At 30.3% G+C, this 71,589-nt stretch overlaps 8 protein-coding genes and 1 non-coding gene across 12 annotated transcripts; 4 read left to right on the top strand and 5 right to left on the bottom strand.

Annotated features, from left to right (window-relative positions):
• The first annotated feature begins 825 nt into the window (after positions 1-825).
• LOC114190737 (probable WRKY transcription factor 27) lies at positions 826-3,154 on the top strand. Its single transcript, XM_028079728.1, has 3 exons — positions 826-1,430; positions 1,537-1,650; positions 1,752-3,154. The coding sequence occupies exons 1-3, from the start codon at positions 946-948 to the stop codon at positions 2,092-2,094; spliced, it is 942 nt and encodes a 313-aa protein (XP_027935529.1). The 5' UTR covers positions 826-945; the 3' UTR covers positions 2,095-3,154.
• A 2,435-nt stretch (positions 3,155-5,589) lies between these two features.
• Positions 5,590-8,441, bottom strand: LOC114190751 (pentatricopeptide repeat-containing protein At5g52850, chloroplastic). The gene has a single exon (XM_028079757.1). The coding sequence runs from the start codon at positions 8,287-8,289 to the stop codon at positions 5,632-5,634; it is 2,658 nt and encodes an 885-aa protein (XP_027935558.1). The 5' UTR covers positions 8,290-8,441; the 3' UTR covers positions 5,590-5,631.
• Positions 8,442-9,907: 1,466 nt separating this feature from the next.
• On the top strand, positions 9,908-16,336 carry LOC114190743 (SPX domain-containing membrane protein At4g11810-like). 3 transcript variants are annotated; one of them, XM_028079744.1, is made up of 14 exons: positions 9,908-10,171; positions 10,320-10,397; positions 11,488-11,501; positions 11,590-11,656; positions 11,823-11,881; positions 11,955-12,075; positions 12,246-12,557; positions 12,686-12,799; positions 12,947-13,401; positions 13,730-14,031; positions 14,806-14,978; positions 15,224-15,414; positions 15,619-15,752; positions 15,901-16,336. In XM_028079744.1, exons 5-14 carry the CDS (start codon positions 11,829-11,831, stop codon positions 16,137-16,139), a joined length of 2,094 nt encoding a protein of 697 aa, XP_027935545.1. In that variant the 5' UTR covers positions 9,908-10,171; positions 10,320-10,397; positions 11,488-11,501; positions 11,590-11,656; positions 11,823-11,828; the 3' UTR covers positions 16,140-16,336. The 3 variants fall into 3 exon arrangements, with proteins under 3 accessions (XP_027935545.1, XP_027935546.1, XP_027935544.1); XM_028079745.1 differs by lacking the exon at positions 11,488-11,501; XM_028079743.1 differs by having other exon boundaries at positions 11,488-11,656.
• A 3,704-nt stretch (positions 16,337-20,040) lies between these two features.
• On the top strand, positions 20,041-20,114 carry TRNAN-GUU. The gene has a single exon. It is a non-coding gene; the product is annotated as a tRNA-Asn (tRNA).
• A 1,355-nt stretch (positions 20,115-21,469) lies between these two features.
• LOC114189653 (ABC transporter G family member 8) lies at positions 21,470-23,591 on the bottom strand. The gene has a single exon (XM_028078282.1). It carries the CDS (start codon positions 23,441-23,443, stop codon positions 21,641-21,643), a length of 1,803 nt encoding a protein of 600 aa, XP_027934083.1. The 5' UTR covers positions 23,444-23,591; the 3' UTR covers positions 21,470-21,640.
• Positions 23,592-34,074: 10,483 nt separating this feature from the next.
• Positions 34,075-36,077, bottom strand: LOC114189941 (probable membrane-associated kinase regulator 5). The gene is made up of 2 exons (XM_028078671.1): positions 34,884-36,077; positions 34,075-34,789 (listed from the first exon to the last, which is right to left on the bottom strand). The coding sequence occupies exons 1-2, from the start codon at positions 35,809-35,811 to the stop codon at positions 34,731-34,733; spliced, it is 987 nt and encodes a 328-aa protein (XP_027934472.1). The 5' UTR covers positions 35,812-36,077; the 3' UTR covers positions 34,075-34,730.
• Positions 36,078-41,632: 5,555 nt separating this feature from the next.
• LOC114192513 (reticulon-like protein B5) lies at positions 41,633-44,300 on the top strand. The gene is made up of 5 exons (XM_028082259.1): positions 41,633-41,986; positions 43,005-43,185; positions 43,422-43,563; positions 43,681-43,750; positions 43,871-44,300. The coding sequence occupies exons 1-5, from the start codon at positions 41,791-41,793 to the stop codon at positions 44,029-44,031; spliced, it is 750 nt and encodes a 249-aa protein (XP_027938060.1). The 5' UTR covers positions 41,633-41,790; the 3' UTR covers positions 44,032-44,300.
• Positions 44,301-47,496: 3,196 nt separating this feature from the next.
• LOC114189817 (F-box protein At5g52880) lies at positions 47,497-50,779 on the bottom strand. Its single transcript, XM_028078518.1, has 6 exons — positions 50,438-50,779; positions 49,338-49,492; positions 49,157-49,244; positions 48,764-48,948; positions 48,193-48,335; positions 47,497-47,867 (listed from the first exon to the last, which is right to left on the bottom strand). Exons 1-6 carry the CDS (start codon positions 50,620-50,622, stop codon positions 47,751-47,753), a joined length of 873 nt encoding a protein of 290 aa, XP_027934319.1. The 5' UTR covers positions 50,623-50,779; the 3' UTR covers positions 47,497-47,750.
• Positions 50,780-55,521: 4,742 nt separating this feature from the next.
• On the bottom strand, positions 55,522-63,114 carry LOC114191506 (26S proteasome regulatory subunit 6A homolog). Of its 2 annotated transcripts, none has more exons than XM_028080708.1 (14): positions 62,549-63,114; positions 60,895-61,013; positions 60,714-60,802; positions 60,602-60,637; positions 60,226-60,319; positions 59,786-59,905; positions 59,297-59,361; positions 58,514-59,007; positions 58,370-58,436; positions 57,308-57,876; positions 56,841-56,976; positions 56,697-56,765; positions 56,452-56,571; positions 55,522-56,105 (listed from the first exon to the last, which is right to left on the bottom strand). In XM_028080708.1, the coding sequence occupies exons 1-14, from the start codon at positions 62,764-62,766 to the stop codon at positions 55,986-55,988; spliced, it is 2,316 nt and encodes a 771-aa protein (XP_027936509.1). In that variant the 5' UTR covers positions 62,767-63,114; the 3' UTR covers positions 55,522-55,985. The 2 variants fall into 2 exon arrangements, with proteins under 2 accessions (XP_027936509.1, XP_027936508.1); XM_028080707.1 differs by having other exon boundaries at positions 56,452-56,574; positions 62,549-63,113.
• Positions 63,115-71,589: the final 8,475 nt, after the last annotated feature.

Here is a 71,589-nt window from a genome sequence, read left to right as displayed (position 1 = left end):
GTCGTATTGATCAAAATCCTCCATAAAATAATAATAATTAATAACTAACAATCTCAAACTTGAAGACGCACAAAATATTTTCTAACGTGCTTTTATTGTATATCCAAACCAAACAAATTTCTTAAAAAATATCCCGCGATTTACCTCTAGACTCGGAAACAAAAATAAAAATTTAGAAATAAATTGTATCTCGAGAAATTATAAAATAAAAGTTAACATTATTTTTTTAAAATGTGTTTAGCACTTCTTCATTTATTTCTAAGCTTTAAGAAAATAATATTAACATTTCACTTTTAAAACATTACAACTTCACTCGTATTTTTAAATACATGTTAACTAATAATAAAATCTATATTAAAAAACATGCTTAAAAATTATAGTGTGAGTAGTGGTGTAATCATAATCCTTCATCAGCTTTCTCTGCCATCTCATCTCCATTTATTTTTCGCTTTCTTGGTTTCTTCTTTGTTGGTGGCTCAGTTATAAGTCATGTCATGCAGAAGAAGAAGATGACAGAGTGAGTCCAACGCGAAAGAAGGGCGCGTGAGGAAGTTGTACGTAGCCTCCACACTGAAGTTCATGCAGTGCCCAATCAGATCCCAATGGTGTTTGTTAACAACTGTGAATGTGAGTGTGAGAATAGGACACGAACTTTCCCACTCAGGTCCCCCTTTGACATTTTCACAATGTCAATGAAAAAGCCCATTAATTTCTCTTTTTTATTTTTTGGAAAAGCCCAAAGCATATCTCTCTAACTCCCCCAACCCCTACAAGCTTCCACTCTCTCCCTCTTTTCAATTTTTCAAGTATAAATAATTAATTGCCCAACTCATTCAGTGCTCCACCAACCCCTCTTCTTTCTCTTCCCATTCACCTCCAAAAGTCAGCGCCACCATTTTTTTTTTCTCAGGAAAACAAAAACTACACTCTCTTTGCTCTGCATACATGGATGAGGACTGGGATCTCTTCGCCATCGTGAGAAGCTGCCAATCAAATACTTCCACCGCAGCAATTCCAGAAACCACCACCAATACTACTTCATCTTCTCTCCTCACTTCCATTGTAGAGGAAGATAGATACGATGCATTTTCCTTTCCCAATACAGTGGAACCCATAACCAACGACTTCCACGAGCTGCACCAATTGTTTTCACCCTTTAACCCCACCACTACCCTTAGTGCTCCTGGCATCAATCCTAATTCCCCTTATTTTGCACAACAGGAAAGCCAGCAAATCAGTGACCACCTTCCCCTTTGGCCTCATTTTGTGCCAGAACCCTCCACCCCCAGCTTCAATAGATTCCCTCACCATCAACAACACCAACACAATCAACTACACTCACTTCACAAACACGAATTTCATACACCCCACAACAATTCACCCACACTTTCACCAAACACACAACCTCAAACACCCAAATCAAGAAAAAGGTATCAGCTTTTTCTTTCTTTCCTTTGCAAATAATCCAACTTTCAAAATACGCAGCTATAAAAACAGTATATTTACATTTACAATTCCCTTTTCTTGTTTTTGTAGAAAAAGCCAACAGAAGAAAATGGTGTGCCAGGTAACCGCAGATAACCTCTCGGCAGATTTGTGGGCATGGCGAAAATACGGACAAAAACCAATTAAGGGTTCTCCTTATCCAAGGTACGTCATCCCCATATGCTCATAAATTAAAATTCCCATTCAGTTTTTCTGTTAGTTTCTTGGGAAAATGCTAATACATAATTACGCATACATATTCCTAGGAATTACTATAGGTGTAGCAGCTCCAAAGGTTGTATGGCTCGAAAACAAGTTGAACGGAGTAACACCGAAACCGATATGTTCATCGTTACGTACACCGGCGACCACTCGCATCCCCGGCCAACCCATCGGAACTCGCTCGCCGGAAGTACTCGAAGTAAAAATCCGACGACGAATCCGCCGGCTTTACCCGGGTCACTCTCCTTCCAAGCCGCCCCCTTTTCTTCTTCTTCTTCTCCGCCACTCTCTCCAACGTCGCCGTCGGAAGATCCACAGGAAGCCGGCGATGTGGAACCTGACCCGGACATGGAAACCGACATGGACGATGACGGTGACATCCGATGACCCCATCACCGCCTTCTTGTGCAGCAAGTTTTGCATCGAAGTGACGTCGTCTCGTACTCTGGCTGGAAGAAAAAAAACCGGTTGGGTTTTGACTTCTTTCGAACCGGTTTCAAATCATGTGCTGTTCGGATCTCCTGGACCGGTTTCAGTTCACGTGATTGCGCCGTTGAATTATTACCTTCATCGGTGACCGTAGGATCATAATTGTATGTGGATCGTCTGATTCTCATCCTCCAAATCGAAGCCGTCACAGTTGGATCCTTGGCGTAGTTTTGTTCCTCGAGAATCTGCCACCTAAGATCAGCCACGTGGGTAACCTCAGACCTAGTATCTGCCACGTAATTTTATAGCTTTTATACATCAAATTTTATTTCCTCAGTAAATATAATGAAAATGATTGTTATTAATAAACAATAAGAATGATCAATAAAGAGAATAAATTTAATGTATAATTCAATTCAACCAAGTAAATTGAATAAATTATTTTTCTAATACGCGTGATTAGGTTGAAAGGATCTTATATTAAGAATGAGAATAAGGAAATAACAAATACATTATCAAGAAAACAAAACAGAGATTATTTTTTGTTTAATAAGATTGGTGAAAAAGTCAAACCTAGAAGTTTCTACATCATTGTGCACACGGCAAAACATGACGCCGGAGCACATACAATCTAAAATTGATACGAAGTTTAATCTGAATTTCTGTGATATTTTTTAAACATTATGATTCCGATTGTGTAAATAAGGCAAAATACAAATGTTTCATACCCACCCAAATGAAAGTTATGGGTTTCAGGTTGATTGTGATATATTCTTGGGACCAATTTCTCTAAACTTTTCTTATAAGCATGTTTGATTCATAGATTTTAATGTAGCTTGGTTAAACTCAGCATTTGGTGGTGAAACTAAACCTAACAAGATAGGATCAAATTTCGAGAAGAAGGAAAGAAGAATGATGTGTTTTACGATGAGTGTTGAAGAGGGTGAACGTGATACATCAAATGCTTTTGTTAAATGGTGGTTACATGACGCAATGCAACATGGACGTTAAGTCTAAATATGTGAGTTGTTATATGACCAAATGGCTAAGTAAGGTATAATTAATTAAGCGAATTTTTAATAGGAGATGATATGGCTCTCTGACTTAGTCATACTCCCATGTGCACCTTTTTCGGTGTTTAGATCATATTTTCAACACTTCAACCTAGTGTTCTCACTTTCCCATGTGTGCTGAACAAAGGGAACATAAATCCGTGTTTCTCTCAAACATTAGAATAACGATCATCCTCTCCTACTAACATTATTAAAATTTAAAAATTTAATTGTAGGATTAAATTTTACATTAATTAAAGATGAAAAAGTTGTATATTATATAAGAAATAAAATTCATGAATTTATTATCTTAATATTTTAAATAAAAAATTATGTCAATCTCTTATATATAAATTAAACTCATATCTTATTATTATTATTTCTCTCCATTAATTATCATATGAATACTTGAATGGTGTTTGAGTAGTAGTTAGATAATAAACAATCCAGCATTCATTCAAATAAATAAAAGATCAAATTAAGTGAAGAAATATCATTGATACATAAATAAATTAATATGCAGTTCTTTCAGCTTTGTTTCGAAGAATTTTTTTATTATAATTGTGGCTTTGCAAAAAAACGAAAGACCTTTTATAACAAACAAAGATATAGTTTAACTTGCACGACTCTAATGTTTGGATACATGTTTCGATCCAAAGTATTGTTTTTTTTAGTCTAAAACCCAGTCGAAGTCTAAGAAAATGAGGGTAAGAAAAATTGATTTCGTTTTTCATATATCACTAATGTTTCGATTTCAAGTTCATCAAGTCTTTGTCGAGTTGTAAGGGGAATGAGGGTTCATCCTCTAATGGAAGACTAAGGAAGATCGTTTTAGTTTTCCACCAACGGATAATATTTCGATCTCAAGTTCATCGAGTATTAAGGTCAATAACTATATCTGAAATATTATTCGCTTTGAAACTTGAAATTTCATCACATTTTTGTCTTTTAAAAATATCTTAAAAAATGAAAGGATGAAGAAATATTTACATTATCTTGACCTCGACTCTTATATATTATTGAATGTACGGAAAAAAAATATATTATATTAGCAAATTTTAAAATTTATAGAAAGCGTAAAATATCTTCTGTAATTTATTTGAGCTTTATTTGTTTTAAATAAGAATTAAGTAAATACAAGTTCTTCAATGCAGTATAATTAAATAAATTATTTACAATTGATAAAGTGTTACAAATTTACAAGTATTCTCATAGAAACAATTGCTTGAGTTGAGTGGAAACGATAAAAGTCCTTTTCGAATATTTATTGCAATTGCATACTCAAAACTTGAATTTTAGGCCACTAGTTGTGTCAGTTGTATGGTGATAATTTGATCATTTTTACTCTAACAATAACAACAAATACGATTCAGAATCCTAGATGATCTATTTGCATAGTACTTACAGCTAGCAAATTAGTTCCTTGTCAAAGCTGAAGATACATTTTTTAAGATAAAAATAAATTTGATCAAATTTCAAATTACTTTAATTTTAATTTTTATGTAGAAAAGATAAATACTAATAATATACTCTTTACAGTGTCTAACTAACGGGGATCTTTTCGAGGAGGCTTACAAACTCAACGTATCAAAACAAATACTTTTATTAGAAAGATAAAAGAATGAATCTTTCTAGAAGAACCCGAGAAAATATATATTCTAGCCTAGGGATGTCAACGGAACAAGTAGGGTACGGGTAGTAGTTTTCCCGTATCCTACTCGCTAGATAAATATTCGTCCCGTACTCTCGTATCCATATTCGTCGGATATCCGTTATGCGGTACACGTCTATTTTTTTCATATTCGCGGGTATCTACGGGTACCCGCGAGTATTTACAAAATTATTTAAAAAATAAATATTTAATCATAAATTCAAATAAATAAAATAAAATACATCATTATCATAAATTTTAAATAAAGTTCAACCAAACTCAAGTTCATACAAGTCCAAATAATCATAAAAACAAATATAAAATAATATTTAACACAATGAAATTTTTTTAATTAGTGTTTTGATCAACAAAATTAAGGGCCAGAATGCTTTTGACTAATATATATATATATATATATATATATATATATATATATATATATATATATATATATATATATGGGTATTTTTGTGAATTAAAGTTTAGCGGGTATGGGTATCCACGAGTACGGATACTATGATACCCGTACCCACCCCATTAATATGCGGGTATCAAAAATACCCGTACCCACGGATAGCGAGTTTTATTTGCAGATACCTGCGAGTACGGATATTTTTGACATCTGGCCTTAGCCCTCGATTTTGTTTCGTTCACATTACCAGAACAAATCTTACAAAAGTTAAAAGCAGCGAACTACATGAATAAAAGGTTAAATAAGTTATTTGAGCACAACCTAAAAAGAAAACAACATGTAAGCATCATTCACGTTAACAAATATAAAAAGGAAATGTTTCAACACTTTAAGGAGTGACCTCTACATGAACACTGGCCTTCCTTAAAGAAATGGATTCGTTTCCTATCCCTCACAATTATCTCCCTATCAACAAATTCTGTCAGATGCATTATAAAAGAATGACAGTGATTGCAGATAGCAGAATTCTTGTTTATGCGTATTGGAGCCATAGTTGGTGCCGTAAGAACACCAAATGCAAGGGCTAATTGCTCTGGGTGGTATAACTTATCTTCGTTCTCTTGGTATGGATACCCTCTGTTCTTCATTTCAGTTATAAAATACTCAAGCTTTTCATGAATCTCACCCTTATCTATCTTCTCACTTGCAGAAAAGACATGAATCCTACCTCTTACCTCCATCCAACACTGCCTGGGGCTTCTTCTTAAGCCTCTTTCTCTCATCAGCCTGCGAGTCTTGTCACCGAAATCAGATAGTCTGGCATTGTCATACAAGCTAGCAAGCAGCAAATATACTGCAGGATCACATGGATCAAGCTCAAGACATCTCCTTGCCATATCTTCTCCCAGTGGCACATTTCCATGTAATTTGCAAGCATTTAATAAGGTTTTATAAATTACAGAATCTGGCATGAAAGGCATTGTTTCAATAACTCCCATAGCTTCCTCTAGGCGACCACCTCTACCAAGGAGATCAATTAAACACACATAGTGATCCAACTTTGGTGTTATATCATATGTTTTTTCCATAGAATAGAAATAATCAAGACCCTGATTCAATAAACTACCTTGGCTGCAAGCAAACATCAGTGATAAGAATGTGAATGAATCAGGTTTAACTCCCGCTAACCTCATGTCATCAAAGGCAGAAAGAGCATCGGATATATGACCATTTGATGCCAATCCAGATATTAAACCATTCCATGACACTGTATCTGGCTCATTTATATCTTCGAAAGCTCTGTATGCATCATGCATGCTACCACACTTACTGTACAAATGAACAAGGCTATTTGAAAATGAATTACATATTTCGAAACCTGATTTAACAGAGTAACAGTGTAGCTGCTTTCCAGTTTCCATAGTGCCTAAGCTAGCTGCTGCTGATAAAAAACTTGCCAAGCTAAATTCATCCATCTTAACATCATCGTTGCACATGTGAGCGATGACTTTTAATGCCATTTCGTGATCTCCCCTTTGATTTAGTTTTGCTGCTAAAGTTGTGTATGTGATGAGATCTCTATGGTTCATCTTGTGAATAACTGACCATGCTTCATCTGTCATTCCTCCTCCAGCATAACCATCCACAAGAGAATTCCCTACAGCTATATCCACGTCTGCTTTTGTTTTTATGATATGTCCATGGATTTTCATTGTTTGAAAAACAGATTTCATTTTACTGCAAGCTCCAAGAATAGCAGATAGTGTAAAGGAATTTGGTTGCACTCCAGCTGCTTGCATCTCCCTAAACAACTGAAAAGATTCTTCTTCCAAACCATGTTCTGCAAAACCAGCAATCAAAGAAGTCCAAGAGATGACATTTGGCGAGTCTATCCCTCTAAAAGCTTCCACTCCATTTGCTGGGGTCTGAGAACATTTCATGTACATATCTACCAGTGCATTTCCAACAAAAATATCGTTCTCCAATCCAACCGTGATGACCAGTGAATGAAACTGTTCCCCTAGCCCCAATGATAAAATTGAGGAGCTAGCATTCAATAAGCTAGCATATGTAAAATTATTTGGTTGAGCTCTAGACAATCTCATATCAAGAAACGCATTAACAGCCTCTCTAATCTGAAAATTTTGAATAAATCCAGAGATTATGGTAGTCCATAAGTACACATCGCATTCAGGTGTCTGATTTGAGACCTTAATTGCATCTTCCACCCGCCTGCATTTTGCATACATATCAACAATGGCTGTCTTCAATATCAGATTCATTTCCACACCAAATCTGATTAACTGTGCGTGCAGTATTTTCCCACAACCCATTCCCAATCCAAGAAAAGAAGACATGCCTAAGAGTTTGACAAATGTGAACCCATTCGGGTAAACTCCCACTTCAATCATTTTGACGTAGACTTGTAGTGCTTCACTCCATTTACTAGTCTCCACCAATGAAGAGATCATGGTTGTCCAAGACACAACATCACCATCCGTCACAAAGGTAAGCAATTTGTGTGGCTCCACAGTGCCATCACACTTTGTGTACAAATCAACCAAAGTGGTACCCAGAACCGGATTCAGCTCCAACCCAAGCTTAACCACAGAGGCATGAATTTGAGCCCCAAACTCAAACTCTCCCAAGGCAGAACACGATTTTAAGGCACTGGACAAGGTGAACTCATTGGGGCATTGACCAGAACCTAGCATCATGTCAAACAACTCGAGGGCCTCAAAATGATACCTGTGCTTGGTGTGAGCCGATAGAAGCGTAGTCCATGACACAACATCCTTGTGAGGCATTTCATCAAAGAAATGGCGTGCTGGTCCAACTCCAAAGCATTTCGCGTACAAAGACAACAAATTGTTGCTCAAATACAAGTCTTGTTGAAGACCCACTTTGATCATTGTGCTATGGACACATGCTCCCTCCTCCAGGGTCTTTGAGTTGCATAGAGAGAGAACCTGCAAGCAAGTTTCTCGGAAGCGGCATGGAAAAAAAGTGTTAGCAATTGTTTTACTACATGACATCATGACCGAACGTTGTTTTGGGAAGATACATTCGTTGTTAGCAACAACTTGTTGCTAGCATATGCTTGGAAGTAGCATAGTTAATAGACAGCCTTAAACGGAGTATTGAAATAACGTTATCAAATGTCCAGGTGGGTCAAATAAAAGGAAGCTCCTTTCAGGATCAGAGTTATGGAATTGGTAAATCAACCACACACATTCGGTATTAAAAACAAATGTTTTTTTTTCTAAAATAAAATTTGTATTTAACATTATTAAGTATTGTTGAATTAATTACACATATATCTTATATCTTCAATAATGATAAATTTTATCTTTAAAGCATTTTAAATTTTATTTGATTTTTTTCCGATATGCATATATACTTGTTAGTTTTCTGATAAATCTTTCAGACATGATTAAAAAAAATAAAACAATAAATACATTTTTTAAAAAATTTAAATTAGAAAATATAACAACAAATATTTTAAAAGATAAAAAAAATTAAAATAAATGAAACTACTTATTAATTAGAATAAATATAACATTTACATTACAGTTTAATTTTTCTGAAAATAAACTTTCCATCTGCATAAAAAGTTAAAAAAAAAAAAAACTTTTCTCAACCTATCTTTTTGTAAGATTTTATTTGTTAAATATTTTGTTTCTAAGTAACACAATTCATTATACATCTATATAAAGAGATCTCTTCTTTTGTATCCACATTTCAAAATATCAATTTTATCCTTTAAAATATAATTATTTATTAATTTTTTAAAATTGACCCGTTACTTTTATAAATTGATATATTTCACTTTATTTTTAATAAATGTAATTTTATTTTATATAATCATCATCTACTAATATAATATCATGTATATTTAAAAAATGCGTACACACAATCGTGACAATACCTGTATGTACGCTATTGCTAGAATAAATCCGTTCAGTTCATTTTGACCCGGTTCGCTCAAAAATAAATTGGGTTTGAGTGGTCCATCACTAACATCTAAAATGAGGGCGATAAAATATAACTACTTCCACAATTTTTTTAATTTTTTTAAAATTTATTTATATGTACACATATAAATAAATGTTTTTTATTATATTATTGTTATTTTAGTTATTAATTATCAATTATGATATACAAATTAAGACCGTAAAATGATAGATAAGTTACGTTTAAACCCAAACTAACAAGCGAGTATATTTGTTTTTTTGGTTGTGTTACAGTGTTTTGGTTCCATGCCTTCATCCAATTTATCTTTTGGATTAGTTTATTTTGTTCTAGCTTTTTCTATATATTCTGCAACAATTTTGTACACCTTTTGGGATCTCTCTTATAGATATCTTACAAGAAATTGATGGATGAACAACTTTATTCTATTTGGAATTGTTAAATATATACTTATATATAAAGTAAAAATTAATTTAAATTATCGAATTTCTGAAGGGTCTCTTGGAGTAGTTCTTGGAATTAGAAAATATTAAATTAATTTTTACAATTTTCTTGGTAGCATAGTGTGATTAATTAGATGATTTTGATTAACCACGTGTATTGAGTGGAAGCAGGTGTTTCTATAAATAGTATGAAAGAGATGAAAATATATGGCAACAAATTGCATTTGGAAGAGTAGGATCCGCTTCCTATGTGTTTGTTTGTTAGCATTTTACACTATCACTCCTTTTTCCTTCTTCCTTCTTCTTCTCTTTTTTTTTTTTTTTGAGTATTCAATTCCATTTTCTCATTCCTCCTTCTTTCGATTCTCCTTCATCGAATAATACAGTTCTTTTGCCCATAACCAAACTTTATGCAACCTGTCAATGGACATTTACAGAACAATTTCTTTTTTTTTGTGGATTTTTTCTTGAAAAGAGGATCGCAAGAAGGATCTTCTCTTTAAAGGTAAAACTATCCTGTGATGGATGTTGCTTTATTTTATCTTTTCATCCCTAACCTTCAATTGCTGTTATCGATGGATGTTTGGATTTTTTTATTGCTGTGATTAACAATGGGGAATGCCTTACCCGAGTTTTGTTGGCTGGGATATTAGGTTTGAATCAAAGTACCGAATTAAGAAGATTCACAACCACTTTTCCCTGAATTTTTCTTGCTCATCAGAACCAACCAGGTTCCACTCTCAATTTTTGTTGTTTTATGAAAGAATGTTACTAGTCTAAATTCAGAAGAATGTGATTTACATGATAACAATAAAATAGTGATTATTAAATAAAGAGAAAAAAAATAACTTGTATATTGATAGTATAAAGAAATGTTTGCTGTTTCTTATGTTTATTAATTTTTATAATAGTTATCTTAAGAGTTATTATATCTCTTATAATTAATGTTTAATTGGTTAATTGTAATTCTTTCTACACTCACTGTATATAAACATAATTTTATTAAAAATTAATGATTGAGTTAAAATTATTTTTAAATTTTGATTCTTAGTTTTATGTACCAGGCTAATCTTAATACATAATCTAATAAGAATGCTTCTTCATGATATTAGTATAATATTAGTATAATATTAGTATAATATTAGTATAATATTAGCTAATAAGATTATGTCATAATATAATAGTATGTTTAGTATAATAAGAGCATGTTTGGACAAGCTTCATCGTAACTATTTATAAAAAATATAAGAAAATTTGAAATGAATATATTATATCAAAATTATAATTAATATAAACAATAACGATTTTATAAATATTATTTTTATATAATTTTAATTTCAATTTATATATAAATAAATTTTAGCTTATAAATTTTTTTTCTCTATTGACCAATCTAATATGGCATGTAAGTTGTATAACTTTTACCTTCATTCCAAACTTCTACCATCATTCCAAGACGCGCTGTTGTTTAATTATAAATGAAAGTTGTCTGATTAGAACTACGAACAACAACAGTGTGTCTAATTAGAACTACGAACAACAGTGTGCCTTAATTTTTCTATATATTAAAGTTGACTTATACACAAATTGAAAACAAAAAAATCAGAAAAAGAATATAAAAGGACTTTTATAGATTATGCATAAATTGATTTTAGTTTATAAAACAGTTAATTTAGTTTTGTTTTCATCTTTCTTTCCTAGAAAGAATTCATGAAATTTCTTCAAATATACTGTTATAATACTAGCAAGTATGTATAATGGAATACATAAGAATTTAGTCGTACTATATCAAATTGAACCCGTGTGCTTGGTTTGATGCAGATGTTTAATAGACGGTATATTCATATGGCTTCTTATTCATTAATGAGAGCGGACAACGTTGCTTGTATTAATATGAATGCTTCGACATTTTTGTACTGGCAGCGAACATACTAGGCTAGGAAGAGAGCACCCGAGTTATAACTCCATTGAGTAACGGTACATTGATCGGGTACGTAGGATTCTATGTTGGTGTAAGTTGGGTTGATGTCATGGTGTGCATCTGATTTAAATATTCATTGTCAACGGAGCTGCTTATGATGTGAAATGCTTTGCTACTTATTATTGTTATAAGTTGTTCTAATTTACTTTGGATGCATTCAACCCTGCATTTGCAGAGAGAGATGGTTGCCTTCGGAAAAAAGTTGAAAGAAAGACAAATTCAAGAATGGCAAGGGTATGTTTTTGCTCGTGTTGTCTGCCTATGGTTTCATTTTTACGCATGGTCATGATGTTGACTTTTAATTTAGATATTACATAAACTACAAATTAATGAAGAAACGAGTTAAGCAGTACGCTCAACAAATACAACTTGAAACACTAGATCGCCGCCATGTACTTAAGGATTTCTCGAGAATGCTGGATAATCAGGTCCGTTCCCATCGTTGACTGTATGATTTTTATTTTAGTCAGTGACCTTTTAACATTACGAAATTTGAGTCTTTTACTCAATTTAGATTCTGGTTTTGGATATGGGTAAAGGGATCGTATTCAGTCTGTTGTGTTGTAGTGTGTTTCACTCACTTCCTTTGTCAATTCAGATTGAAAAGACTGTCCTTTTCCTGTTGGAACAACAAGGGCTTTTAGCAAGTAGGATAGCAAAGCTCGGAGAGGAACATGAAGTTATTCAGCAGGAGCCTCGTTTAAACAGAATAGCTGAACTACGAGAAGCTTATAGAGCAGTGGGACAAGAGCTATTGAAGCTTCTCTTCTTTGTGGAAGTCAATGCTGTTGGTTTGCGTAAGATATTGAAGAAGTTTGAGAAACGCTTAGGCTACAAATTTACTGATTACTATGTTAAAACTCGGGCAAATCATCCTTACTCCCAGCTTCAACAAGTGTTCAAGCATGTGGTAATATGTTAAGTTCAAACACAAATTTGCGTTTGGACCTCTGCTGAATAAAATGCATCGCTAAAACAAACTAAAACTTTTTTTTTCTTCCTACAAATGAACATTGACTGACAGATCCGAACTTGCAGGGAGTTGGAGCTGTTGTTGGAGCTTTATCCCGCAACCTTCATGAACTTCAGAAGAATGAGGAAAGTCAAGGGAGCTTCTTATCAATTTATGATCAGCCTACTCTTCCCCTTCAGGTTTTTTCTACACTGACTTTGTTCATCATCTGATGTTAAGTTTCATGATTTCCGTCAATGTTTTCAGGAAAGTTTTAGTAGCTGCCTTGGAAGTAACACAAGTTTGGTGATTTTCCATCTTAATTACTTGGTCTTACTTATTTTCAGGATCCTGTTATTGATTCAATAAGAGCAGCGGTTGATAGGTTAAGTAATTCAACCAACTTCCTTAACTTTTTGGGGAAGCATGCACTTATTGTGGATGAGGAGCTAACAATACCTGTTGATGAACATGTTGATGATCAAAAATATCATTTTATGTCTCTTTTCCTAAACTTGGCAAACACATTTTTATATATGGTCAATACATATATTATAGTCCCTACTGCAGATGATTACTCTATGAGCCTTGGAGCAGCACCAACGGTTTGTGGTATTGTGATCGGGGCAATGGCAGTTGCACAGGTGTTTTCCTCAGTGTACTTTAGTGCGTGGTCAAATAAATCATACTTCAGACCTCTAGTATTCAGTAGCATAGTTCTTTTTCTCGGCAATGCCATGTATGCCATGGCATATGATCTTAATTCGATATGGGTTCTCTTATTTGGTCGTCTTTTATGTGGGTAGGTAATTTTGTATCTTTTACTTGCTTTCATTACTTGATGACCATAAATTTTGACTTTGCAGCATCATTTTATTTTGGGGAAGTATTATAACACTGTTTTGGGTCTAGTATCATAACCATTGTTGGTATCCAGAAGGAGACTAATGTAATTTGCATTTTACATTCTTAGTATAAAAACATATTTAGCATCTTGTATAAATATTGCCTACCATCATGAATGATTGGTGCCATTTTACGTTTCCCTTAATACTGAAGCTGTGGATATGTGAAGATACTAGTCAGATTAAGACTGAGATCCATTCATAAACGTCTGATTTTAATTGCAGATTTGGTTCTGCCAGAGCTGTTAATCGACGTTATATTAGTGATTGTGTACCTCTAAAAATCCGCATGCAAGCATCGGCAGGTTTTGTTAGTGCCAGTGCTCTAGGAATGGCCTGTGGTCCGGCGTTAGCCGGCTTACTACAGATCGACTTTCGGATTTTCAATATTACATTTAATCAAGACACCTTGCCAGGGTGGGTTATGACTGTTGCTTGGCTCCTATATCTAGCGTGGTTGTCGATCGCTTTCAAGGAACCTTCTCGTGGGATTGAAGAGAATCAAACACCACATCAATCCAATACTGGTACCAAACTCACATTACATCTTCCCTTTGCTGATTATTTATATTTTTCTACTGTGTCCTTACAAGACTGGTTGTCTGCATTAATCCTCTGATTTCATTTCTGGGTCCTACTATTTTTTATATTGACTGGATTGTTTGCCCTTTAAGTGATGACAGTCAATACTGAATATTTCATTAGTGACACTGGTATTTGTTTATACTTTTGACCACTGTCAAAATAAATCTAAAACAGTAAAATATCACATTCTTCCTCGTCAAAGGAAATGGAGATTGATGCATATATTGATTATTGATGCATCCAGTTTTTTAATATCTCTGTCTTTTGCTTCATACTTTACGAAGCACATGTATTGTCAGACCAGACCCTGTCTTCCTCAGAAGCTTTATAAAACTTTGTTGCTGTACTGCTACCCTGTGTAGTATTTTTTGAACCTTCCAAACACCACAATGACGTACTGAATAGATCAAATAAGGATATGAAAAAGAAATTAACAATAAAAACTGTAAAATCGTTGGAAAATATTTACCTGGAAGGCTATCTCTGGTGAATTGACAAATCTGCTGCCGAAATGTAATACTTCTGGCACTAAAGACTAACGAGCCGTCTCTAAAAATTAGAGTGTGTCTCTGTGTTCCGAGAGAATTTATAGAAAAACATCTAAAACCACATTTTCCTTACTTTATAATATCATAATTCAAGGGTAATCTATATGTTTGTTCATTCTTTTAAACTAAAACAATTGAAAATGACAGTTCTTTTTCTTGTACTAATAGAAAACAGTGCACTTGAAAAAGGCTTAAGACATCCATTGCTCACCAGTTCAGAAAATAAGGTAGATGAAAATGCTGACCAGGATAATGATGATAGTGAAGAAGCTCCAAAAGAATCTCGTCAGCCAGCCAATTCAATTGGAGCAGCGTATAGACTCCTTACACCTTGTGTAAAGGTTTGAGAACAATTCTAAATGTTACAGTTTCAACTCAAAATGTTGGATTTCCATCATAGATTATGAGAATTATGCGTGTTAATCTCTGTTAAATTTAACTTTTCACATTCAGCTTATTGTTGTTTTAGATTATTTAGAAGTGTGAAATCTTTGGTGTACAGTTTGTTTGATATCACAATTCACAAAGTTCCAAGTGAAAACCAAATAAAGGTTTTTCAGCTGACCAACGTTATGTAACATCTCAGGTTCAGTTATTGATATATTTCATGCTAAAGTATGCAATGGAGATTTTACTATCAGAATCTAGTGTCGTCACGACATACTACTTCAATTGGACAACAAGCACGGTTTCCGTTTTTCTTGCTTGCCTTGGCTTGACTGTTCTTCCTGTCAACATCGTTGTTGGAAGTTATATAAGCAATATGTTCGAGGACAGGTAACGTGTAGAAAACCTATGCAGAAAGAGATGCATGACAAATTGATAACACATTTTGGATTTTAATACTTGAGAAAATGATAAAAGCAATTATAGAGATCCAATCCAAGAGATAAATATTTTCACTTATCCACTAACATTAAAATTGTTGATACTATCCATCTACACACTAAGAGATCCTCTTTCTATTTGATCGTTTTGTAGGCAAATTCTGTTGGCATCAGAAATTATGGTTTTCTTAGGCATACTCTTCAGCTTCAATGTAATTGTTCCATACTCTGAGCCACAGTATGTCTGTTCGGGGCTGCTTATGTTTGTTTCTGCTGAAGTACTTGAAGGTAAGATCTTAGACTAAATATTGAGAGAGAAAAATATATTTAGATTTTAAAAAAGGAAAGAGCAAAAAGCATGTCAACATGGAACATGATGAAAACATATTGGGGTCATTGATCGTTACGATGTTTGACAATGATTTATGCTTTACAGGCGTCAACTTGTCACTTCTTTCACGAGTTATGTCATCAAGGCTTTCTCGTGGAACCTACAATGGAGGGCTTTTGTCGACAGAGGCCGGGACACTTGCACGAGTGATTGCAGATGCGACCATTACTCTTGCTGGCTATGTGGGTGTGAGTAGGCTCCTCAACATCACCCTCATTCCTTCCTTCTTCATTTGCGTAGTTTCCATATTTGCAACTTGCTACACCTACAATTCTTTATATTGATTACGCCTCTTGTATGTTTTAAGAAACTTCCTCACCAACTTCTTTTCTCCCTTCCAATTTTGATCTATCAACTTCTTCAAGCTCCATGAGGTAGTGAAACAGTAGTTAGGCTGTCCAATGTAAATTCTTCAGTTCCATGGATTCCTCATGTATCTACAATGGTCATTATTATTCACAATACATACAATATAAGACGCATGCCATTTTTATTACTATTTTTATACTCTGCACTTTACATTATTTTTCTCCCTCAGATATTACTTTTTTAAATGTTTTTCTTTTTTAATTTCATTTACTTATATTCTGAAATTAAGTTCTTTAGTGTGTTCATTTAAAAAAATCAAGTTTTTCTTCGTGTGTTTTACAAAAGTGAAATGTGTTTGAATACAAAGAAAGAATACAAGCAATAAAAAATCATATCAGCAAACCTAAAAAAACTGATACCTAATAGAAAATCATAACAAAAAATCTAACAAAAAAAACTGAAAGAATATATCAAGATATCTCTAACAATTTCTAAATCTAAGTTATTTATAGATTAAATCATTTTTGTGAGTACTAATAGTGTTAACTATGTGTCACATGTCAACAAGTGATTTTTTTGACTTTTTAAAATTTGTTTAAAATTTATTTTAAATTTTAAATTTTTTTTATGATTTAAAAAATAATTGTCACATATCAATCTGACGTTGTGCCACGTGATTGAAACAATGTGATGTGGCAGTGGTAGTGTTAGGTGACACTATTGCATGTGAAAAATCTCGATATAATCCTTGTATGTGTTATTTTGTCTCAATTTGGTGCCAATTTTTTTAAAACTGAATCAATTTCATTCCTATATCAAATTTAAATTTTGTATAAATTTTACAATGGTATTTTTATTATAATTTATATTTTTAACAAATCTAAGTTTATTTAAATGTATATTTTGCATTGAATTTTATTTAAATTTTATTTTAAATATTTATATATCTATAATTTATAGATAAATGTTAGAGTTACTTTAAAAATAAAAACTTTATAAATTCAAATATAAAATTTTAAAATAATTTTATAACAATTTAAAATAAATAAATTTATTTAAAATTTTACAATTTATAAAGTTGTTATTTTAAAACCAACTCTAACCTTTGTCTATAAATTATTGATATATAAATATTTAAAACAATATTTAAATAAATTTTAATGTAAAATAAAAACTTAATCTTGTTAGAATTATCATTGTGACATTTATACAAAGGTAGAATTTTATCTCAATTTAAATAGGGACTAAAATTGATTCAGTTTTAAAAAGATTTGCACCAAATTGAAACAAAAGAACAAATACCACTGACATTGTCACATTATATTGTCTCTGCTATGTGGCGCAACGTCGGGTTGACACGTGACAATTATTTTTTTTAAAGGAAATTATAAAGAAAAATAAAAAAAAAAAATCATGTGCTAACACGTGACACATAATTAACACATTAGTGTACTACTAACGGAAATGATCTAATTACAACGACTTTTTTAAAATAGGGATCAACTGAGTCAAATAAAGAAAATTGCTACATACTTAAGATTTCGTTATGGAGACCTTTGGAATGATTTAACCTTATTTATATTTGAAATTTTTTTTTTGTGTTTTTTCTCTTAAACTTCGTCTACGAATTTTAAAAAAAATGGAAATTTGGTCATTCTAAACTGTGTAAACGATAAAAATTATCACTAAATATTAAGTTTGAATATGACTAAAAATTAAATTCATATATTTTTAAATTTTGGCGGATTAATGTATGAATTCAGAAATATATAGACCAAAACCAATTTAAAATATATGAACACATGCAAACATCCTTTCTTTTATATTTTTCTTATCTGTATCAATTGTATATATAATTTTAAATGATTTTTCTCTATATAGACATACATAACATGAAATATTTGTCAGTAATTCTATGAGGATTTTGTTTGTAGCTTGTCATGTAATTATACGTGTAGGAACAATATGTAACTTTTGTATAAAGAGGTGAATAATCAATTCAATTGAGTAATAGTTGATCAGTAGAAGTGTTATACATTGAGTCGAGTTGACTCACTATTAAACTAATTTAATTTGGATTACTTTTTAATGAGTTAAATGTGTTGTAATTTTATACGACTTAATATTCATTAAAAGATAAAGTATGTGAGATTGATTCAATTAAATATATTTTATTTTTCAATGTTTATATATTTATTATAACAAACAATAACATTATAAAAAGTTATTAACTTTAGTCTCCATTTTACATAAGTATAGTGTTAATACTTTCACAAAACACCATAATTAGGAAGTGAAATTATAAATAATATTATAAAGAAAAAAATATTAATTATATAATTGAATAAAAAATAAATTAAACATTCAAATTTGAATCTTCTCAAATGAGATTCTAATCATACAAATAAAATAAAATATCAACTTTTAGTCTCTATTTTACTATAGTGTTAATACTTTCACAAAACACTAAATATAATTAGGAAGTGAAATTATAAATAATATTATAAAGAAAAAAATATTAATTATATAATTGAATAAAAAAATAAATTAAACATTTAAATTATTTGAAGCCTCTCGAATGAGATTCTAATTATAAAAATAAAATAAATTATTAATTTAAAAAAAATAATAAATAATCATAATAAAAAAATTATTAAAAAGGTCTTATTAAGTTAAGAATAACTAATATAAATTAGATTTTATAGAAATATATAGATAAGTATGATATTAAATAAAATTTAACTTAATAACCATTAATACAACTTTATTTTATTTAAAGGACAAAAATGTCCATAAATATTGTACAAGTGTGTTTAATATTTTATTTAATGTTCACAAATAAAAGTTAAAAATCAATTAAATAATAAAATAACTATATTTTAATGTTGCTAAAAATTAAATATAAGAAATTTTAAATTAACAAAAAAATCAACAAAAAAATAGTGTTAAACATATAAAAATTTTACCAAAAAAATTAATAATTAAAATATCAATTTGAGATTTCATTGAATTGTTTTTTTTGCTTTTTAGTAGAAATCTTACAAATTTCAAAGTCCTTATTTTGTATCAGAAAGTTATTCTCTAACAATTTAAAGGATACTTTTGTCTTTATAAAATTTGTTATGTGCATTTATACTATTTTAATTACTGTATTTAATTATTTCAGCTTTTAATGTAAAAATAGTAGTATCAAAGCACATTAATTATTTCTTAACCAGTGCTCTAAGGCCTTTAGGACAAGAGTCTGGATTCTCTGTTGAGTTTTTCTGTGTTATCCTCTGCTGAGTATTAAAAACACATTGTTCTGATACTTCAAAAATAATTTTAATATATTTTAAAATTAATGACTATAATGTATTTTGAAGATACAATAAAGGAACTAACAAAGAAAAATCATAAAAAAAATCCAAACTTCTTAGGATACTGTTTAACATTATTCTTATTAAAAAATACACAAAGAGTTGATGTAATAAATTATAAGTCAACTTACTCATACTCATTTAATCAAATTTAATTGATCTTATATACAAAAATTTATATATATATATATATATATATATATATATATATATATATATATATATTTAACTCAATTTATCTCAAATTCATAGTATGTGGGATTGACTCTGAGTTTAAAACCATTTTAAAACTTTATTTATCCTTACATATGCATAAAACCGAATTCAATGGCTAAAGAAGTTTACAAACAACGAAGAGCTGAATAAAGAAGCTCCTTTAGAAGGTATTACTTTATTGAGGCAGAAATCAAACACTGAAAAAGTTATGTCCATATCCAATCCAAGAAAGGACATGGGGAAGCGTGTTGAGTTACAAAATAATTAGATTAAATAAAGAATACCCAACACAGTAATAAAAGCTGGAATAGCTCAGTTGGTTAGAGCGTGTGGCTGTTAACCACAAGGTCGGAGGTTCAAGCCCTCCTTCTAGCGTTTTTTAATTTTTTTTTAATTCTTTTTAAATTTTTTTTTAATTTTCTTTAAATTCTTTTTAATTTTTTTTTGAATTTTTTTTAAATTCTTTTAAATTTTCTTTAAATTCTTTTTTATTTTGTTTATTTTTTTTAAATTTTTAAATTTTATTTTTATTTTTTAAAATTCTTTTAAAATTATTTATTTATTTTTTAAATATTTAATTTTTTTTAATTTTTTTAATATTTTATTTGTTTTTTAAATTTTTTAAACTTTTTTTAAAATTTTTTTTCTTTTTTTTCATTCTCTTTTTTCAATTTTATTTTATTTTATTAAACTAAAACTACGTAATATTTCAATTTTTTTTTTTATTCTATTAAACTAAAACTACTGGGTTGGGAAATTTGAATCTACAACATGTGAGTATTTTCCTGGAGAGCAGCTCGTGAACTCCGTTTTCTTAAGTCAATTATGGGATGAAATCTGATTATGTGGGATCCACTCACTGTTTCAACTTGCATAGATGAATATAGTATTTTATTTTTCCACCTGTCTTTTCTTCTGTATTCCTCTGTGTTCAAAATAAAGTCCCTGTTTGCTAATTTATACTACTAACACTGCACCAATGCAATTTTTTATCAAATATCACGCTTAACAGTTCAATCAAATAGCACTTTATATAATATTTCCTAAAAATATATTTTCCTTCATAATTTGTTTTTATTCTGCCTCATTGTCCAGTAGTGTATCTTAAGCGAAGAGTGACACATGATAACCAAAATTTTATTTGCAACCCCCAACCCAACACTGAACAAGTTCACGGGACCATGAATGAAGAACCCGTGATCAAAACACTCTCGCTCACAGTCACAGCAGACAAAAGAATAGCAGCAACAAAGCAACTTAGCCACACGACAAAACTTCTTCCATGATGACAACGACCCTTTTGGATTCTTCCTCACTCTTTCCAACCAAACGCATCCCGTGACTTCAACAAACTTAAACAAATCCAACAATTCAAATTATAATCTAAGACCTTTTCCTGTTACATATCCGCCATTCAACTCTCAACTCAGCTCTTCCAGAAACTCAAATCATGGAACCCACCTTATTATGTTCTTCACAAAATTTTATCAAAATTAACAATTTTGAATATCATTGTAAATCAGATGTGTCAGTTTTATGCGTAGCCATCCATCATGTGCCTACAGTATGAAACGTCGCATTCTTGAGGTACATTATTGTTGTGCAGTGTCTTAGGAAAATGAAATACGACACACTTGTATTAAATCATCCAATTATCCAAATTATGGGATTCTCAAGAGAAAGGCAACAACTATATCTAATGAAGAAATGAGAATATTGGAATAATTTTCTTTAGAGGAGAACGAAAAGTCCACTTCATATCTATGAATCAAACTTTTTCTGTGGCTGTATTTCCGATTATATACTTGTATACTTCGTAGAAACCAAATAAAACAAAAACAGTTCATACGATAAAAGAAAATAACACTACAACGTTTGATCATCGTGTTTATCGGTCTCTATTATGTTTTGGATCTCGACACCCTCCGAATCAAAACCAAGAAGCAAAGCAAACGATACACCACAAAGAAGCTGATCAAGATGTACACGTTGGTCCACCTTTCACTCTCCTTAATCCCTCTCTTCTGTAGCACGTCAGCGCCGGTGATCATGCACTCTTCATTCTCTTGGTACCATATCAAACACTTTGTCAGCAAGCACGAGTACTCGTTGATGAGAAGAGCGTCAAGAGCATATTTGTACATGGACAAGAAGTGCATGAAGAGCCAGTACTTGGGCAAGCTATCCTTGGAGATAAAGTAACCGGAGAACAGAAAAAACGCCGCCAGAAGCACCGTCAAGAGGGAAGTTCCGGAGATATAGTTGGGTGCAAGAGAGCTCAAAAAGAGTACGAAGGAGTTTGCCATGAGAACTATGACCCAAATGACGAGGACAAAGTAAGCAAAAGAAAACCATGAAGCACAGAGGCCAACTAAGAAGTAAACCGGGATAGAATACATAACAGCAACAACGAACAAGTAGGGCAAGAAAACAAGCGTATTTGCAATGAGATGAGAAGAGAGCCTATAAACCCCACTGGAAGTTTCTCTTAATATGATAGGCCTCTCGTTGATGAAGATGGGAAGGGTTTCGGTGGTGGAAGATAAGAGAAAGGTGAGAGTGAAAGCAAACAGACCAAACCTTTTCTCGATCCCTTCTTTACCAAAACCTATGTTGATATAAATAGTTCCCAACACAAGCCCCACCAGAAGCGCTTCAGCAGTGTTGGTCAGAAGAAGTTGCCTTGTTCGGTAAATAATCTTCCAAAATCTGACGTAAAGAGTGAAAATCTCGTGCACCCTAGAGCTTTTATACATGATGCTCTCTCCACTGTTCCCTGTTCGTCCACCACCAGGAACCAAATTTACTGAACTTGAACTTGAACTTTCAGGCGACTCCGGAAGACTGGGTGGAGTGAGAGGTTTAATCTCATTCAAAATCTCCATGGCATATTCCAAGGCATTGAGTTGGTGAGGGACGGTGTAGCCATTGGAGTGCAAGAAGGCTTGCAAGGTGGCAACGGTTCCATGATGAACTACGGTTCCCTTGGAAAGCAGCAATATCCTGTCAATGCAGGAGAGGATCTTGAAGCTGGGTTGGTGGATGGAGAGGATGATGGTTCTGTTGCGAGAGAGGCAAGTTTGTTTGAGAATCTGCATGACTTTGAAGGCGGAAGTGCTGTCAAGCCCCGAGGTGGGTTCGTCGAGGAGTAGCACGGCGGGATCGTGGAGGAGGCTGAGACCGATGGAGACCCTTCTGCGTTCGCCGCCGGAGAGGCCGTGGGCGAGGCGCGTGTGGGCGAGATGGGAGAGGCGCAGTTGGGAAAGGAGTTGGGAGACGAGGGCGCGGAGGTTGGGGGCGGAGGGTTTGAGGAGGGTGGCGGCAAAGAGGAAGGTTTCGGAGACGGTGAGGAGAGGGAGGGAGTGGTCGTGTTGGGGGACGTAGGAGGAGAGCTTGCGAAAGGAGGAGGGGAGGAGAGGGGAAGAGTTGAGGGAGAGGGTGCCGTGGGAGGGGAGGGTGCGGGCGGCGAGGATGTCCAGGAGGGTGGACTTGCCGGCGCCGCTAGGGCCCACCACGGCGAGGATTTGGGAAGGGTGGGCGGTGAGGGAGACATCCTTGAGGATGTAGGCTGGAGGGGTGGTGGTGCAATGGTTGAAGAAGAGAGGCAGTCTGGTGGAGGAGGATTTGGTGTAGCATATCGAGGTGGCGGTTAGTGTGTAGGTTTTGGATGGTGGTGGCGGTGGCGGTGACGATTGGTGTTCCATGGAGGCGAGTGAGAGTGAGGATGGGTGGTGAGAAGTATGAAGGATGGGTTAATTTCCATTCCAGTGTTGTGTTGAAGAGTATAAGGATAATATAGAATGTGACAAAAGGGAAAAATAATTAAAAAAGTGTTGTGGTTAAGTGCATTGGCCTTTGGTGTTTGGATTATATTTTATTCTACTCAAAACAATTAGTAATGAAATAAATAGGTTGAATATCTATATTAATTAATGAGAACTCTCATATATTTTTACTCTCTTTTTGTAAGCTTTGGATTCACTTTTTTTATAAGATAAAATAACTAATGTAACTAAATATGTGGAATTAAGGTTAATTTAATTCTTGCAGTGACATCTATTATTAGTAGATTGATTTATTCTTGTTACACTAATGTTATTATTATTTATTTCATTGCTGCTTGTTTAATGCAATCAAGTCCATGTTAAGATAATTGCATTGGAAACACGCAAAACTTTCGTATAAAAGATCTTAATCTATTGTTTGCAATAAAAATATTATGTTTGCATTTATGAGTATCCATGATCACAAAGAAAAAGTTGTGATTTTATTTTAATTTCTGATTTAAATTAAAAATAAATAATCAAATCTAAAGAATTGAATATGTCATGCTCGATAATACAACTTTCAAGTTTGTGTCATGATGTGGGGAAAATTTATTTCTTTCTTGAAAAACAGTATATAAACTTTATTATTTACCCGGTCTACTTCCATACTTGTTTATTGAATGTTTTATTCTTAGTTCAAAATAACATTACATAGAGAATGATTTTTCTTTTTCTGAAAAAAAAAATGTCGGGAGAGAATAACGTCCTATATTAAGACAGAATATCAAGGAAAAAAGTGATAATAGAAAACATACATACATATAATACTATAATGTTCTACTTATTTAGTTTTAACAATAATGGGAGTTGAAATTAAAAGCACACAAAAAATAAAGTATCTGACAATCTTTCATTGCAACAAATTTTGTGTTTGAATGATTTTTCTCCGTAAATTAATTATTTGGATTCTCAAATTGTTTGGTAAAAACATTTGTCATAATTTATTTACGAAAAACATATGAATCTATGCATTACCTGGCTGTGCTTTAACACTCTCATTTATATTATTACGAGGCTTTTCTGAGAGGTGTATGTGCGGCTTAAGGAAAATCATGTGGCAAAGCTATAACTCAACTAGATATAGGAATTAGGAATACATATTTGGCCTCAGACATATTCGTTCACAGTTCAAATTTTTAACCAAATAGCAATAAGTCGAGGATTATAGTTATGTCGTCTTTAAATTGAAAGTTTTGATAAAAGGTTAAAAGAGAACAAAATATTTCCTTAAAAATAAAGTGCTATTGTTTTATGCATGTAATATGAACTTTTTTGATCCTCCGTCAAATACAAAGAAGCGAAAATGCATGTTTTAAGTTTGATCAAATAATTTACTTACCACAACTTTAAAACAAATTCTTGAAATGTCATTTGAGTTATGATCCTATCAAGATGTAGTCTTTTTATTTAAAGAAAATATCACATATCACATTTACAGACTGATCTTAGTGTTAACACAGAGGTTTTGGCTCCCCAATTTTTGTTTATTTTTATATAAATTTATATATTTTTAAAAATTTTAATATGTTTTTAATATCCCAAAATTTATTATCTATATAAAAATTTTGGCACTTTTAAAATATTTATTAAAGGTGTATTATTAGTAACTTCAATTCAATTTATACAAGGAACTTCAAACCAAAATATTGAAATATTAAATTTTTTTATATGATATATTTATATAAATGTGAAAAGTCTCTATAGTGTTTAACTTTTAGCATTTTACCCATCATAAAATTTATACTCATACTTATTCTTAACAAGATATTAATAAAATAGAGTTTGTGACAAGTCACATTTGATGAAATTAAGGTGATGAACCCCACTTATTTTTCTGTTTATTTGGTTTTTCGTATGTAGTGGGTTTTTCACGACAGAAAATTAATATTTTATTGTACTTTGGGAAGTTGTACATATTTTTACAATTCATAATCAACTATCTCGTCCGTGACAATGCATGCATACATTGCATATGAGTGTTTCATTTGGAAAAGGTTCTTTAATTTCTGAATGGAAGAGTTCTCAAACATTTATTTTTTGTTAGTTCAAGGTTAAAAAAATATGCAATCAAATTAATTAAGGTGGTTGGGTTTTTATTTGTATATTTAAAAAATATGCATTCAAAATTAGCACAAAAATCTCTATACGTTTATTACAAAATAATAAAAAATATCTCAGTATGAATGAATGCCAGACTTTGAAGACAAAAGACTCAACCTAAAAAGAATTCTATTCCTATAGTACGAGAAAATCGATTTATGATTTTTAATAACAATGTAAATTTAGAATATCTAACATAAATCACCTTTAGATGTTATTAAACCAGTCTAATAAAAACAATGCACTAAAAGAGTAAAAGTAGTTAAAGTGTGAAGAGATTAAAGAGGTTACTTTTCTTTGGTTGTAGACTAAAAAGTGTAAGGAATGGATAATTGAAAAATAATATTAAGTCTGATTTAAGGTAAGAGAATTTATACTATCTTTGGTCAGTTGTTAACAAAATTTATTAGTGAGTTAGCAAATTATATATATATATATATATATATATATATATATATATATATATATATATATATATATATATATATATATATATATATATATATATATATATATATATCCAACAAAAACTCGTTCTTGAAAGTTTTTTTTTTTTCAAACATATTTTATTCGTTTTGGAAAGCTCTTTCTGAAATATAGGTCGTGTAGGAGTCTTCAGAAAAACTTGTTTTGGAAAGCATAGTAGATATTCTGAAAATTTTATTTTAAAAATATTTAATGACACTATTGGGCTTTTGTAATCCACCAGATTCTTCGGGCCGAAACCCACAAACATTCTGACAAGGCATCAATGGACTTATTGAAATCATTCTTGGAGACAAAAAATTAATAAAAACATTTAATTTCTGTTGGAAGATTGAGGTGTGACTTACTTCGATTAAGGATTTATGAACAATTTTTTTCATAAAAATTTATGGAAAATAAAATAAAATAAAGTTTTTTCTATATAAACTTATGCACAAGTTAAAATATAGAATTTTAAGAAATTATATGAAGTAATTTCTATGAATTGGTTTATATGTAAAATAGTTTTAATCTATTAAAGCATTTATCTGATTCTTTATTTTTTAAGATATTTATAAGAAAATGTATCCGAAGAAATATTCTTTTATATTAACACTTGATATAATCCATCTCCAAGATGTGGACCCATTTGGATTTGGGCTACAGCACACACTCATCCATCACCATTAATATTGATTGGTACAATCACATGTATGCAAACCCAAAGTCAAATCTATTATTATTCGTTCAAATAAGATTCTAATAATTAAAACAAATTATATAATTTTAAATACGGTTTGTCAACAGGGATTCGTATAAGTTTTTTAAACATGCAAACCCAGTTCAACTTGCTGTAATTTAACAACTAAGGCAACCTTATAGAGTAATATTTAAACTTAAAATTACAAAATGGTTTTATGCAACAAAGAAAATAAGTTTATGGGGTATTTTTATTGACAAATTAAAAGTGAAGGGTTTTGATGAACAATTCTTTGTATTTTTATTTTTTTAATAAAAATTTTATGTCATGACTATTGTTTGACTTTTAGGTATCATTATAGTTGAGATGTAGAGTTTAGTGATACATAACATAAACTTATTTGAAAAGTTTTACGATTAAATATAATTTTAAGTAAAAATTTACAGATTATATTGTAATAAGTATTGTTGGTATTGCTTTTTAATATTTTGATAATTTTTATTTATTAAATGTTATTGTTTTACTTAAAAAATGTTTAATTAGTAAATTTATTTTTATAGTTACACTTTTAATGATTTATGTTTTGTCTGAATCGACTCTTTATTTATGTAAAAAAAAATTAATGTGACACTTCGATTAAATCAACTTTAATACTGTTTGAAAGTGTTACATGTAAAAATTTAAGTAACTTTTTAAAATTTGAATAATTTTTTATTTTATAACTATTCTGATTTTAATACATGATATCTTTCATTAAATTAATCATTTAGAAGCGTTACATGTTAAAATCAAAGAATCTCACGTGTCAAAATTTGAATATTTTTTATTTTGAAATACTTATAATTTTAACATATGTTACATTCTAATTAAATAATCCAAATTTTAACATGTAATACTTTGAAATAATGCAATAACGTAAAAGACTATATTAAGTGTTTTCTAAAAGAAATATAGCTCAGTTGAGTTAAAAGCAAATAATTTAATTTGAAATGTACCAATCCTTTGTTTGTTGAATAATAAATATTAACCTTTTTCATGATCATCAACGTATAACGAAAAACTTGATTGATCGTTTTTAATGGGATTTCCTTAATTAATTTTTTTAAAACCTTCCTTTAAGATTATTTTGATTAAAATAATATTAATTGCTGCGTTGGTGCATTCAATAAAATATATACTATAAATCAATATATTAAATATTTCACTCATTCAATATCACAGAAAATAATTATTATTCTTGATAATTTGTTTATTTATCTTTCGTTATTAAATTGATCGGTTAATTTTTTTAATAGAAATTAGTTACTAATAAAATTAGTAAAATTATGCAACAATCACATGGTATATATAGAAAATAACTAAAATCGAGAGGAACTGAAAATCATGGCCTAATTTCTTTTATTTTTTAAAATTCGCGATCATTTTCTCTTGTACTATTTTAGAAAAATCCTACATCTAACAGTCAAAATAATACTTATCCCCTCACTGTTTAAAACCTTGTTTTCTATCAGTTAAGAGCAGGACTATAAACATGAACCGAGTTTAGGCATTTTAATTAATCATGTAAAGTTATTTACGTTTCCTAATTAATTGAACGGTTACGTGCACATGGATTGTTTAATCTCGAGATGCAGAGAAAGACGAACAACTCTAATAAAACGATAATGTCTCACCAACCGCTATTCAGAAGGACAATGTACTAAATCCACTATGTTTTCTTAGCCTCGAATCTAACGAGGGACATGCATTTGGTGACATGTGGAAAAGTCTTCATTATTTACCTTTACATGCTTTGAAAAAACTTGTATAATGAACCAGAAGATGCAATGAACTAAAAACATGCAATTCAATTCCCAATCACAGTGTCTCCCAACGATGTGATTATCCGAAACAGGAAACATATTACTGGAAATTGGATTCAATGATTCTCCCATTCAAATTTATGTATATCATCTTAATTACTGAATAAAGGAACAGAAATCCGGTGAGGAAACATAGCAAATCTAGCATTCTCGGAGGACTGAAACACTGTTCTGTTGTGTCGATGTTTATGCTGTGTTTCTGGGTGCATTGCACATTCTTTTCTCAAGTTTTAAGGGAATCTACACCCTATGTTATAACTTTCTTAACTAACATTAGGGTTCTTAAAATGGTTCATGGAACCTAGCTTAGGTATCTGTGTTGTATTCTTTCTATGTGAGTTTCAAGCAGACAATGAAGCATCGCATTATCCCCCGCATAACATATCGGCCATTTTTATTCCCTTTCTTCTTCTTCAACCATTGCCACGGATAAACACATTTTTCTCTTTCGCCTTTTTCTTTCAAAATTCAGTTTTTTTATGTGCAATTTTTATTGAACTTATCAATAAATGTTTTATCATACACACATTTTTATTCATATGCCTACTCTTGGTAAATATAATAATAATAATAATAATAATAAACAACCGTTTGTGAATTCTCTAATTTGATCTTTATTGCCAATATTATTATTTTTCAAGCGACTTTCACACTACGGACTTTGAGATTCCAAAGATCCAAAATGAAAAAAATAATAATTCTGAAGCCATGTAGTTTCCAAGATAACGATATACTTTTTTACAATAAAAACGAAAAGTGTGCCACTATTTTTTAATAATAAAATTAATTAATAAGATAAATTTATAGTATATAGATAAATATAAATTTTTTTATAAATAAAATTTGTAGAATTGAGTTAGAATTAAAATTTATTTTTAAAATAATATTAAAATTATTGAAAATTTATTATAACAAAATTTTTTATTTATTATTAGAAGTGTGAAAACTATTGTACTTTTTATTCTATCGAGTAATTATATGTGTAAAAAATATAATATTTAGTATGATGCCTAAGATAATTTTCTTTTTTTTACCTTTTTGTTTTTTTTACTCATAAGTGACTAGTAAAAATATTAATGATAAATTGGTATAATATTATCTTATTTTTTATCATAAAATACTTTTTGTTACACAATATATGCATTTTTATAACAAATGAAGAGGATAGTCTACATTTTATTATTAGTTTTAGTCTTAATTATTATTTTATAAATATTTTATTTTTAACTATTATTCTAAAAACTTTTTTATGTTTAACGATTATTTTAAAATTTTCTTTTGTGTATATATATTTTTCTAATTTTACATTTAAAAATTATTTTAAAAATTAATTATATACCTTTTATATTTGAACTCAAATTTTTATAAAAATTAAAAAACGTGAATACACGAGCGTGTACTATTACTTCATTCAACTTCATTAAGAAATCTACACCTATATTTTCAATTTCTCTCTTTCATGAATAAAACTTAAATTGATCTCAAATTTAAAAACATATTTTAGTTTATACGAACTAACAAACAATATATATTTTTGAAACTAGTTATCATAGTGTATTTAGTAATTGAAAAGAAAGGATCTTGTTTGAAGAAGTCCAGGCATAATCCCCATCATTACTCGAAGACTTGCTAAAAACAAGATGATTAAAGTTTAGCATAGATATGCTACACTTTGAAGAGTGTAACTTTTGAAATAAAAGTTGGAGTAAAATCTCTTGATGAAAAAAAAAAGTGAATATATTTTAGAACAACTACCACCATTAACTTATTTCATTCATCTCAGGAAAAATATTCTAGTTAAATCAATTTTTCAACGCAAAAATAATATTTAATATGAATTTTTTATCTTTTAATTAATTTTAGAAATGTACTGTTAGAAAATTAATTCTATATATTTTAAATATGTGTTCAAAGGAAGGAGTTGGGTTGTGGGTTGTGTTAAGTGTGTAAGGCGAAAGAAAAATGACTTTTTAATTATTAAATTTTGACAACTTTCTCTTATAATTTTATATATTATCTTTTTAATGGTTTTATATTTTTTCATTTTTTCATTCTCAATATTACAAAATCATTTAAAAAATGACATATCATGTTATAAGAAAAAATTATCAAAATTTAATAGTCAAAATTTTATCCTAAGCGAAATCTACTATTGTGGCACATGTTGAAGTGTAGAAGAGCATGAGGGGGCCACGTTTGGTTAATTTTGGCATGGTTGTGTTGTCATTAATGATGCTTAGAAATTTGCAATACTTGTAGATGCCAAAAGCCCTAGTCCTCGATACACATTTTGACTTCTGTGTGCAATTACAGAACACTCTTTTTCTCACCAACAACCACAATTCCAACCTCCATAATGTCTCAGATTTATGTTTGAATTTCCACTCTACCTAATCATGTCATACCAGTACCACTCTCGATGCCTTCTACATACCATTGCCACCAAAAACATTGCTTAATTCAAACACACAATCATGCACACTCACGTATTTGGAAAAACACTATTTTCGCAACTAGCATGTTAAATGTATTCCAAGAAAACTATATAAGTGTGTGTATGTGTTTGTTTTATTAAAGTTATTTTGTAGAGAAACAAAAAAGCATTCTTTTTTTATTTAATATAATAAGTTAAAGCTTATAACGAAATCTTATCAAACTACTTTTTTGAAACACTTTTGTTTTTTCCATGTTATCTCTCCTACATGATTTTATATGTTGTTGTATAAAAAGTGGCTTTAAGATTATTTTTATTTGTTCTTTTTCGTTTTTTAAGAACTTTTATTCATAAAACAAATGTTTAGGAGAAACAAATTTAAATAATAGACCACTTATATATTAAAAATAAGTGTACGATTTTTTAAGTTTAGATTTTTAAAATTTTGTATACTGTTATCGTTTTCTTTTTCTTTTTTCATATCTTATTCATGCGAATGATTATTTGCTTTTAAACTTTGTAGAAGTAGCTTTTTAAAGTATTTATAAACCTGGTTATTTCTAAATGTGCTTCTTTTAAATTTTTCTAGTAGATTGATTATTAAAAACAAAATTAATTGATATTGTATTTGTCTATTTTTTTAACTTATATAATTTTTTATTCTAGATCGTACTAAACTAATCCACATGTATTAAATTATTGTCTAAATATGGAAATGTCACATTTAAATACACGTATGGTTTAGAAACCGTTAAAGACTAAATTTTATAAACTATTGGTTATTTAAACAATATTTTTTTAAATGTTATCTTTAGATAATGTGGGCTAACCAAAAAAAAATGAGAACTCTTTCTCTAGAATAACATTGTGAAAAATATAGTTTTTTTCTAGAAAATGTTATCTTAATGACAGTCACAACTGAAAAATCATAGTCAAACTATTGTTTAAACTTAAGATCATAATTTTTTTACTTTAGACAATATTTTTAATTGGTCTAAAATAAAAATAGTGTAGTGCGAATAATATAACTATTATTTTAACGTATTTTATTTCTTAGTTGTATCGTGAGGTTTTTATGATTAATATTAAATAATATTTGAAATCATCTATATAGACAAATACATTTTATAACTTTAATTAAAAACATGGTAGTTAGATAGTTAGAAACTATCATCGTTGAGTACATAAATGGGGAATAATATTCCTTAATTATTATAGATAATAACATAAAAGCCATGAAACAAATCTTTTTATAATAGTTATTGAACTTGTTATACCTACGACATGACATCGGCATGATACCAATGTAATATGTTGTTTTTTTTTTTAAGAAAAGTGTTAATGAAAAAAATTATTGACATTTGATTTATAAATTTATATATTTATTGTTTTGATTTATAAAATTAAAGTTATTTATTAAAAAAATATTATTTTATACTTTGGTATTCAACTTATTTGAATGTATTTTTTGAAAAAAAAAGCTTATAATATTTGAACTAATAATTTGGTAATACAAATTTATTTGAATTCTATCCTAAGATAATAAAAATTATCTGAATTTATATTTTAGAAAATAAAATTTAAATAATCATGTTTAAAATTTAAAGAAAAAAAAATTAAAAAATTCGTATAAACTTTGTTAGTAGCTTCTCTGTTCTTATTTATCATAATTGTTTTCCGTTTCCTCCTCCTGTATTGAATTTTTTTAACTTAATCTATTATTTTAAATGAGTTAATATAATGTCTTATGTCAAATTTATCATGATACCGTTACTGTAGTGTAGATAACATTTATTACCAGTATCACATTTTATTCATTAATAACCTAATTTTAACTTATTATTTATAATTCAAGCCTGATGTCACTTCTGACAAGGCAATTGTAACTAAGAACAGGTTTAGTGTTTATATAATGTGTGATAATTATATAACATTAATATTATTAATTTGATATAATAATAATATTATTAATTTGACAGAAAAGATAATATTATTTTATTTTTAAAAAAATATAAGAACAGATTGAGAAAAAAAAAACATACATCAAACTTTTAAAATATACTTTTCAACTTCTAATTTTTGGAAAACTAAGACTTTCTCTAACAGGAATTAATGTAAAAGTCATGACTTGCTTAAGGTATTGAACCTGAATCTCACTGCAAACTTTTACACTATTTTATTTATTTAAACAAATATCCTTATTTATTTTCAACTGGCATAGGTGTTTTTTTTTTTTACTTTATTTTGTTTTTATTATGTAATTTTATTTAAAGTATACTAAATTTAAATTTTAAAAATTTACTTTAAAATAATTTTGTTTAAAATTAAAACCACAAAGATAAAATTATCTGTGGGTAAAATAAAGAATTTGAAGGTATTTTTTCGTTTGAATAACCCGCTTGTTGCCATCACCCCAATAAGCTATTTACAACTTAACTGCAATAAGAACGATTGTTTATTGTAATAATAAAGAATAAGTTACTGATTTCTCAATCTCTCAAGTGAAGTGAGATTGTTATATTTTGTAAAAGAGTTATATCTTTAAGATTTTTTGTAAGTGTCATAACCTTTAACTAAAATAAACAATGGAAGAATTATATTTTAAAGACATTTATAACACTTTTATTACGGTAATTATTAACGAAAAGTCTCAACATTTAAAATAAAACTTGCTTTTCATGAAATCAGGATCACATTATGAAAACATATTTTTGTGTAAGTAAATTTAGAAATAAAACTATCAGCAGTCTGACTTTAAAATGATTAAAAAATATGAAAATTAAAACTAGGGAAGTAAAAAATCCGTGCATATTTTGACAACAGCAACAGAGTAAGTTAACCTTTTCTACCATAAGTACTGATAACAGGGTTATACAAAAGTAGAAGTGGTTATTATTTAAATGCGCATCTAAGTAACCTTTTGAAATTTAAAATTGATTTTATTAAATTGTAATTGTAGAACAGAGTCCATACTCTGAAGTTCTGTGAAAGAAAGAAAGAAGTGATGGTGGCAGGGCACTAGTTTTGATGGCAGTAGTGGCAGCCAACCATTCATTGCTCCTGCTTTCAATGTGTATTCGTCCTCTCACATTTCTCAACATTGCTTTCACTCAATTCACTTCTGCCACTATTTCACACCAATTGGCACAAATATGCTGTGCGCATTACAAAACAATGATGACAAATAATCCATAAGGAGTAAGAATTGCCATCTCATGAAACTTTACTTATCACATTCAACCCTCTATTTCTATTTAGTTACACAAAGCTTTTGACAAGTGGCATCCTTCCGGAAAATGAACTTGGCTTGAATCATTTGATGGCATCAAATCAAAATGAAATAAACCTCAAGCAGAGTGCAAAGAGGTGAATCCACACACACACACACTCAGAACACAGACAGACAGAGATATAGTAGAAGATCCCTTTGATTCTTCCCATAATATTGGTCCATTAATTTACACTCACCACAGGGGACTCTCCAACACTACCTAATCATCACACCTATTCCATCCTTCCCTATTCCTTTTTCTTTCTTTACAAGTACACTACAAATACAAAATTACACATTTTCTCTTCACTTTCACCACACCATCCGCAAAGTTACACTTTTGCCCCACGTTCACCGTCCAATGACTTTCTCGCCGGATACATTGATCCTTCTGCAAAAAATTCAAACCACGTTACAACTCTTGAATCATAACAACAAACCCGACTTCAGTTAAAATTTTAAAATACTAAACGATGCAAAAGTACCTCTCGAGTTAAAGGACCTCTTGCAATGAAGAATGGCGCTTTGAATCCCATCATGCTGCAGCAGCAGCGTATCATCGCTCCTACTCGCCGGGGAACCAACTCCGGCCACTGCCGACGACGCAGACCGACTCTTCCCCAAATGTTTCGAACCCACCCTCATCCCCTTCCCCTGTTTCGACTCCGTCGTCGAAGAAACAGAGGCCACCGACGGCGACGAAGACGGCGACGCTGCGAAACCTTCGCCGGGAAATCTCATGTTATCACTATATCTCTTGGAGACTTTCACATACAGAGGCTTAATCAGTTTCAGATACTTCCGCAACACCTCCTTCGAGAACCGCTCCGGTTTCGGCTCCTCGTAGCTGTAACCCCGAACCTTGCTCCCGAAGCTTCTCGTGCTGTTATCCCTGCTGAGAGCGGGGGAGGATCGCAAATCTTCGACGCTGAGCTTGACCGCGAAGACCTTAGCGTCGTTTGCAGAGTGGTCCGTTTTCTGCGGAGGAGCTCTGTTTCGCTTTCGGAACATGAAGATTCTGAAGCTTGGGGCGGACCTGAGAAGCGCAATGGGGGATTGAGGTTTGGATACGGGCTCGATTGGGAGGACCTTACGTTTGGAGATAGGTTCGGCAGGAGACAGAGGTAGTGTAGTTTTGAACGGAACGTCGTTTTCTGTTTTGCCCAGTTCGTCTTTGGAGGGGAGACTTTTGAGTTCATTTGTTGTCGTCGTCGTCGTTTGTTTAGGGTCTTCGTCGCTTTTGTTGGTGGCGGTGTTGTTTTCTTTGTTGTCGAAATCGGGTAGCGTGAGCTCCAAGTCGAAGAAGGAGTCATCTTCGTCGGATTCAGTGTCGGTTTCGACCACTAGGTGGGGCTCGGATGTAGTGGTCATGGTGGCGTTTCTCCAGAACTTGAGGAAGTTCAGAGCGTCCATGAAATGAGAAGAATGAAGAGAGGTGGAAGCAGGGTTTTCTGTTGTGAGGTGGGGTTGAGTTTTGGGTTTTATAGGGACAGTAAGGTGAATGAACTAAATAAAATAAGTGTTTGAGAGAGAGAGTGAGAGAGATAGAGAGAGGAGGGTTTAACTTTTCGCTTCGTTTAATGGCGCTTGAGTAAGCATTGAATACGGTGCTTTCTTGGGGAATCAGAGGGACTTAGCTTTTGCTTTTTGGAGAGAAACGTTTTGCTTTTTGTTTTCATTTTCCTCACTCTTTTATTTTATGTTTGTTAAAATTGAGTGTTTTGTTTGTGAACATGTGGGGGAGAGAGAGCAGATAAAAAATATGAAAAAAAGGCACTCAGTAATGTACAGTGCCTCTGACCTCAGTCTTTGGACTCATACAGAGTCATGAACGAAGCGTTTCAGTCTTTCATCAGAGTTCCACAGGTAAATTTGAAAACTGAGATTTGTTTGGCCCACTTCCGATCCCATCAAAATGAATCATCAAATACTATCTCTGCTACTGTATTATTCTAGTTCTAGCTATACTACATCGCTGCCTCGCTGTGATGCAATGTCACTGTGAATTAAGATTTTAAATATAGGGTGATTTTACAATTATTATTATGAAACTAAACCAAGCACTTCAGTTTATCTCCGAATGATTATAAGATGAGTGGTTAAGTTAGTATTTGTTGAAATTATAATAGGGCATGCAGGAGATGCGGATTGAGATGAAGAGGGTGGAGCGATGGTGATAGGAAACTTCCAAAAAGGTGGAGTGGAAGAAAAGGAAAAGAAGGGAAGAAAATGAAAGAGAAAAGGGTTAAAAAAGAAAGGGTCATAAAAAATAGAGAAATGCAGAGCAAAGGAAACGTAAGGGCTATCAACTGCTTTACCTTTCTTTCTTTACAGAGAGAGGAATTAAAAAGAGCTGGTGCAAGTCAGAAAATTGGGTTCTTTTACAAGGCAAAGTCATTAGGTGCAAAGCTAGAGCACGCATGTTCTGCTGCTTTTAGGACCCCATCCTATGTGACTACACCTACGTTTGAAGAGGTCCAAGTCTTTGTGCTGTTGAACGAGCACAAGGGTCCAACTCTTTTGCTTCAAAAGGTTTGACTTGTAACTCCGTTTTTGGCTACTATTCCACTCTTTTCCTATTGCCTTCCAAAATGCTTACAAAAGGTCACAAAAATTCACCCAAACTCAAAAACATTATGAATATTTGGACTTTAATGACTTTGGTTGGTGTCCATGAACTACGCCCGTAGAAATGTCAATTCAAAGGAACTGTCTCTAACTAGGTAAAACATCATTCCTTATTTAATTAGCACCAACATAATTAGTGGGCCTTTAACTTAGAATTCTAAACCTATATCCCAAAGTTCTGATGTTATATGTATGACTATTTCGAGCACATTTCCAAATCAATTTCTACACCACAGCTAATGAAAACAATGTTCAAGCACCGAGGCCTACTACCTGCCTGAAATTATTACAACTTGAAATTTTTTTAATAATTGTTTTCCAATGCTTGCCAAATTCTAAGGGATTTCATAGGGTTGGTCCCGTATCTAGTAGGGGTTATTAGCTGTTCAGACACTGCTCAATTCAATCACAGACAAAATATAAAAAAATTGGAAAGTATCTGCAAAATCTCTTATTATAATTATAACAACATACTCCTCAACATCAATCATTAATTGAGGAAAGGTAGAAAAAAAATTCCCAGAAAGTTAAAAGATCAAAATCATGATATCATGTATAACCAATAAATACTGTTTTTGGCATAGCAAAAGAAACCATTCATTAAAACAATTTTAATGCATTGTATCATTGTATGGACCTCAACTGCATCACTACTGTCCTACATATCATAACCCTAAAAGTTTTCTTATGTGTGTGTACCTAGGGAAAAATATGCTGATCTTGCGTGCTATGGAATATTTTGTGGTCCTGCTCTTAAATTGTTTAAGTTTTTCCCCTCAAGATTCTCTCTGATCAGTGACAACGGAAAATCACTTCCTTAACTGTTTATCAATCTTTTACACAGTCTCACATCTTCACTACAAACAAGCCAAAACCACAACCAAACTCAATTTTACATTTGAAAGGTACCTTTCAAGTTTCAAAGGTTCTGAGCCAGAATATATACTTATAGTGACACCTAACCCAGGAAATATATATATAAAAAAACTATGTTTTTAGTTACAAAGGTTCAGGTTCTATAAAGAGGAAAAGAATGTAATGATTCATAAGATCGTAATGCTCTGGGAGAAAATCTGATATTCATTTCACTTGTAGTAGTTTAAAAAGTATACTTGTATGATGGAATTAGAATTTGGATAAGAACAAGCAAGTGCATCTACAGGGTGAGTTTGTGTGATGTTACATAAAATGTTTTATTTTTCCTTATCCCCTCACCTCTTGCCAATTTCAAAAGGAAACCTGTCTGGTTTATGGCTTGCACGACATGAGATTGATTCCTCTTACTTCGCCAGAATTTACTGCTGAGTCTACGATAATTGAATGTATTTTTTAAACATACTATATTATGATATGATATCACTAAGACAATTTGTTTGTTGTTCCGTTTTCTTCAGTGATTTGTTTATTTTATTTCTTCAAAACGCAGAAAATGAAACACTCTATGTCTGTCTCATTTTTTAAATCTTACTCAACATATTTCTGACATAATTTGGACTCGAGGTTTTTAAAATAAAGTAGCTAATGCTTCTCTTTCTGTGATGCAGAAGAAGTTGCTTTCTTTTGATGACACTGTTGTTGGTTGTTAGAGTAGCTTCATCCAACGAAAATGGTGTACTATGATCTGTGGTTTAACTACGTAAGAATAATCAATCACACAAAACTGTTATTTTCTGAACATATTGTCTGTCTATGTTGAATTTTGCAACCTTATCTAGAACACACATGTGTACAAAGTTGTAATTGGCCTTTTTCTAAACGGATGATCGAAGAAGTTAAGTTAAATCGGTTAAATTTGAATGCTCGCATTGAATTTTGAATTTTTGTAAAATTTAGCATGGTTCCAAATTCTTAATTTCTTGTTCACATTGATGGGAGCCAGTGTGACACTTTGTGTTGGTTGTGTTCTGGTGGTTGGGGGTGGCACTTTCTGTCGTTATTAGGACAATAACAATTGAATCAATTGGTCAAATGATTCTTCCTTGCAGAAATTTCTAAGTGGGGTCTTCATGCTCCATGCTAGTGGGGGCAGGAACAGGATTTTCTACCATAAAGTTTTGTGTGGTTTTCAGTACCAAACTAAAATAAGAAATCAGAAACTTGCCAAGTATCGTAGAGAAGTTCATGTCTTTGCATGTTCATATATAGAAAGGAGAATATAGGTATAATATTCTGTGCATGTTCCATTGTAACCTCCTTTGACCGGAGACTCTCAGAACTTAAAACTAAACTTTGTGTACTTTTCCATTTAGATTAACGCAAATGAAAACTCTTTTTTTTCACTGTTTCACAATAGATAAACTTAATTCTGTTGCAGGTAACAAGGTGACACTGTGAATCATTAAATGACAGGTAAAAACCAAGTGAATTTACCTACACATTCACACCTAATAAACTTTGACCATTCAAAACCTTAATAATTAAGTCTATGTACGAATACATATACATTTGACTGCTCAAAACCTTAATAACTAAGCCCTTGTTCAGAACTATGAGCCAAAATTTGCCAACTTTTTTAGAACTTAAAAACTAAAATTGGTGTTTATTTAATGCTCTCAAAAGAGTTATCCTTCTTCCAATAGAGTCCTTTTCAATAACAGATTTAAGAAACAAAGGGAAGGAAAGGGTGAGAGAGCATTGAAGTGGAAGTGAAAAAGCAAAGTAAAAACCATGAAAGGGAAACGAGGTAAATCCTCTTCTAAGTTGACCACTTTTCTTTCAATGTCTCTTACATGCACAACCATGCAGCATTACTATGGCTGCATGTTTTTGGGGTACCCCGTCCTGCTTTTAAAGTTTCACTATACCATTTCAGTTTTACCCTTTACCATCTTTACAACAAAAAATTAAATCCAAAATTTTAAATTGTATTCTAAATTCGTCACCTTATATTAATAAGCATAAAATATCGTAAATAAATACAATTAAGTTATATATAGCATTATATTTAAATACATCTAACAATTTTTTTTAATTCGAAATCTTTGCCAAACTATTTTGTTCTAGAAAAAACTGATCCAAAAATAAATACGAAATTATTGCGTCAATTTTCAATTTTTGATATCGTTTATGTTGTTAATCCTTTTAATTTATGGATGTAGTTACGATAATAAAGTAATGGTAGATAAATAGTTAGAAGTAATTATTATACAAGTAAAAATAAATATAAATATAAAAGATAGATTAAACACTTATATTCTTTTTATAGTTATTAGTAAAAACATATGCTAAGTGTTTTCACTCTTTTATATACTAAAAAAATAAATTATAATTATAAAAGTAAATATAGATATTTTTTATAATTTCATTGTAAATAATTCTTATTTATTTTGTAGTTAATTATAATTATTTATTTTAGTTTATTACAGTAAAATTAAAGAAAAAAAAATTAGAAAATGATTAAATTGAAAATAAATAATCAAAGTAAAATTAGTAAACGTTTACTTATTAACGAGTAAAATTAGAAGAAGAAAAAATGTAGATAAAAAAACTAAATCATCTTTATTTAATGGTATAGAAGTATAGATAATATAAACTAAGATAATTATTTTGACAGAAAGTGTTTTGAAAGTTATTTTTAACATAAATATTTTAAATATGTCTTTTAAATATGTAAACCTAAGAAATTGTTTTCATAAAAAAATTAACTAACATGTTTTTTTTATCAGTTGCGTATTTATAAAAAGATTTATTGGATTTTGAAAAATAATAGATGACTTATTCATTCATAAACTTAAATAAATAAATTTGATAATTTCTTTTTTATATTTTTTTAATAGATAAATTAGCGAAATTTAGTTATGAATAGATGACCAGTAAGCAGATAAATTGTTTTACTTCCCTAATCTTATCCACGTAGAATAAAATGAATTGGTTAAAAACATTGCTTTATTTTCTTTACCATTAACCAATGCCTGGGTTTTCTTTTCAAATGTCAAATGATAGCATACTAGCATACAAGTTTAGCGATTTTGGGCCTCTGAGGAAATTTGTTTCCCTCAAACTTTCAATGAAGCCCATCATTTACGGCAATTGAATCAAATGGAAATTCAGGCCCAGAACATAAGATTTAAAAAAAAAAATAGGAAGAGGAAAATAATAAAAAGAGAGTTGATTTTGGGGGTAAGACTTATATTAAAATGGTGCAGATCTAATTAACAGACTTCCTTAGTAATCTATACAACTTCCAAAAACATAAATTCATCTGAGCTAGTTTTTTTTTTTTTTTTTTCATTGTGGTTGAAAAATTTTATTTTTATTAAAATTCGGTTTGAAGTGGTACGATTTATATTTATATATGCCCTTTTACTGTAAAAATAAATTGAATCTGGAACCTTCTTTGTTAGATAAAAAAGATAGAACGAGATCAATGGGTAGGACTTAAGGGGTTGAGAAAATGCAGCATAAGAAAAATCATAAGCAGTGCATGCGTTATTTAACTAAAATAAATATATGAAAATCTGAAATATATGTACTTAAGAGATATTTAATCGAAGACATGTGCATGAAATTAAAAGAAAAAACAAGAACATTTCTAAGTTATGAAATAACTATTCCATTAGTAACGATGCATGTACATATATATTTAAACCCAAACAAATAAGAGAAAAAAGTGAGATAGAAAAACAGTTCAACTGAAGTGGAAGATTTCCGTTATTTATTCCTAACCTCCGTTCCGAGCTTGAGACTCGGACTCAACAACCCGGGAAATATAAATAGAGAGGGTTCAGTGAAACTCGGTTCTCTCTTCCCATTATTCGCATATCCATGGCGTCAATGGATACGGATTCCTTCGTCGAAAAGATGGAAGAGAAGTTTCACGACAACGACTCCGATTCCGAATCCTATTCCGATTCCGACGACGACCACTCCAATAGGCCGCCGGTCAAGGCCGCCGGATCCAACGTTTACCGCCTCTTCGGCCGGGAACAGCCCGTACATAAGGTCCTCGGCGGTGGAAAACGTAATCTGCATTCATTTTCTTTTTCATTTCTCGTTATTATCTTCCTCGTTACTCGTCAGCCACTTATTGCACGTGCTTTGTGATCCATGGCATGCGATGGAAAACTCTGATTTCGAGAGTCGGCTGTGATTTAATGCTGGCATTAGAAGGATGCATAACGATGTTGTTTTCTTATTGATGGCGGTGTTCTGATAATAGCATTTGATATTCATTTCATCATTTCCCGCTGGCCATAAATGCTTAGATTAGACATTGATGGATGTTTGTTTTATATTGAAATTTTATTTTGTTCTTGTGCCATCTAGGTTATAGTAAAACAAATTTAATGAACTAATTGTTAATTTCATTAATTAAAAGATATTAGCTCTGTAAACTACAATCTAATTATAAAATTGTTATATATAACTCAGTGTTATTGAGTTTTTGTGATAATTACATGAATTTTAATTGACTGGTATGTAACGTTGAGAAATATCAGAGTTTAACGTTATCTTATTTTTGTAAAACTCACATCTTACATTAAGTTATAATAGTTTTTATGTCGTTATTGTGTTTAATTTGATTTTGATCGAAATCTAGGGGTTTTCTTTTATATTTTTTTCGAAACTTTTGGAACAAGTTTGCTTGTAAAGGGGGATGGAAGTGTAAAAAATAACAATGAGGAAAGCATGAAGAATGCTTGATGACTTTTCTGGTATATGTTATAATTATAAAGAGAGAAGATATTGCTTGAAGTGATTTTCTTATGCTCCATTGCAATCTTTTGTTGAAGGTTGTTTGTGAACCTTTTGACCTTTTGCGTCATCATTCGGCATTGCTGCAATGTGACCTTGGCTTTTGATGGCCTACAGTATTGTGCGAACCTGGACCACAGCTGAACTTGGGAAGGGGTTGAATTGAATATATCTTTCAACATTGCGTAGAACAATTTCCTCCTAATGAATGAAATCTATTTATTTTCTGTGATAAATCCTCTTCTTCTAATCATTGTGTTGCATTACATGTCTCCCTTTTGCAGCTGCCGATATTTTGCTATGGAGGAATCGGAAAAGCACAGGAATTGCACTTGGTGCTGGCACTGCCGTTTGGGTTTTCTTTGAGATGATGGAATACCACCTGATAACTTTTATTTGCCATTTATTGATTATGTTTCTCGGTGGACTTTTCTTGTGGTCCAATGCATCTGTCTTTATCCACAAGTAAGCCTTTGTGAAATGCTTATATTTATTTATGCTGTTTTCGTCTAGTTATAGTTTGGTGGCCCTCTTAAAAATATCATTCAAAAAAAATCAGAAGTGTTCTCTTAACGGTGTTACATATTCACTCCACGTTTTATGGAAATATCAAATACAAAACTGACTCCTATTAGTAAAGCACTATATATCTCCTATCTTGATTTGTGCACTCCATTTGGTCATGAAATTTTCTGAACTAGGTCTCCACTACACATCCCGCATATAGTAATTCCCGAGGATTGCGTTCTTGAGGCTGCTTCTGCTATAAGAAATGAAATTAACAGAGCCTTCGTTGTTTTGCGGGAAATTGGAACAGGGAGAGATTTAAAGAAGTTTCTTAGCGTAAGTTGATTTCTCCCTTCGTTCTCATGTGTGAATCCGGTGGTTACGTTTGTCTTCAGACACACTATGAGCTGATATATAGTATCAACACTAAGTTGTCTTTTGTCGTGTCACCAGGTTGTTGCTGTATTATGGGTTATCTCAGTTATTGGGGGTTGGTTCCACGCCTTGACCTTATTTTATCTATGTAAGACTTCATACATTCCCTCCATTAGTTCTTCCCCCTGTTTCCTGTCTTTATGTTGTATGCTTAAAAGAGCGTTGCAATGGTATTCTCCTAACACTGAATCCGTTTGGTGAGATACAGTCTATTTGTCACTGTTCACATTCCCACTGCTGTATGAGAAACACGAAGACCAGGTTGATGCAATCGGTGAGAAGGCAATGATTGAGATAAAAAAACAATATGCAGTTTTTGATGCTAAGGTTTTGAGCCAGATACCAATAGCGGGACTCAAAAAAGATTAGAATACATCATCTGTTCGATTTGTTTACTATGGATGTCTGTTTTGTTCAGACGTCGAGTTTCCAAGTCTTACAGATACTCCCTCTTCCTCTTTTAATTAATTTAGTGAAATATAGTTTGTTTGAGGAATAAAAGTCCTCCTAGTCCTGGCTTTAATTATTTTTTAGGATTATCTTTTATCACTTCTGAGTAGTCTTCAATTAAATTTCAGAGCACTACCCTTTTGTTGCATATATTGGCTTGATGAAGGTGTGTCCCATGTCATCTAAGGAAGTGCCTCCTAACTTTTTCTATTTTGTCGCTTTTGTGCATTTAATTCTTCGATTGGTCATTTACAGAAATTCCTTACTTGAAATACGTAATAGTAAAATTTAATTTAAATATAAGATGGTTGTTATGGATTGATTCTTTTAAAAAAGTTTGGAAGCATCCATTTTATACCTACCTGATGATTGATATTAACATTAAAATCATATGATACTTATAGACTCTCTAATGGCTGTAAAGATTATCAAGGAAATTTTTTTGAAACGCGTAACACGTATTTGTGTTAAAAGAATTGTGTAAATAAAATGTCTTTACTTGGTATTATGACAGAATTTTAGATACACAAATTAATGTCCAACTGTTTTACTTTTGTAAAAGCATTATTGCACGAAGCAAAATATATTCAGTTATTTTGTATGCATATGTTTGAAACATATTGTTATATTCAAATAAACCATATATCATATCACGCATAGAAAAATAAAATACATATTTTGTGCATACGTTACGTGTTCCATCATATTTTACTCTTTATCTTGAGCATTGTTAACAAAAACTTTCTATATAAGAAGTAATCCTATCTATCAATTTGTTTATTTTTAAATTAAAACCAAAAAATTCTAAAGGAACAATAATTATTAAAAAGGTTAAATGAAAATCTTCTCTTTGCCTTTATCATATTTTCCCAAACGTCTGTAAAAAAGATAGGATGTTGAAAATTTAAAAACACATAAGTTCAAACCACATTCACTTTTGCACTTTATACATTTAAGTTTAAAATTATTCAGAGTGTAAAAGTTATGAATCTTATTTTTTATTCTCTTAATAAAATGCATTTATATAGTTTAGGGTTAAATATGTTTTTGGTTTATTAATTTTTAATAAAAATAAGAATTAATTAATCTTTAAAATTTAAATCTAATTTAGTCATTTAACTTTTAACTTTAAAGATGCGTAAATTTAGTATTTTTAATCAAATTTTGTTAAGTTTATTTAATATTTATTAACTAACATTAAAACAAACTTATGTCAAATGATGCATATAACTCAAATGCTATCATAAAATGTGTATGAAACATTAACAAAATTTAATTAAAACGACTAAATTCATGCATTTTTTAAGTTGAGAGACTAAATTGGATTAAAGTTTTGAAAAATAATAATTCTAATTTTCATTAAAAATTAAGGGATAAAAAATATATTTAATCTTTATAATAATATATCTGAATATTTATTGAAAGTATAAATGATAATAAGAATACGTGGTTGGTTATAATATGTTTGAGTATAATGAGACTTGTTCAGAGTATTTAAAAAAGATGATTAGATATAGTTAAAACTTAAGGCGAATTAATATTTTTTTTTCTTCATTCTCTTACTCTTGTATTTAGATGATTGATGTTTAAATCATTTCCAATAGAGTACAAAAGTATCAAAACTTTTTATTCAGCTCCCTTTTGAAGTATATCTTATTTCAAAGAAAGTAATCACTTATTTAATTTGATTTAATCAATAGTTACCTTTTCAATAAAGACTTCATAATTAAAAAAAAAAAAAAACTTTCTCTTTTCCTTGTGATACCACTATTAAAGTACTCTTTCAAAATATTTCATCCAAACAATTATTAAATCTACATGTCAATAAGCAGCATCTATAGTAACATTTTAATTGTGTAAAATATGTAATACTTGAGATATTACTGTTAGAATAATCTTTCAAGATTTTAATCAAACAATTATTAAATCCTACATTACAATAAGTGATATTTTGTACATTCTAATTATATAATAATTGATTAAATACTAAAAGTTGATGAAATTTAATTTTGTTAATAATAATAATATTTATAATTTGAAAGGAAAACTTGTTTTAATCAAAACTTGTTTTGTATCAATTATTTATATTATTCCTATTACATCATATAATTTAATAGTATAATGTAAACTTAAAACAAAAAATGTGCCTCATGTGTTGTCTGTGAGCCTGGTTTAATGGTTGATACATTAGTTGCACCTTAAACTTTGGTTCGATACCAGACACCATCGCTTCTCATTCTTCATACCAACCAATTCCAACATTATTTCAAATGAGGTACTCCTTAGTACCTCTCTTTTTATTTTTCTAATTCAATGTCAAAAAAATAAAAATAAAATCAGTAGTACTCTCATACAACGTGACACACTTATTCAACAAATAAAGTGTTAGTTACATTTTTATGTACATGTTGCAATTCTTACCAAAATATTTATTATAGCTAATTATTATTTATAAACTTGACTTTTCATAATATTTGTCTATTTTAAAAAATATATATTACCATGATAATTTCTACATCAATTTCATTGTCATTTTAAAAAGTCACGAATATGTTTTTCAAAATTTCATTACTTTCTCTCAATATTCTTGTTCATCTAAAATATGAGAAAGAATACCCAATACCCCACAATTTTCTTACATTTTGTATAAAAAAGAGCACACGACAATTAGTTCGAAAGGAACAAAAAATGGATTTAATTATTGATTATTCCTTCATAACTAAACACAATATATATATATATATATATATATATATATATATATATCTAAATGTTTTAAGTTGTTTGTCCCCGGGTCTCCTGATCTAATGGTTTGTTCTCAGCAGAAACCTTGGGTCTAAGGGTCGAGACTGGACACACGCTTCTCTTCCAACTCAACCACAATCCTCATGAAGCTTACCCTAATGAGGTACTTTAAAGTATCTCTCTTTTTCAATAATTTTTGAAAAAGTATAATTAAAAATAAAATAATATTTAAAGTAGTGCAATGAAATTTAAAGAATAAATGACTACCTAATTGAGAGAAAAACAACTATTAAATCTTATTTATATAATATTCAATTGTTGTGATGCTATGGTAGTATATTTTTTGCTTCTGTTGTGCATTCTGTTGCTAATTTCGGACCTGTTTTTATGGTGATTTTTCAATTTGTTGTTTCCAATCCGATTCCTTATATATCAATATAGGAAAAAGTTAATAACAAACATTTTAACCTTTTATCTGTTAACCTTCAATAAAGATCTTTCAAAAGCATGATGAAGTAATATATTTTTTGAACGGTATTTCTCAATTTGAAATCCAAAGCTAATCTTAAGAGACATTGGTATTTATTTAATAAACTCACATCTCTTAGTGAATGTTTTTACATATACAAATTGATTATCTCAGCACATACTCAAGTAAACAAATTACTATTGAATTATTAAAGAGGAGAAAGCCCAGGCAAATACACAAACCACAGGTAGGCCCATAGAGTCTCTAAGCAAAATAGATATGTGCAGTGTATGACATCTTACTGTATAGGCATAGCAGAGGCCAAAAAATCTGTTACCAAATTGGCTTCTCTAATGTTACTTTTCCCATAAATGATTACATAGAAATTTATCCAGAGAAACATTTCAGTGAAAGGAAAATACTGTTACTTCCTGAACTTCCCATATGCCCATAACTTCGAAATTGGTCCTCCTTCAGAATCACTGTCACTGTCTGAGGAAGATGTTATGGGCAGAGAATCATCTAAAAGATATTCCACAACCTGAAATTAGGAATATTACAAAGTTAGTGTTAGCTACATATAGTGCAGTTCCTCTTGTACATGATTTTTTATCGATAGCTGGAGACAGAAAAACGAAATATGGTATGAACAACAGTAGGTCATCCCTTGAGAAGAGGACTGTGATTCTTTTCTGTAAAAATTACTTCTTTCCTTATCTATTTCTGTCTTTCCCCTTTTTTCACCCATCATTAACCCTTCAAGCTAGTGATTCTCAGAGGATCCATCCAAATACAATGTAAAGAAAAAACACAAGGATGAATGACCAAACCTGATACAAAGTGGCTAAATACAGTGCAGAACATACCTGGAATGCTGTTACTGGCTTGATATCTTGAATTTCAGATATTCCAGAGTGTAAATTGGGGCATTTTGCGTTATTTAGCCAAACTACTGATTTGCAGTGTCCACAATATCCCCGGTTGGTTGTTAATATACTAGATAATGCTCCTACATCAAAATCAACTACTTAAGACAAAAGAGAAAATTGAATATGACGTGTGTTTTTCTATCAGAGGGAGAGAGAATAACTCATTTCTGTGGTTATAGCACAAATATTTAACTGACAAATAATACAAAACACAAAGTTCCAACATTTTCTAAAGCTGTAATGTCGTTTCCAAAAAAATTGAAACGAAGAATACATTTTTAGTTACATTCACCATTCTAACTTTTAGCATATGGTTAGCAACTATCAACTTGATATATACTGATTTACACACTGCTGGGAACCTAATATCAAAGTAAAAGATGATAAATGAGCATAATAATTCCCTAGTCTCACTAAAGTATACTTTTATTCCATTTTTTGACTGAGAACATGTTGGATATAAAAAAAAAAAAACTGTTTGACTAAATTTCCTCAACATTCAGCTTACCAGTGTATGCTCCTTTAACACTCTCTTTCCAGTTAGTAATAAGTCTATTATCCACGGTTCCCTGCAAAAGCCTATAGTTCTGGCCCTCAACCGTTTTCGCATGCTTCAGTTTAGCACCATTACCGAACAGTACAACATACTGCATCTGCCACAGATGATTATCATTTGCAGCTATGTTCCATGACCTAAATATGCAATGTCCACGAGTACCAGGGAATTTATTTTCATAATGATATTAAAAAATTTTCATGACAAATTTAACGAACACTCCAATATAGAAAAATATATGATGATAGGTTCTTGTATGTCACATCCTTAAAAACCAAGACGTGGCTAAAATGATGAATTGATGCAATGTAAATATGATGAACATAAAAATAAGGAAAGCTTTACCGGCAGACTAGTCCCACCGAAACCAAAGATTTCATATCAAGAAAACTGAAAACGTGTACAAGAATATCTTGTGGAAGTTGCAGTGAACCTGCAATACAGGAAAAACAAACTTCTTAAGCATGCTTTCTTTGCCTTCATTAAATAACATAAAGCCATTTCTTATTATTGTATATAATCTGACCTTTCTCTACCAGTTGAGCTTTGTTGCGTCTCTTATGAGAAACCATAGCATGCTTAAATTCTGTTACAGCCACATTCTTTTTTCGATTTGGCAGTGCTGCTTCTACACTCTGAAGGAGGAAGTGGACTGCTGAAACGGCACTCTTAGTCTCTATTCTAAAATTAGAATATAAAAATATGAGGAAAAATGGGCCGTGAAGACAACAGCTAGGTGCTAAATTAATAATTTAATATAAAGTTAAAATTTATTAAAATTAGTAACAATCATTTGCTCCACATAGAAAAGACAAAAATCACACTTCTCAGTTCTATGTATGGCCACTGTAAAAAAATATCTCTATAAATACTTTTAAAAAAGTAAAATTCATTAAGTTTCTCCCATATATAATCAACTTCTACACATAATTTTTTGATAAAAAGTTCTTTCATTTAATTCATCCAAAAACTGAAGTGCAAAAGTTAATTTTATTCTATGGAAGAAACTCAATTGATGTTACTTTCATATTTTTTTCTCTCCTATAAACGTTTATGGACAAGTTTATATGAACAAGGTCAATTCTTCCATTGGTAAATGAAAATTCTCCGATACAACTTTTAATTCTGATTCTAATTTAAGTGAAAAACAATATATGGTCGCAATTAACAGTTTGATACTTTTAAAGTTTATTAGCAGGTTACACTAGCACTTGCATTGCTTGATCAATGTCAAGGAAACTACCCTAACCACCACTTTCACCTTTCTGCACATAGCGTTTTCATGCTTCAGTAAGATTAAAAACCTTCTAGCTCAAAGAAAATACATGAGACAAGAACCAGCGCTGTGATTGACACTTTCAGAAGACAAAAAAAATTGGTTGTAAAATTGCTTCATTTTCCAGAAATCTCCTGAAATTTTCAATCAGAAGAAGAAGACACTCCAATATATGCTAACCACGGTCTTCAAATAATAATTGCTGACACATGGCAATTGGCAGCAGTTATCACAGTTCCAAATTATTAGATTAAGATTTAAAATCATGTGCGGCGAGTTTGATTAACGAAACCAATCGATAATTATAATGACAAAAAGGATTAAAGAATGAAAAGCAGTAGCACGCGTACTCTGGGAGGAGACGAAAAGCGAAGAGGGTGTCTTCGAAGATTATGGATTGCAAACTTTTGGGAATTTGATGAAAGGCTTCTCTGAGGATAAAGCTTAGCTCTTTGCAGGCAATTGGATATCTGTAACACTTTTGTAGAGACTCTCTTAACCCAAGTTTTTGGTATCTCTCCGATGGGCTTGACATCTTCCCAACACAGTTCTCTTCTCTTGTGTTAACAGATCCAATTCATATCTTTGAAAGGCATGCCTGGGAAATGGGAATTAGGAATTGGGAAATGCACAACATAGAACCCTAATCTTGGTTGTTTATATGTTTAAAAACCTTTTACTCCATTCGATCTAATAATTAATTGGGTAATTGATTTAAATGATCTTAATGCTTAAATATGTCTTTAGCTCGTGTTAACAGAATGACTTTTACTTTAGATTCTTTAGAAGAAGATTTTTTACTTTTTATTGAAACTGAAAATCAATATTTTAATTCTTAGTACTATATAATATTAGTGTTCAACAAAAGTGACCTATATTAATGTTATGATGTAATATTAACATGTGATATCTTAAATATTTAAAAGTTTATAAAATGAAAATTAAAGAATAATGCTATGCGAAAGTTAAAATTAAAATTTTGCACATTGTATAGAAATTTAAACTAATTATTTGAAAATTACTTATTTTAAATTTATAGTACTCTTTGCATTTATCATACTCTAAAAAATATGTAGAAAAGATAAGATGTTAAAAACTAAAAACACAAATTAGATAAAAACCATATTCAGTTTTACACTTTATATATTTAAGTTTACAGGCAGTTCTATATTTTATCGTATTTTTTATATCATTATGTTAAAATAATGTACATCAATTAAAAAAAATTATGTGTAATATTTTTATTTATTATATATTTTATTTTCATATTAAAATATTTAATACTCTTAATTTAAGTGTTCAATAACATAAATATTTATTTATTAGGTAATATAAAAAAATTATTTATTTATTATTATTCATTTTTATTTCGTTAAAATAATCTTCATTATTTATCAACCATTGAGAATATATATGTTGATATTTGAAAAGTGTTCTTAGATCTTTCAATAACATTTTTCATTTTATCATATATTTAATTATACATTTATTTTCTTTATGCGATTTCTTTCAATAATCTCTCAGATTGTTTCTAAGACACACATTTGTTAACTTTTTAATATTTTTATTTGTTGTTTATTTTCATCATGTAGAATACCATTTCGATATATTTTATATAATTATTTTTTATTTTCTAACTCATTACCAATCATGTTGTAATTTTTTCAATACAATTTTATAAATAATTTTTATTTAAAACAAGATAAAAATTTAATGTAACTGTCATGTTTTTTTTATCACCATCCAATATATATTGAATTTTAAAAAATACAATATCCATGTCAAAATTTTATTATTATGTTTATTATTTTTTCTGTGTCATTTTGATCAAATGATGTATTATAACTTTTTATTAGTGTATAAAAAAGAGATTCATTGCAATTTAAAATGTTGAAGTAAACAAACATTTAAAATATATTTTAATTTGAATATTTGTTTTCCTTTTATATTTTTAATTTTTTTTAAAAATTTTATCAATTAGGTTTCATTAATGTTTGCAAATTTAATATCTGTTTTGGTTCTCATGAAGTTTTATTTGGTATTATAATCTAAAATGTAAACAATTATAATTTATTTCAAAGTATTTAATACCGAAGAAACAATTATTCTCCTAATATTAAATATTTGATAATATTATATTTCATTTATCATAATTTTTTATTATTTATAAAATTAATTAAAATTAATATTGAAATTGTAAGAAAATAGATACAGAAATATAGGTATGGGATTATATCCATTACCCGATAAGAATGAGGATATGACAAAAGTTTGATATCTATTAAATTTAGATATAGAAATATGAAAGAATTTTGTTTATGATAATAAATATGAGATGACAAAACTAGTCCATATGCCCGTAGCCATCCTACTTACATTTAATATTGTGCACTTGTTAATAGGTTATTCAGTTCAATAATATTCTTAAAATTTGATAATATGTGATGTTTGAGATTTTAAAGCTTAAGTCCTATCGATATAAAATTTCAAGTAAAGTTTACCCTCATAGAAGTATTTGGTGCAGTTGCTGGGAATTTAGTTCTAACCTTCTTTTTTTTTTTTTTTTTTAAATTTGTACACATCTTCTAAAAATCAAGTGTCTATATTTGTAAAGTTTCATTTTTAACTTTTATGTTGTCTCAATTTTCATTTTTTTTTTCTATTTTGCTCTAGTACAAATCTTAAACAATAGCAAGAAGTAAGTTCAGCTGATACATATTTATTTCTCTTATTTGAAATTTTGGTATTTTATGTTATTGAAAAGAGATCTCACATAGGATAAAATAAAAACATCAATCATTTGAAGATGTGCATAATTGTTTGTTGCAATTTTGTATTGAAGATTTGCTCTTTAATGTAAAATTGAAATCTAACTGCTTATTTGATGCAGAACTTTTTTCACGTGTAACATTTGATGTTTATTTTATTTGCTTATATATATATATATATATATATATATATATATATATATGAAAATTTAATATTTGTTAAGAATTTTTTGTTTATATTTTACTTTACATAACTAACTAATTTGATTAATGCAAAAGTAACATTTATTTTTATACTTAAAATAAAACATTTTTTTAAAAAAGCTGATTTTTTATCAATTATTTATAAGATAATTATATTTTTACATTTAAATTTTAATAACTTTCTCTTATAATTTTGAAATGACATCTTTTAAGTAATTTTAAAAAATAAAAAAATAAAAAATATATAAAAAATTTCAAGAGGAAGATTTGAAAATTTAGATGTTAAAAAAAATCATTTTCATTATTTATATTATTTGTATTACGCCATATAATTTAAATAGTAAGAGTTATAAGAACTTTTTTTTTCAATTTTATTGTCTGTGAGCTTGGATGAATGGTGGATGCTTTAGTAATGCATTGATCCCAGGTTCGACATCAGACATCATTCCTCTCCTTACATCCAATCTCTACAATATTTCATTTCATTCGAGGTACTCCTTAGTACCTCTCTTTTTTAAATAAAATTAAACAATTTATAGTGTAACCGGATGTCAAAAAAATAAAATCAGTATTAATCTGATACAACACGTCAGCAAATAAAATATTAATTACATTTTTATGTACAGGTTGCAATTCCTGTAAAAATATTTATTTGAATTAATTATTATTTGTAAACTTGACTTTTCATAATATTTGTCTATCTTAAAATAAATATTACCATGATAATTTTTATATCAATTTCATTGTCATTTTAAGTGTCTTAAATATGTTATTCGAAATTTCATCACTTTCTCTCAATATTCTTGTTCATCTAAAATATAAGAAAGAATACCTAATAATTTTCTTACATTTTCTATAAAAACAGTACACAACAATTAGTTCGAAAATAACATAGAATACATTTAATTATTAATTATTCCTTGATAACTGAAATCAATATATATTTAAATGTTTTAGGATTCTTGTCCCTCTGTCACCTGATCTAGTGGTTTGCTTTCGGCAAAACCGTTGGGTCTAAGGTACGAGACGAGGACGCCTCCTTCCATTTATCCTACACCATCACAACAACACACTCTTCAATATATCACATGAGGTACTCTAAAGTATCTCTCTTTTTTCATTAATTTCTAGTATATTTGTTTTGAACGGTATTTCTCAATTTGAAATTGCACTATAATCTATCATTTTTATCAAATATGCTATGTAAAACTCTATACTTAATTAAACAAATAAGATCCTAACTAAAATCTAAACATATCAACAAAAGATATTCACAATTCACTTATAGCATGTTTGATTCATGCAACTCAAAGAGAAAAACAATTTCAAAAAGATTAAAAAGTGAACTTATTTTTGTTTCTTACTTTGATCGAGTAGATGTGTAAAGCTTTTCACCAAAAACGCTTTTATGTTCTTTGATTTTCATAAAAATCGAGTAGATGTGTAAAGCTTTTCACCAAAAACGCTTTTATGTTCTTTGATTTTCATAAAAATAAAGATTGGGGTTAAAAATCTAAAGAGAAGATAGAAAGTAAGTCCAAAGAAAGCTTGATTTTTTAAAAAATGAACTTCAATGATTAGAAAATCTATTTATAATTTCACTTTTATAATTAAAATATTCTAGTTTCATGTTTTAAAAATCACTATTATTCTTAGACCATTTTCTAGGTACTCACATTCTTCCTAACAAAAACAAAAAATTCAACCTCAATTTCACTTGCCAACAAAAACTTGAGGATAAAACTTCCTTGAGTCCTCTTCTAATTCTCAAGTTGTATTGCCTGTCCTAGTTTTGTTTTTTTTATTGACAATGGTTAATTGTTAGTTTTTGTCAGTGGAGGAGTTAAACTCACAACCTCTCCCACCCTCTTTTCTAAACCCCACCAAACCAACTTTATTTCTCCAAGATAATATTTCCTCTAAGATGGTGGTATAATACTCTTCTATCCTTATTGGTTGGGCATCCAGTGGTATACCTTCCTTTGCTTACACCTCATCTGCTTCCACCACTATGAAGATTTGACAAATGGGGAGGTAAAACAATTTTATAGGCTACTGGAGCTATCTTAGAATTTTATAAAGTCCAATGAAATAAGAAGACAATGTCATAGACCGAATACAAATATGAATTATCTAAAGTCGTTTTTGCATAAAATCTTCCATGTACCTCTGTTGCATATCAATATACGCGTGTCGTTGAAGACTCTCAAGAAAAGCGTTTATGTCTTTCACGTGAATTTCACCTTTGAAAAAACATCCTAAACACACGATTTTTCAACGTCAGACTAAACAGGTTATTTCTTAAATTTCACAAGGTATTTTTATATTTTTATTCTAAATCCTGAATTACAAACACCATGAATGCAAAAATGCGCAGTGTTTATGTAATATAAACATTTCATATGAACTCAATCACGCAGATTTCTCAATCGTTTGCAGAAAGAAAAAAGACAGGTAATAAATTGCACAAAAAGTTGACATCTATCCAAATCTTAACACATATTTAATATGTTATACACGATACTTGTAGAATTTGATTTATAAGCATTGCATCTCCACAATCCATTCACAAAGTTCTACTCTCAGACAGTGACTTGTATATAATCTGTCATATTCCTAAAAGGTCTGTGATAGATTATTCCAATTTCCCAACAACATATAGCATACATGTTTCCACTGGTTTTCAGACAATGCAAACCATAATTGAGCACCCTCTCCCAAACATGATGCATGATAAGGATCTACACATTCTTTGGACCCAGATAGCGTTTCAGGGATGCTTAAATCTCTCTAACTTCTGATCTTTGCACACTTCGTACTTTTTGTTCAATATCTCTGATCTGATGAGGATTCCTTCCCTGGTTAAAGGGTATCCTTTGGTGATAGATACTCTGACATGCCCAAAACAAAACCAGATTTCCACAATTTAAAGGAAATAAGTAAGCTGCTCCTGCTTCTTCTTCCTTGAACCTCCTTCTCCAAACAAATCATTCCACTCCTCAAGCTCACTCATTATTGATCCTTCTGCTGCAAAACTAGCAGTCACCTGAATGCACACGAACATCTATCAATTTCTATGCCATAGATGTTAATAGATTAACTTTGTATCGGTATCTAATGGTGCAATGTTCATTGAAGAATGGAATGGAGGGTTAATTGAAAGTTTATAAAATTACTCTAGGAGAATGTTCTATTTATCGGATCTGATATAACTTTTAACCTCAACAATATAATATCTCAACTCAATGTCATTTACCTAAGTGCCAGATATCTGTTCTTGAATTTCCTTGGAGCATCTTGTAGAATTACTCATTTTTAAGCAAGTTAAATATCTTTGAGACAAATAAAGTACCCTCTCATAATTGAAGTGAAAAACTTTCCATTGTAAATACCTGACTCTTTGCCTGTCTCATGTCATCCATGTTTATAGGTCTCAAAGTAATAACTCGGTTTTCTTTATCTTCTTTAGCATCAGATGCATTTTCTGAGATTTGAACTTCTGCTTCCGTTTTCTTCTTTTGAAATAAGACAAAAAGGTTAATGCTTACAATACAGAAACTAATAATTTTTGCATTAGATTGAGATCCATTTATGGCTCACATTATTTAAACACAATTTTAAGTGATTAGGTAATTACATTTTCCTTAATCCTCTCTTGTCGTAGTAGCTCTCTAACAGGTCGATAAGCAGCAGCCGTGCACAAATTCTGTTTGCAGAAATAAATGTCAATATCATCACCACAAACTATAATTGAGGAATTAGAATAACCAATAAATTGAACCTTAAGATCACTTCCAGTATATCCTTTTGTCATGATTGAAAGCTCTTTAAAGTCAATATTTTCATATTTTTCCTTAGCTAGGAGAGTTTTCAAGATCATTTCCCTGTTCTCAGCAGATGGAATACCAACCATGATCCTGCTCAACATCGTGATCAATAGATATATCAATCATTATCATAAATATTAAAAACGATAGCTTTGGACTAAACTGTGCAATGATATGGCTATGATTTATTTATCCAAGGAAGACATCAGGTAAACTCAATCTATTGAGCAATTATGAACCAAAATAAACGTAATTAATTATTTAAACACATCAGTGGTTGTTTCAAAATGAAAGTTTACATTTTGGATCAGTTTTCATAATAATGTGCGGTTGATCTCATAAAGAAAAACAGCAGCTGAATAGAAGCAAGAAATCAATAGATGATCATGTCATTCCAACCATAGGACAAGTGTGGTCTTACCTACGCTCAAACCGTCTTATAATTGCTTCATCAAGGTCATATGGCCTGTTAGTTGCAGCAAGAACCAGAATACGCTTACCAGGTTTTGACAATAGGCCATCCCAGTGGACCATGAATTCATTTTTAATCTTTCTCATTGCCTCATGCTCCCCAGATTTAGTCCGTTGCCCAAGCATGCTATCAACCTCATCAATGAAAATAATAGTTGGAGCAACCTTTGCTGCTAGTGAAAACAGAGCTCGGACATTCTTTTCATCTTCTCCAAACCATTTTGAAGTGATGGTCGAGATTGAGACATTGATGAAACTTGCTCCAGCTTCATTTGCAATTGCCTTTGCAAGCATTGTTTTTCCTGTACCAGGAGGCCCAAAAAGCAATATACCTTTATAAGGCTTCAAAAGCCCACCATTGAATAAATCTGGTCTTCTGAGGGGAAGTAGGACTTCATCTTGAAGTATTTCTTTAATATCATCCAATGCACCAATATCTTCAAATCTAACTCCTATCTCTTTTGCAGGCACAACATCTGCTCTCATGCGCTTCTCATACTCGTTGTCAGGAGGAACATCCTGAAACATGCAAAAATTCATTGGACAACGTGAACAAAAATATGGTAAACAATAAAAAGTAAGTGTATATCAGAAGGTTTCTATTGAACATATGCATTATGTCATACTCATTAAACTATAAGTCTGCATAAGCATGTAACATTCAGTCTATGATGATAAAATTGGTGGAAAATACAGAAACAAGTGAAGTGTTGATGGTATGAATATCAACCATCCATATTGGAACCGATATTAATTTCTAATTGGTGAAAACATGTTTAGAATTATTAATATATTGTCTCTTTTAAATTATTTGGGGTTCAAAAGGTGTCTAATAAGTTGGTCTGAAACCAAAACGAAGGAAAAATAATCTATTTGTTTTCAGTATACAATTCATTCACCTCTGCAGGAGCATTACTGTCGCCATCTTTCTTTGTTACAGGAGCATAGTCATAACAATGAAGTAAATGTGATGATCCCCCTTATGCTCTAACTGATAAAATAGATCACATACCTTGTTTGAATCTTTAGTCTCCGAATTACTTTCACTTTCCTGGAACAAACTTAACACATGGGACAAACTGCCCAAATCCAATATCAGTAACTAGAAAACTCTTCTTAATAAATAGCCTAAAAGGAAATTTGTCAAGATATGTACCTATTGGCTGATATAAGTAATTTTCCATTCCGGTATTCTGGATCTTTAGTCTCCCTTAAGTGGAAAGAAACCGCAGATGCCACAATCTCTTCAATCCAATTACTGAGCAGCGTAGTGTCAGAATGGCAGACGGAATTCAAGTCATCACAATCAATATCACTTGCTGCAAGTACTTCAGCAATGTGGTTTCTGGTATCTTGAAACAGAATTGTTTTCGTGTCCTCTTTCAGTTTGGTTTTCCAGCTTGCAAGATCGCTGTCATTTTGAGGTGCTTTGATCTCAATGTTGTAAGGGAATAACATTGTGAGCTTCTCATCAACTTCTTTATAATTTTCATGATCCAATATCTGCGAACCGAGTATTAGTACTGGTCCTGAAAGTTTCTTTAGTAGATTTTGGAACAAATTGTGTAGCCTTGGTGATCGAACAAAGAGCTTCTCAGCATCCTTAATGTATAAAATAATGGAACTGGTTTCCGAGATGGAAACCAAGACCTGAAAAGTTTCATAAGCCTGCTTGTTAGAACTGTATTTGTAACAGATATATCCTGACACTGTTAATTAATATTGATTTTCAATACACAGAAATTTAAAGAGATATTGTGAGTAATTGGCCAAGCGCAGAGAAAAAGGAGGATTTGAGAGCCATGGGCTGGGATGAAGACAGCTATGTATAAATTCATCATTCATAATATCAACTCACTGAAATTTTGTCAACTGAACTACTTATTCTTGACGCAATAGAAATTTGTACTTCAAAAACAAGTTTTAGTGATGAACTCACCTTATAAAGTGATTGCACGAAGAGCTTTTCATCAAAACAGAAGCCGCTTGTGCCCTTCAAAGGAGCTGAAAACATGAACTAAAACAATAAGCATAATATTGCTGAAGAACAATGTAATCTCGTGCATAAGCAGCTATAAAAAAAAGCATAATGTACTTATCTTACTGAACTTTAATGGATTTAACAAAAGAATTTTGACTTCTGAAATTAGTCATGTCACAAGTATACGACTGCTAAGAGAATCATATTGAATAGCTACAGAGAATGAAGTAACCAAGTAATTTACAAATCAAAGCATTATTTTGTCAAAAGGCACACAGAGCACCAATACAGTAGAGAGTTAAAAGAAAGAGAATAAAACCAAACAATGAGAAGGATGACAGGCACAATAACTCGCGTAAGAATGTAATTTAAAGCTATAAATGTGAATATAATTATGGAAAACATGTGTGGAAGATAATTACTAAGAATTTTCCTTTCAAGTATAACCTGGATCTGATTGATCACATTGAGAAGAGCTAATCGTATCACATGCAGTAGAGGCATTCCTAAAAAGTTTCAGAGGATTGCTGGAATTTTCAATTTCACTACTCTGTCGAAGTAGTGTACCTGAGAAGAAATTAGCATTCAAGATATCATGAAATGATAATTAAATAGGTGACTTACCACCATCTAGGTAATGTACAATAACTGGAAGATACAATCAGTCAATGCAAATTCAGAAACATTAGAGAGATGACAGATGATATAAGAACTAATGACCTTTCATAATTATGAGCCTCATAGCATAAATAAAAAGAATAATCAATTGGTACATTTAAAATAATTCACCATTTTTAACTGATGATGACTAAACTAAACTTCATAACAGGTAATCATAAAACAAGAATAACATTTCCAAAAAGCTCAAGTTCAACTTCCTGCAGTACCTCTGATTCTGCCAGTTGAAGGGAGGATTGTAAAGGACCCAAACAAATCCGACACTCGCTCCAAAGTCACCTCAGAAATGGACCTTTTAAAATACTGTCACAAGTAAACGGGTTAGAAAATCAACCAACAATTAAATGTTTTCACTGTTCTTTTCAAAAGCAAACATTAATAAAAGAGCACTCAGTTCAGGGAAGTTAAAAACAACCCAGAAAAAGGCAGTTCAGCGAAGAAATGATCACAATCATCTCAAATTCAATAAATAAATTGGTTGTATACTTTCAGGGAACAACAGAGTACAGAAATAGATTAAGACAGGGTGAATAAATAGTGAAGTATCTTGAAGCAGAAGCAAAATGTGGAGCAGACAAAACTTACCGGTTCTTTTCGGGGACATCCATATTTCCTCTGCATCTGTACAAAGGTAAACATGACAGTATAACATTATTTGTGATAATTTAAACCATAGAGAAAATATGTAAATAAATACCTCCAATGAGAAGTCAATTATGTCTAGCAACAGTAACTTCGATTCAAAGTGATGAGCTAAAGCTTGGGCAAGCTTTTGCTGATAAAGTTCTTGAAAATGTAACATGCAACAATGTCAATTAAATGGATTTGAAAACCAAAATCTATTTTGGATAGAAAGATAGAACTTGTAAGTAATATACCTGCAGGTCCAGAAAGCAACATAGCTCTGCTAGCTGGACAAAGGTTCCTCATGTGCTTGGAAAAGTTTTGTTTCAAATAAACATATCCAGCACTTGTTAACAAAAATTGGTCTCTTTCACTGTCATTTTAGTCATCAGACAGAAACATAAGAAGTGGTACAATTGGGCGCAGGTTTTTCATGACAAATGTATGAATTAGGAAAATGGTCATTCACATCAAATTCCTCCATGGCTAGATAAAATCTACTAGTAACAGGATTCCAGGTTCAAATATAGCTATCTATGCTGCAGATTGGCCCTTGCTCAGTTAATTAGAGTATTGATAAGCTTACATTTTCTTACTAACAATTCATTTAGGAACAAGGGTACTGATATAGTGTAGGGTACAGTGGTTGGAAACTAATAAGACTAAAAATCAAGAAGCAGGAGTTTGAGTTCAATAGAATCCAAGATGCACCATCAACCATAAAGGGATTTGTTTTTTAATTTTTCAGCAGCTAATAACTATTAATCATAATTTTAAACCAAGGAAATCCTTAAATACTAGTACATAGCAACTTACTTAGCTGTCAAGTAGACCACATAAGAGCAGTAAAACATATGGAAGAAATCATATATGATAAAGGCTGCATGACATGCTTCAAACAAAAACTGCATAGGCATCTAATAAACAGGAACTTCTGAGGACTATGAGATCACATAACATTTTTTGGGTACGTCAAGTTTGTTTTGCCACGATTTGAACCTTAGCTTCTACCTAATTCCACCCCCATTTAACATTCTCCATAAAAGTAACTTCTTTCTCAGAACAAAAGTATGATCTTGATGGAGGAAATCACATATTCCAAGAACATTGCAATCTTCCGTAAGTATAACTTTTTAGCAGAATTTTTGACCTTCAGACTCAATAGTTTTGTACTATGCGAAAAAAATTCTCCCTTGCATGTTTGCTGGTATGACTTTCAACGCGTAGGGTTACTCAAATCACAGTTTATAGGTTCAATGAAACGAAATACTAACTGCAAAATGTCACAGTATAGTAAAGCACAACTGGAAAAGTTTGTATCTTTTATTAAGACTTGAAGCTGGAAGACAGTTAAGCTGGAAAAGCTTAACTTAAGCCATAACCAAACTAGAAAAAAAGTGTTATCTCACAGTAAGAGCAGCTACTCAATCAAAGTGTCCTTTAATTAGGACATACAAATTTCAATCCCACATATGAGTTCCTACACTCATTATTTTTTTTGTGCATATTTAGAGTCCTGACATACTTGTGGGGTTAACAGGGTCACCTTGCATCGTCTCATCGATGTTTTACTGAATAAATACTCAAAATAACTTTACATTGAAAAGGCAGAAAAAACTGTCAACAGAATGTCAAAGAAAGATTAAGGTTCTCAAAGCAGTAGTGGTGACGTGAAGTCAACAACAAACAATCTGAGAAAAGAGATGAGAGGTGAACCATAGACTGAAACCAGAAAGCATTTACTGTGAGATTCACAGAATATTGCCATGAAATTCGCTAACATGAAACTGTTTCGTGTCTTGAAAACACTTTGACTAGTCAGGATTATTTTAATAAGGAATGCAAATATACTAGAATTGTTTTTTTAAAAAAATTGAATCGCTGATAATGAACGAGTCTATAAATTACCTTAAGTAATAAGGAAAGTCCTTGAATGTGGTTTTGCTGTTCTTCCCATCAATGACTTTGTTGTTCAGCTCCAGCACAATTTGCTCCCCAGAAATCTCATCTGATTCACAACTCCCTCTCACCCATTTTTGAACAGCCTGTCCTGTACTCAATCCAAGTCCTACACCCAATCCAACCCCAACACTCAATGCTGACAACAACACGTGTTTCTGTTCCATCACAACCCACTTTACTGAACACACAAAAGCTTGCTCCTTTGATACTCCGGTGATCTATTTTCACCAAAGGGTATCAGAATTGTTGAAATTCATAGGAAGCAGGTGAAAGATTCTTGATATGAAAGAAATACAGAAATGGTTCTTTATGGAGAAGGTATGGGGAAAACAAAGTTTATGTGTACAATTATGTCTCCGTGTTGCTTCAGGCATAGCTTTCTATATATAGATTCACTTCTGCAAAACAAATTCAAAATAATGTAAACGATCCTGGGAAGATACATAAATAAACTCTTCCTCTACTTCATTTTGATAGAAAATCCTGGTATAGATGAAGGTAACACGACATAATATTTTATAGGGAGGGGGTGTGGAATGGATACAATAGGACGTAGAAATTTTTCCCTTCATCGTTAAGTTCTAAGGTGTCAGAACACTGAAAATTCATATTTGATTAACTAATATTTGAAATAATATTTTAGGAATTATTAATTTAAAATGTATCTTGAAACCTACAAAAATTATTTACGATTCTGAAATTAGATTTACAACTAAAACAAAAATTGTCTAAGATCTTCTATTTAGAATTCCAACGTCTTTATTTTTACTACTGGCGTGGGACATAGTATTTTTTAAATATATGTTATATTATATTAGTAGATAATAATGTAATGTTATTAAGTTAATATATAAAATAAAATTATATTTATTAAAAATAAAGTAAAATATATTAGAAAAGATAAGAGAATAATTATTGATAGATAGAAAAAAAAAAGTAAAGATAGATAATTTTATAAAAAAGTTTGTAAAAATAATAATCAATTTTTAAAAATTTAATAAATAATTATATTTTAAAGGGTAAAATTGATATTTTGAAATGTGAACATAAAGAAGAAAATCCTCTTTATATATTGTTATAGATTCTTGGTAAAATACCCTTGTGTTAATGAAGATTTTTTAAAAACAATTGATAAAAAATAACTCACTCAAAATCAATGTGTTAATGTTTTAGTAATTTTTTTTAATTTAAATTATAGTATATTGGGTACGATCCATGGATACGGATACTATGATACATGTACTTGCCCAGTTAACATGCGAGTATAAAAAATACCCGTTACCCGCGGGTATCCATTTTCAATATCAATTTTTTACTCGTTGCGGGTTTTATCAGCGGATACCCACATGTACGAATTTTTTGACATCCCTAATCAGGATTAAGCTGAGTTTGGTCCCCTTAAAAACAATACTTTGAGTTAGAATCAAACATCAAGTTGAGTCATCTCAGGCTAGTCTAGACCGAAGATCAAGCAAGAATGACCAGCAGGATCGGGTCAAAGGTCAAGACGACCCAAGCTTACGGCCTAGACGGGCCAACTCGAATTGACGATCTAGATAGACTGACCCAGACCAACGACCGAGATAGGCCAACCAAACTAACAACCGATACAAGTCAGGTCGAGTTGACGAGCCAACCCAAAAAGACAATCGAGACGAGAAAGCCCAGGTCGACGACCTTGATGAGTCGGCCTGGGCCAGGCCGATGACCTTGTCGGGTCGACGACTTAGATGAGCCTACTTGGACAAACGGCCTAAATGGGCCTGGAAGACTGTCGAGATAGGTTGACCTAGGTAGAAGACCTAGATGGGTCGGGCCAAGCTAATGACCTATATGGGTCGGCTTTCCTGGGTCTTACATAGTCCAACGACCTTGACGTGTCGGGCCAGGTCGACGACCTAGATGGCACGAGTTAAGAACTTGGACAAGTCAAGCTGATAATCTAAACGGGTAGAGCATAGTCGATGACTTAGATGAGTTGTCCTAGATCAACAACATAGATTGGTTATGCCAGGCCGACGACCTAGACGGGTTGAGCCTGACCGACGACCTAGATAGGTCGGGCCTACAGTCGAGATGGGTCGTCCTAGCACATAGATGAGATGAGCCAGCTTGGATCGATAGTAGAGATGGGTCTACCCGTGAGGACGACTGAGACAGGCCAACGAGCTAGTCGAGCCTGCCCAAGCTAACAACCTAGACGAATCAGCCCAAACAAACAACCTAAACATGTTGGTCAGGCCGACGGCCTAAACGGTATGGGTCAGCCAGACAACCAATACGAGCCAAACTGAGAAAACAATTTAGATGAGACCGGACTAACGACCTAGACGGACAATACTTTCTGAAGCAAATGAAGATCAATACTTTCATTTTAAAATCAAGCAAGTTATGTAATGTTTATAAAAACGACTAAAGGATGAAAATATTAAAACTACACTATTTTATTATTTGAAATAATCCTAAATATTCATTTATTAACATAAAAGTTATTCAAACCTTTATCTCTATACTTTGCTTCAATGAAAGAATTTGTTTTTTTTTTTCTTTAGTTCCTTCATTTTCTTGTACTTATTATGAATATCTTCTTCTAAATTTGAAGGTAAATGACAATTATATATCAACTTCAAATGGAGGAGTGATTGTTTCATATACATTTGAGATGATTCTTGATGTGTCATAGAATATACTAGCACCTATAATCAATTGAAATTTATCTTTTTCTTGAAATACAATTACACAAAAGAAAAAAAAAATGTATATAATTGAGAGCGTAACAAATAGAAAAATATATTGAAAATTATAGTTAAATTGATGAATATCGAATGATTCAAATAATTGAAAGAGACAATGAAAATTAATTTACCAGAAAAGAAAATTTTCAAAGATTATGAGGAGAAGAAATATATATATATATATATATATATATATATATATATATATATATATATAATCTTATTTAAAAATTAAATGTTAATCATGTTCATAATAATATACGTTCAACATGTGGTAAATCTCTAGGATGAGTTTTCATAATATTCATGTACACAAATTTATTCATTATATCTATTATTAATTATGTCTTAATTATTTTTAAGATTGTCCGGTTTTTATTTTTTATAATATAATAAAAATAAAATAAGGAGAACAATATATATGTAAAAGATTTAAAATGATGCAATTTTGATTTCAAAAAACTAGTAAAATATATAATTTTGAAGTCGTTTTAGTTTGATATAATTTTGATTTAAAAATATTCTATTATCTTAATAAAAATTTAGTTTCTTGTAATATTTTTTAATTTAATTAAAATTATATTGGTTTCGTATGATTTTAATATATTGTGATATAAATTAAAGTCATATATATTCGATACAATTTCAGTTCATTATAATTTATTTTTAATTTTAATTAAAATATTGACGGTTTAAGATGACTTCAGTGAAAAAAGTCGTATAAAAATTATGTGTAAATTTCTACGATAAATGAATTTTCACACCTAACTCATGATTTCTGTATTTTTGTTGTTCTTTTTAACAAATATTAAAAAATCAAATATTTCCACTTTTCCGCCTTAAAAGATGAAAAAGAAAAAAAACTCCTAAAATTGTCGACGACTTGACTCATAGGATATATACATTTTTTTTTATTGATGTTCTTTTTTAGTAGTGTGGACACAGGACTCTATAAGCAGCGTACCAAGATGCCAACTGCGTGATGCAATCTTATTCATATTTTGTATGTTTCAACATACCTAACTCTATTATTCTTTATAGACAACTTTACTGTTTGTATTATTATATATAATTTATAAATAAAAGTTTCATAATATTTATTTAATAGAAAATAATTTTAAATAAAATATTTTTTAAAAGATTTTGAGATTTTGTTTTATAAAAACAGGTTAAATATTTTTTTAATATATTATAAAAAATATATATTATCTTTAAAATGAATTATAAAATATTTAGTTAGTGTACCTTACAAAACAGCAAATGGCATGAGAAATATTTTCCAGTAAACTATACAAACATTCACTAAAGTTTCTGATATGTCAACTAAATTTCACATTAAATTATATTATAACATCTACTATGGGTTCATTCATATGACAAATAAAGTTTCTCGATAAACTATCATGTAATCTCCAGAAAAGATTTTCCTACATAACAAATAGAATTTCTCAATAAATTATAATATAATTTCTAAATATCTTTAGTTAAAGAAAATGGTTTAAATGATTTGAACAAGAATTAAATATTTTATAGTTTAAATTAAAAATGTAACACAATTCTTTCAAAACAATTTTAAAAAACATATTTATCTTTAAAAGATATTATTTATAATAAATTTTTATATCCTTTAATAGAAAATCATATAAATAATGAATTTTAATTTAACCATTAGTTCTAATATTTCTTAATTTGGAAACTATTTCAACTTCTAGTAAAAATAATTATGACAATCTATTTTAAGAATTTAAGGATAATATATTAAATCTTAAATCTTAAATCTATCTATTCTTTAACAAGTCGATTTTTAACATTTTATTTTTAGAAAAAACAAAATTCTGATTTAATCTATGAAGAAGAAGGGAAGACTCTGACAGTTACTTTAGGTGATAGATCTTGTAAGATAATATTATTTTAAATTAGTATAACATCAAATTATATATCAAAAATACCCATTTGACATCTTTATATAAATTTTAAAAAAATCTGACATCAAGTTATATCATAAATATTAAAAATATCCATTTGAAATTTTTATATAAATTCTTAAAAAAATATGTCATTAAGTTATATAATAAATATTAAAAAAAGAGTTTCCGTTTTCATATAAGAGAAATAGCTATATTAACGTATATAAATATAATATAAATTTTGTACAATTGAAAGTTTCTTATAAAGTTAGGTCTATTAAAAAAGGCTAGACTGAGCCATTATCCAATGAATGAGAAATGTGAATCAGTTCCACTTGTTTTCCTTACTTTATTGCGTTATTCGGTGTTGATGTGGCACAGTCGCTTTCGTAGTCATCACGTTCCGCGTATGTAGATTTCCCAGTAATTTCACAATTTCTCATCTGAGAAGTTTCTTTCTCTTTAATAATTTCAGTCATGAAATTATGTATTTTGTTAGAGTGTGGCTCACGACAGTGATTCTTACAAGTCGGTGAAAATGATTTAAATGATTGACTTACATTTGCATGTAAATTTACCAACAATTTCCTAGCATTTAAAAATCAAGATTGAATGAAACATTGTGATTGGTACTACATTTATGAGTACTTTAATTTATGCACAACCCATTTATTGTATAATTACCTATTATTAAACGTAATATTATATATATATATATATATATATATATATAATACTACATACACATCAAATATATGTTTACTCTTGTTATTTTATTGTTATGTATAGGTGACTATCGAGAAGATCCATGTTATTCAAATATTTTAATTAAAATAATTTGTCAATATTATTTTAAATAAAGTTATTTTAAACATCACTATTGTTATTGTTGACATCTTAAAATTTATTAATCATTTATTATTATATAAAAATTTATTAAAAAAAAATAAAGGAATATATAGCATGAGAGACTACATTAAGTTTATAATAAAAATTATACTTCACAAAATTTAGGTAAACTATACTTATTATGAAAAAAAAAATCTAAATAAATATATGAAGGTGAAACATTAAATTACTTGTACAGTTCTCTATAAAACAAAGTTAAATTAACCAATTTATCAGTACAATGATTTCTTTCATGAAAAATATGAGAAGCTCTGAATTACATATACTTACAAAAAATACAAGTATCGGCATCATTTTCCTCTAAGACTCCAATAAACTATTAATGTATCCAATCAACCATGACACGTTAAAGAAGAATCACTTTCCAATCAAAGCATTTAAAAGTCCTCCTCCAAGCATGGTCCAACCCTCATAAATTAAGCATAAATAGAAGTATGTACCCGTAAACAAGTTGAAAAACTACTCACGTATTCACTTTGACTTTTTCTAAAAATACCAGCGCATGAAGTTAAACAAAAATAACTCCTAATTGCACCATTTGATTCATCTTAAGCCGGTTGAGATATGAAACTTGTCATATTACTTAACATATGCACTAACTCCTTAATTTGAGAAAATAGATGAAGGGATAACAATCGGATCAAGAAATCTATTATAATTTCTCATTCTCCAAATCATCCAAATAATTGCAGCAATGACAATTACTTTAATCCTTTAAGTGTAAAAGACTACAAAGAGATTTCCTAAATTGAACAATCAAATCCAAGAAAAAAAATTGAAAATTCTGATAAGTTTCATTCAACTATGTCCATAATTGTATAATAATAGAATAATGAAAGAACAAATGAGAAAAAGATTCAATACTATCACCACACAAATAACATAGAGAGTACAAAACCACCTTTTTTCTTAACCTCCATGTCAATAGGTAAATAAAATCTAAAATATCTAAAAATATAATAATAAAATAACAATAAAAGATAAAAGTAAACAAAATAAAACTTGATAATATCAATTATAAAAAAATTCTCTTTTTTCTAACCTCCAAATCAATATATAAATAATAATATAACAACTTCCAAAAAACTAAAGCTTTTATTGGTGGCACCTCATCCAACCAAATTAAATTTCCTCAATTCAGACATTCCATATCAAAAATTTTATCACACTATTATCATCTATAATATGTATATCTCATTAACTATTAAAAAAGAAAAATCACATAAACTGTAAAAAAAAAATATGTTTCATTTTTTGAATTAACAACAAAGTATAATTTTATTATGTTAAAATAAGAAATTCTAGACATTTTAGATATATCGTCAAAACACTAACATCCTTTCTAAAAGATTAATAAACATGAATGTAAATGTCACATTTTTTTAACTTTTGTAACAATGATTTTTAATAATCTAATAAAATTGTAATTTAAATAACTTTTCAGTTTCCGTGAAGTATAAGTCTTTTAGTTTTAGTTTATATTAGTACTATTTCTAATTTTCATCTTAGTTAATAACAATTAATGTTCAAAGTTATGCTTTAGATCTTAATTAATTGACAGTATAAAAAAATAATATCGTATAAAAATTAAATTAAAAAACAGTACATATTTGTTTAATATATGTACTAAAAATATAAGTTGTTGACATATAATCATGTCTTTACCAACAAGTCAATAATTTAAGTGAAGTTCTACGCATATCGTATAAATAGGATTTCTAAATTGAGTTTCGTAAATATAACTAAATTGAATATTGTAATTAGAAAAAAATATGGCTGAGATTGAAAACTCTATTAAAGGTATATTAATTCTTCAAAAAGATTAATTATTAATTAAACAAGCAAATCAATTTATAGTATCATAAAGAATTGTCATTTGTTTATATATAAAAAAAAGTAGTTCATACACATTAATCTTTTGAACACTATAATGGAATGAATTTTCTTTGACTAAGATATATATATATATATATATATATATAATTTATTGAGAAGCAGTTTTTAAAGAGTTTAATTCTTTCGTATAGTTCTTTTCGGAAATTTTGTATACTGCTAATAATATTAAGAGTCCGTTTGGCCTAACTTATTTTGAACTTTTTTCTTTTTAAAAGAAGAAGTGGAGTGGGTCACAAAAACATGTATATAAAAGCTATTAAATTTTAAAAAATTTATAATAGGTTTCATTATTTTTTTCTAGACTATAACATAATTTTAGTTTTTTATTTTTCTTTATTTCAAACTTTTATTCTGTTAACTGTTTCTTTATACTGAAAATGATAGGTTGCAGTCCACAAGTTTTTCAATTTTTAGTGTCTTAAAAGGTTAAGTGTAATTCATACTTTATCATGAAAAAGTTTGTTTACATTTGACGAGAATAAATACATCCATATATTTTTGAAGTATAATAGGATCAAATATTGAAATAGAGAAAAAAAATCAAAATCGTATTATAGTTTAAAGAAAATATATATAATTAACTCTTTATTTATAATATCTCTGGTTTAAAACATAATTTTGGATTTATTTATTTTCTTTTTTCTTTTCTAAAACATAATTTTGGATCGACTTTCATTTCCTTTTGTAATTCATCTTGGTAAGAGACATGAATCTTGATCTTTCCGACGTGAATCTTCCACCTTTTCCATTTTGTTTCCTCTTTTTTTCAAAAACAAAATCTAAAATTGACAATGGAAAACTCTCGTCGTTATTTTTAATTAGAGTCTCCCCTCACTTCTAATTAAAAAAGCCTGCTACTAACTTTATCAAAGATTTTCACAACTTTTTTAATCTTACCTTTTTCAAGAAAATGATATATTTATGACGACAATATGTGGTTTATGATTGTATAAAAAATATGCGTATCGTTAATAGATTGTATTTAAATTCAAATAAATGTAAAATATAATTCTTTTTTCAAAAGATTTTAACTGATAAAATTTATTCAGAGAAAAGACCGCTATATATCGATGTAAATGTGAATTTAAGTTTTATATTAAATAAAATAAAATAAAATTGAACAATACATACAAAAATATAAATATAAAAGATATATAACTTTTGATCCAATTTTATTTGTCTTTTTAAAAGAATTTTATTATATTTGTGTTGGATCTTCCGAGGAAGAATTATCAAGTACCATTTTTCGTACCATAGAACATGCTTATCTGACCAATTATTAGGAAAACTTTCGATATAAGATCTCGTCTAAGTCAGTCACCACATGAACCTAGACTCTGATATCACTATTGGATCTTTCGAGAGAGGGTCATCAGGAAGATACAATACTAATGAACACGAGTTCAATCCACACATAAGGAATTGACATCACTCTTAATCCAAAACTATAAGACAATGATTTTATGGGTCTTGACTGTCGTATGATACTCAACTTTCTCATTTTTACTTGATGTGGGATTTAGACTCACACTTAAATTTC

The sequence above is a fragment of the Vigna unguiculata genome, chromosome 7 (assembly GCF_004118075.2).
Source record: "Vigna unguiculata cultivar IT97K-499-35 chromosome 7, ASM411807v1, whole genome shotgun sequence".
NCBI lineage: Eukaryota > Viridiplantae > Streptophyta > Magnoliopsida > Fabales > Fabaceae > Vigna > Vigna unguiculata.
This window is presented reverse-complemented; position numbering and strand designations above follow the sequence as displayed.

Bases quoted from the DNA above. Each gene is read 5' to 3' on its own strand.
- LOC114190737 (XM_028079728.1), top strand. From the start codon at position 946: ATGGATGAGGACTGGGATCTCTTCGCCATCGTGAGAAGCTGCCAATCA. The intron at 1,431-1,536 runs GTATCAGCTTTT...TTGTTTTTGTAG, and splicing joins ACACCCAAATCAAGAAAAAG to AAAAAGCCAACAGAAGAAAA. The intron at 1,651-1,751 runs GTACGTCATCCC...ACATATTCCTAG, and splicing joins AAGGGTTCTCCTTATCCAAG to GAATTACTATAGGTGTAGCA.
- LOC114190751 (XM_028079757.1), bottom strand. From the start codon at position 8,289: ATGATGTCATGTAGTAAAACAATTGCTAACACTTTTTTTCCATGCCGC.
- LOC114190743 (XM_028079745.1), top strand. From the start codon at position 11,829: ATGGTTGCCTTCGGAAAAAAGTTGAAAGAAAGACAAATTCAAGAATGG. The intron at 12,558-12,685 runs GTAATATGTTAA...CCGAACTTGCAG, and splicing joins AACAAGTGTTCAAGCATGTG to GGAGTTGGAGCTGTTGTTGG. The intron at 14,979-15,223 runs GTTTGAGAACAA...GTAACATCTCAG, and splicing joins TCCTTACACCTTGTGTAAAG to GTTCAGTTATTGATATATTT.
- LOC114189653 (XM_028078282.1), bottom strand. From the start codon at position 23,443: ATGGAACACCAATCGTCACCGCCACCGCCACCACCATCCAAAACCTAC.
- LOC114189941 (XM_028078671.1), bottom strand. From the start codon at position 35,811: ATGGACGCTCTGAACTTCCTCAAGTTCTGGAGAAACGCCACCATGACC. The intron at 34,790-34,883 runs GTACTTTTGCAT...AATTTTTTGCAG, and splicing joins GAGGTCCTTTAACTCGAGAG to AAGGATCAATGTATCCGGCG.
- LOC114192513 (XM_028082259.1), top strand. From the start codon at position 41,791: ATGGCGTCAATGGATACGGATTCCTTCGTCGAAAAGATGGAAGAGAAG. The intron at 41,987-43,004 runs GTAATCTGCATT...TCCCTTTTGCAG, and splicing joins GGTCCTCGGCGGTGGAAAAC to CTGCCGATATTTTGCTATGG. The intron at 43,564-43,680 runs GTAAGTTGATTT...TCGTGTCACCAG, and splicing joins ATTTAAAGAAGTTTCTTAGC to GTTGTTGCTGTATTATGGGT.
- LOC114189817 (XM_028078518.1), bottom strand. From the start codon at position 50,622: ATGTCAAGCCCATCGGAGAGATACCAAAAACTTGGGTTAAGAGAGTCT. The intron at 49,245-49,337 runs GTCAGATTATAT...CCTGTATTGCAG, and splicing joins AGCTCAACTGGTAGAGAAAG to GTTCACTGCAACTTCCACAA. The intron at 47,868-48,192 runs GTATGTTCTGCA...TCCTAATTTCAG, and splicing joins AGCCAGTAACAGCATTCCAG to GTTGTGGAATATCTTTTAGA.
- LOC114191506 (XM_028080707.1), bottom strand. From the start codon at position 62,766: ATGGAACAGAAACACGTGTTGTTGTCAGCATTGAGTGTTGGGGTTGGA. The intron at 60,638-60,713 runs GTATTTATTTAC...ACCTTTGTACAG, and splicing joins TAATTGACTTCTCATTGGAG to ATGCAGAGGAAATATGGATG. The intron at 56,106-56,451 runs GTATTTACAATG...GTGTGCATTCAG, and splicing joins TGAGACAGGCAAAGAGTCAG to GTGACTGCTAGTTTTGCAGC.